At 33.5% G+C, this 71,822-nt stretch overlaps 6 protein-coding genes across 11 annotated transcripts in view; 1 reads left to right on the top strand and 5 right to left on the bottom strand.

Moving 5' to 3' along the window:
• Positions 1–19,298: 19,298 nt before the first annotated feature.
• On the bottom strand, positions 19,299–21,755 carry LOC107922718 (transcription factor bHLH67). Of its 2 annotated transcripts, none has more exons than XM_016852864.2 (4): positions 21,099–21,755; positions 20,053–20,721; positions 19,560–19,952; positions 19,299–19,382 (listed from the first exon to the last, which is right to left on the bottom strand). In XM_016852864.2, the coding sequence occupies exons 1-4, from the start codon at positions 21,210–21,212 to the stop codon at positions 19,314–19,316; spliced, it is 1,245 nt and encodes a 414-aa protein (XP_016708353.1). In that variant the 5' UTR covers positions 21,213–21,755; the 3' UTR covers positions 19,299–19,313. The 2 variants fall into 2 exon arrangements, with proteins under 2 accessions (XP_016708353.1, XP_040936951.1); XM_041081017.1 differs by lacking the exon at positions 21,099–21,755 and adding an exon at positions 20,800–20,953.
• A 3,117-nt stretch (positions 21,756–24,872) lies between these two features.
• Positions 24,873–26,352, bottom strand: LOC107924439 (NDR1/HIN1-like protein 12). Its single transcript, XM_016854892.2, has one exon. The coding sequence runs from the start codon at positions 25,734–25,736 to the stop codon at positions 25,122–25,124; it is 615 nt and encodes a 204-aa protein (XP_016710381.1). The 5' UTR covers positions 25,737–26,352; the 3' UTR covers positions 24,873–25,121.
• A 760-nt stretch (positions 26,353–27,112) lies between these two features.
• LOC107924438 (two-component response regulator-like APRR3) lies at positions 27,113–31,845 on the bottom strand. 4 transcript variants are annotated; one of them, XM_016854889.2, is made up of 9 exons: positions 31,210–31,845; positions 30,911–31,072; positions 30,659–30,789; positions 30,407–30,550; positions 30,116–30,230; positions 29,596–30,016; positions 28,674–28,774; positions 28,009–28,562; positions 27,113–27,582 (listed from the first exon to the last, which is right to left on the bottom strand). In XM_016854889.2, the coding sequence occupies exons 1-9, from the start codon at positions 31,424–31,426 to the stop codon at positions 27,466–27,468; spliced, it is 1,962 nt and encodes a 653-aa protein (XP_016710378.1). In that variant the 5' UTR covers positions 31,427–31,845; the 3' UTR covers positions 27,113–27,465. The 4 variants fall into 4 exon arrangements, with proteins under 4 accessions (XP_016710378.1, XP_016710377.1, XP_016710380.1 ...); XM_016854888.2 differs by having other exon boundaries at positions 30,911–31,075; positions 31,210–31,722; XM_016854891.2 differs by having other exon boundaries at positions 29,596–29,980; positions 30,911–31,075; positions 31,210–31,722.
• A 30,941-nt stretch (positions 31,846–62,786) lies between these two features.
• LOC107924236 (pyruvate dehydrogenase E1 component subunit alpha-3, chloroplastic) lies at positions 62,787–64,996 on the bottom strand. Its single transcript, XM_016854585.2, has 3 exons — positions 64,541–64,996; positions 63,670–64,450; positions 62,787–63,232 (listed from the first exon to the last, which is right to left on the bottom strand). The coding sequence occupies exons 1-3, from the start codon at positions 64,778–64,780 to the stop codon at positions 62,955–62,957; spliced, it is 1,299 nt and encodes a 432-aa protein (XP_016710074.1). The 5' UTR covers positions 64,781–64,996; the 3' UTR covers positions 62,787–62,954.
• A 1,783-nt stretch (positions 64,997–66,779) lies between these two features.
• Positions 66,780–67,874, bottom strand: LOC107922926 (60S acidic ribosomal protein P1). 2 transcript variants are annotated; one of them, XM_016853130.2, is made up of 4 exons: positions 67,747–67,874; positions 67,525–67,604; positions 67,125–67,343; positions 66,780–67,025 (listed from the first exon to the last, which is right to left on the bottom strand). In XM_016853130.2, exons 2-4 carry the CDS (start codon positions 67,594–67,596, stop codon positions 66,972–66,974), a joined length of 345 nt encoding a protein of 114 aa, XP_016708619.1. In that variant the 5' UTR covers positions 67,597–67,604; positions 67,747–67,874; the 3' UTR covers positions 66,780–66,971. The 2 variants fall into 2 exon arrangements, with proteins under 2 accessions (XP_016708619.1, XP_040936949.1); XM_041081015.1 differs by having other exon boundaries at positions 67,125–67,256.
• A 2,917-nt stretch (positions 67,875–70,791) lies between these two features.
• Positions 70,792–71,822, top strand: part of LOC107924817 (agamous-like MADS-box protein AGL21) — a 5,827-nt gene continuing 4,796 nt past the window's right edge. Inside the window, exons 1-2 of the mRNA XM_016855420.2 lie at positions 70,792–70,935; positions 71,023–71,263. Coding sequence (XP_016710909.1) covers positions 71,253–71,263 — 11 coding nt within the window. The 5' untranslated portion in view covers positions 70,792–70,935; positions 71,023–71,252. The remainder of the gene's footprint in view (positions 70,936–71,022; positions 71,264–71,822) is intronic.

The raw sequence follows: 71,822 nt of genomic DNA, 5'->3' as shown, positions 1-71,822 counted from the left end.
GGAGAAGAAAGTGTTTTATTTTTCACTTAATTTTGTTTTAATTTTGTAAAATTTACAAAATTGCCATTATCATTATTTTCCTTTAAATTAAGCCCTATTGACGCCCACTATCTAAAATAAGGACTAATTGCCTTATTAGTCCTCCCACATTATTAATTAGGCCATTTAAATCATCCAAATGCTTTAATTACTATGTTTTGCACATTTTACAATTTAGTCATTTTTCTTTAATTAACTATCTAAACGTTAAAATTTCTTAAAAATTTTTTAATAAGATTCTGATGGCTCTATAAATAATCTAAAAGTAATAATTACGAGTTGACATGATGAAAAATTGTGGTCCTGAAACCACGGAAAATTGGGCTGTTACACACTATGAGTCCAAAATTGGCTAAACATCAAAAAATTTTGCAGCATGGAAGGAATATGTAACGTGCTTTAACCTACTAACACAAGAAATAAGATAGTGTTAGAATGTGTAACGAACAATAAAAAGAAAAAAAAACCTAAGGTTAAGAGTCAACCAAAATTGTTGAAACTTGAAAACTCGAAAAATTGCGAATCAACTTGACAAACTTCATTCAAGATGTTCTTAATTTCCTTAAATCACAAAATTTAAACTGGAGTCTCCTCAAATAATGTAGATCTAATCTGAAAAGTTTCGGCACAAAATTCAACCCACAAAAATATTTTTTAATTTTTTATTTTTTTGAAATTCCTTTTTTAATAGTTTTTCAATCACTTTTTTGTGGAAAATATTTTTTTTATACTCTAAAATAGTCCCAAGAAATAGTATGTAAAATTTCAAATTGTTTAAAAAATGTTTACCCACTAAAAAATTTTTTTTTTCCAAAAAGTGTAGGGGTAAAAAAAAATTGTTTTGAGGTTGTGTTAAAAATCCAACCCAGAAATGTTAGCATTTTTCAACCCAGAAATGTTGAATGAATTCAGAAAATAAAAAGGCAAAGTGATGAGAGCAAGAAGGAAGAAGAATGAAATATCGGGAAAAATAAGGAAATAAGAAAAAATGGAAATAAAATTTAAAAATATTTTTATTGATTTATAATATATTTTGTAGATTATGACATCATCATGCGATGTGCCACAACTCTATTCTGTCACCTGTTCCAAACTTAACGGCGTTAAAAAAAAGTATCAAACTTTCAAGTATCAATCTAGGATTGTAATAACCCGAATTTCACGGTTATCAGAAAAGTATATTTTCAAGTCTTTGTTACTAAAAAATGGGTCCGTAAATATTTATCAAAAATATTTAAAAAGTTAATTGAGTGGTTAATTAGAGTTTAATTAAGTGAATTTAGCTTAATTAAGGATAATTGGATAAAAGGATTAAATTGAATAAAGTGTGAAAGTTTAATTATAGATTAAAAGAAAATAAAAAGGACCAAAATGAAAATTATGCCATTTAACATAAGTGAGGCAGCATATAAAGTAAAAAAAAATCTAAGACTTTCACTTAGATTTTAATTATAATATATATATTTATTAGTAATAAATGTTATTAAATTAATTTATTATAAGATATTTATATGATAAATAAATTAGTATAAAGATAAATGTATAGTAAATAAAATATACAAGTGTATGGATAAAAATACATATATTTGTAATACATGTATTAGATATTAAATAAATATTTATTATTTTATAAAAGATATTTATTAATTAAATAATTATTTTATAAGATTTTATATGATAAATATATTAAATAATGACAAATGTTTGGTTATAAATGAATACAAATGTACTAATAATATACACATGAATAAATAAATAATACTTATTATTTAAGTATAAATACATATGTGTATATATATATAAAAAAGGAAATAAAGAAAAAAAAGGATAGAAAATGAAGAAACGAAGCAAACGAAACAAAGAGCAGGGGAAGGAAAGAAAGAAAAAGAGAAAAGAAAGAAGAAAAGGGAAAATTAGAGGTGTAAAGCTTGGAAGTTTAATAGGTAAGTTAATTTAGCCCTTTTTACTTAAGTTTGATGTTTTAAAAGTTTTGGAATAAGATTTTGATGAAATTAAGTTGATATTTTGAAAGTTATTAGATTTCTAGATAATGTTCATGTTGAGTAAAATGATGAAATAAGGGTTAAATTGATGGAAATTCAAGTTAGAAATGAAATAAGGATTGAATTGTAAAGTAATTCATAAGTTTTATGTTGAAGGGCTAATTTGAGGAAATTTTGAAACTAGTTAAATAAGCTGAAAATTTAGTAGTTAAATTTGAGTTGGGATGGAACTTGAATAGAAATAGAGTATGAATTAAGTTAGTAAAATTAATGGAAATTGATTTTAGGACATAATTGTGAAAATGTTGGAATTAAAGTCTAGTGCTGAAATTATGATTTCCAAAAGTTGTAAAGTATTTTAAAGTGATAGAATAAAGTGTTAATTGAGAAAAATCAGGTCAATTGAGAGGCTAATTGGGTAGGGACGAAATTGTTATTTATTAAAGCTTAAGGGAAAAATGGTAATAAACAGCTTGCACTAAAACAACATTGGACAGCAACAGTAAATTAATTTTTAAAAATAACCATAAATTGTATAAATCGAATTAGAAGATGAAAAAAATATGAAATTAAAGCTTATTGAGCCTAGTTTCTCATAGAAGAAACAGTGTAAGCAATGGATTTGTAAATCATGAGATATAATAAATTTTGTGAGACAAGGACAGAATGAATTTGGGTTCCCCTGTTCTGAATTTAGAAAATCATAAAAAATTGGATAAAAATAATTATAGGCTTAAATTTATATGTTTAGAATCCTGAATGAGTCTATTTTCAATAGAAATAAACAAGAATATCATTTGAATTCTGTGCGAGGAGATAATTAATTTTTAGTGAAGAAGGGTTAGAACTATCAGACAGCAGAAGAGAGGTAAATTTAAAGAATAAACTGTATTTATTTGCTAAACCAAAAATTTTGAAAATTTTATGGTAAGAAGATATATGAGTCTAGTTTTAGGTAAAATTATCAGATATTAATTTGGAGTTCTATAGCTCCAGATATAAATAATTTAGTGACTATGACACAGATAGACAGCTTGAATATTCATAAAAGTAAATAATAAAAATTATAGATGATGTTACTTACAAGTGTATTATATACATTAAGGATGTGGAATGGAGAGGAGGAGGAAAAATATATATATGAATATCCAGCTAGCATGGCTAATTTGCATGTTTTAGGCTTAAGGACTAAATTGAATAAAAGTAAAACTTCAGGGGGCAATTTTGTAAAAAGTCAAAATGACCAAATTGAAGGGAATGAATTGTTTTATTATCTAAATTAATAAATTGAATGAAACTGTCAATTTAAGATCAAATGAAAATCGGGAAAATGGTAAATTACCAAAATGCCCCTGAATCTTGATATTTCTGCAATTTCGCTAGGTAAGTTCGTGTAACTTGAATTATATTCTTAAATGCTTGAAATGCATGTTTTTGATATGAATATGATTTGAATGTTCATTATATGAAATTTTATGAAACATTGACATATTTGATAAAAGAGAAAGAAATCCCGGTTGAATGAAAGGAAAATCCGATGGATCTCTGAAAAGGAATTGACAGTAAAAAGGATCTAGCCCGGATTGGTGATCCTATCCTGATATAGCCCTCCCGAAGAATATGTGGAAAATGGATTTAGCCCGGATGGGTAATCCTAATTAGGGTTTGAATTTAGCCTGGACTGGTAATTCAGATCCAAGCTCATTAGAGTAATTGTTGTTGCAGGGGATTTAGCCTGGACTAGTTGTAATAGCCTAAAATTGGGTCTAGTTGGAACAGAGGTTTCGGGACCACAAAATCCTAGATAGAAATAATTATTTTATGATTATTTTGAGGTCTATGATATGATTGCATAATTGTGTGAAAATTTCGTGAAGAAATTCTATGCATAAAGTGCTCAATTTGAAGTTAGGGACTAAATTGAATAAGTTGCAAAACCTGCATTCTAGAAGTTTCTAGTATGAAATTGCTTTGAAATATTAATTAAGAGGTCTTAAATAGCAATTTGACCAATTTCTAAGTGATGGACAAAAATTGGACATGGATGGAATTTTTGAAAGTTTAGTAAGGAAGGGCATTTTGGTCATTTGGTAATTAAAAGAAATAAAAAGGGAAAATAAAGCCAAAATTGACTCATCTTTTTCATGGAGGCCGAAATTAGCATGGGAGAAGCCATGGATAGGGTTTTCAAGCTTTCCAAGCTCAATAGGAAGTCCGTTCTAACCCCGTTTTTCAAGTTATTTACATTTTTGGAATCCCGGTAATTTGATTAAGCTTATTTTAGCAATACTTTAAGCTAGGGTTCATATTTGGAAAAATAACCATAGGTAAAATGTGCTTATTTTTTTGTTTTATGGTAGAATATGAGGTTTTAAATTATGTTAGACAACTTGTGCTACTTGGTTTTGAGTGAAAACGAGTAAAAGGGCTTAATCGGTAAAAATACCTAATAGTCATAAGGATATGTTAGAGTGAGAATTTGATGTTGCCATAGAAGGGAAAAGTGATCAGCAGGTCATAAAACATAAGAATAAGGGATGAAGTTTAATTCCCGAGTCTAGGGGAAAAAGTGTAAATATGCTAAAGTTTAGGGGCAAAATTGTAATTTTTCAAAAGTTTGAGTTAAGGACTGTTTTGAATAGTACATTAATTAAATAAGTAAAATATGATGTTTTAGATCCCGGAAAATGAGATTTGAACCTAGAATGAGAGAAAAATCGAAAATTGAGAAAGTTGGTAAAATGGTTGTTTTAGTATCGAGGTAAGTTCACATGTATAATAAGCATTAATTTATGCATGTTTCAATATAAAATTGATATATTTATTATAATTTCCGAGGTGTTAAAAGTATGTAAGTTGGTATGATAATAATACAGCAATAATGCTGTAATTTATATTTGAAAGTTAAATTTAGTGAATTAATTGAATTATGTTAAATTAAATTATTATGGTGCCAAGTTTATGAATTGATTTAAAAATATGTCTATGGTACATGAAGTGCATTGAATTATCATACATAAATGTGATTTCTATGATTATGGATATTATGGGAAATTGTAAGTTCATATGATTTTAATAAGGCAATGTGTAATTTAATGTTATTGCCTTGATATTAAATGAGATGTAAGTTTATATGTAAGTAATGCATCAATATTACTTGTATTATGATATTTTATAATAATTTTAGAAATATGTTTATGGATAATTACTTGATTAGTGAAGTTGTTGGAAAAGAGAGAGAAATCCTGGTTGAACATTCAGAAAGATTGGATGATACAGATAGTATGTAGCTAGGTCACATGTATGGTGCTGAGTGCACATCATGTGTACAAGAGAGCTACAAGACATTATGATGTAGCTAGGTCGCATGGGTGATACTATGTGTACACCATGTAGACAAGAGAGCTACGGGATATATGTAGCTAGGTCGCATGCGTGGTTCCAGGTGAAGGACACCATGTAGACAAGAGAGCTACGAGATAAATTGGCTAGGTTACATGGGTGGTATTGAGTGTTCGCCATGTGTACAAGAGAGCCGAACTATATGATGGGTGGAGCTATGTGCTGAAACCACCAAGTATCGAGGATTGATCCGAAGTGTTCAACGGGAGACTCTCTATGTATTGCTTTGAGTTTTGTGATGAATAAGTGCAGGAACTTGATTATGTGAATGATGTGTTCATTAAGTGAGTAGGATATGGTAAGGTTATAAACAAGTAAGTTATACATGAGGATGATTTCATGGTGACCTTGTGATCATGGGCCTATACTTGTGATGTATGAAATGTGGTGAAAATGATTTGTGATATGTATGTTAAAATGAGGTTAATACAAAGAAAGTGTTAAAGAGTGAATTAGCAATAAAACTGTTTTGGACAGTAGCAGTGACGTGATTTTGAAAAATCACCAAAAATAGTATAAATTGAATCAGAGACTGAATGAAATATAAAATTAAGGCTTAATGAGTCTATTTTCATATAAAAGAAACAGTGCAAGAAAAGGAGTTCTATATTTTGAGATATTTATGTTTTTGTGAGATTGGTTCAGAATGATTACGTGATCCCCTGTTCTGACTTTGGAAAATCAAAAAAATTTGGATAAAAATAATTATAGGCTTAAACTTATATTTTTAAAATCCCTAATGAGTCTATTTTCAAGATAAATCAACAAGAACATTATCCGAGTTCTGTACTGTGAGATAATTAATTTTTAGTGAAGAGAGGTCAGAACTATCAGAAAGTGAAACAGGGGAAATTTTAATGAATAAACTGTACTAATTGGCTGAACCAAAAATTATGAAAATTTTATGGTGGAAAGATATGTGAGTCTAGTTTCAGGGGAAATTTACGGATCTTAATTTGGAGCTCTGTAGCTCGAATTATAAATAAGTAAGTGACTATGACTCGTGTGAATAGTTTGATGTGAGCATTTATTAGTAAATTATGAAATCGTACTTACAAGAATGCTATATACATTAAGGATGTGGAATGGAGAGGAGGAGGAGGAAAATAAATAAATATATGTGGAATACATGGAAACTATGGTATATGAAATATTGATATAATAAAATAAATGATATGTGTTTATAAGAAAACAGAAAGAGAATGATATGTATCATGACATGTATATATATATATATGACTAGTCTCAATGTAATGCTTGTTGGGTATGGAGTTGAATTGAAATGTTTCAGGCAAACATGTTATTTTGCGCATCTGAATTGTAGTATTTTATAAAGATATGATCTAGTTTTAAATATGAATGCTTGATGATTAAGCTGAAGATATTTGGTAAGATGATAATCTTGGTATAAAGATATAAGTGGTACTATAATAAACAAGGTAAAATGAGTATGAGAGACACATGTATGATGACATACAAATGCTATGTTTGTGGTTTAATTGAGAATATTTAATCATTAAATGAATACCGTGTTATATGCTTTTGATTTTGTATAAGTGTGTAAAAGATTAAGGTTGACCAAAGCTTGGAAAATAGCCTAGGTATATTCCACACAGGCAGAAACACGACCATGTGTCTCAGCCGTGTATGGAACACGACTTTGGGACACCGGCGTGTGGAGCCTTAAGGCATGAAATTTCTAAGATTTTCGTAAGTTCTCGGTTTAGTCCCGAACCCTTTCTAAAGTATATTTTGGGCTTCGTAGACTCAAATAAGGGACTATGTGTAAGTGAATGAACGTTTTGAAATATGAATGAAATTTTATGGCCCGTATTTTAGTTTAATGTTTGTATGTTTGTCCGGTAACGCCTCGTACCTTATCCCGGCCTCGGGTACGGGTAAGGGGTGTTACACTGGTAATCCCGAAAATACTCTATGAGTTTATATTACAAGGGATTTAGCCTGGACTGGTAATCCCACTGTAAGGATAAGGTTCACGGGAGTGTGCTCTCTGAAATGAAATGTGTAAGACCATGGTTGAAAGATACCATGGCAACCTGATATGAAATGTGTAAGACCATGGTTGAAAGATACCATGGCAACATGACAGAAAACTAGTAAAACCATAGTTGAAAGATACTATGGCATAATGTCGAAGATAAATAAGATCGTGGAAGAGAGACGCCAATATATCTACTGAACAACTAATATTCAGGTAATATATACCAGATGACAAATGATTATATGAATTGGTTATACAAAATGGTTGTGTGAAATGTTTACAAGAATTGGTCATATGGAAATATATGTACAAAATAGTTGAATGAAATAATTAAGAAGATAGATAAATGAAATAAGTATAGGTACATGGAATTTAATTTATGTTAAGTTTAATACGAACTATTACCGAAATAAATATAAATAAAATATAAGGAAATGATGATGTATGAAATATTGATATAACGAAATGAATGATATATGCTTATGAAGAAACAGTAAGAGAATAATATATTTTGTGACATGTACATATATAATTATCTTTGATATGTTAATACAAGGAAATTATGTAAGTTAAGACTATAATTAAACTCAAGTGTGATATGTTGAGAAAATAGGTATATCAATGTTGAATTTATATGAAATATTTGCAAGTATACTAACAATGTTGTTGTTTGACGCTTAAACAAGTGCCAAGCTATTGATTGAATGGTAACATGTTTAATTATAAGAAGCATTGAAATGGTAAGTACTTAGATGAAAATATAATTTAAGATTTTGCAAAAAAAAAATTTATGATCCCGATTTTATTCCGGTTGGTTTCTAATGTATGTTTTGGGCTTCGAGGGCCCAATAGAGAGATGTTATGATTATTTTCAAAATATGAATAATAAATGACTCAGAATTATCTGAAAATGTTTAGTAAACTCCGGTAATGCCTCGTACCCTATTTCGACAATGGATACGGGTAGAGGGTGTTACAAGGATAAAAAAAATCTTAAGTACCAATATGGGAGAAGTAGATAAGTTCGGATAATAATTTTATATTTAACCCAAAAATTTAATATTTTTATTTTTATACAACAATATCATAATTATATCATTATAAAGTTAATACTAATTAATTATAAATAACAAGTTTAACAAATAATAAAAATATTATTTAATACGATTTGTTTCTAATTATTATTAATAAAATTATTATATGCCATAAAGAAAATTTTAATTATTTTTAAGTGTTTAAAATAAAATAAAAATATCAGCACATTTTAATCTTTTGATTCAGTGACTTTAATGGTATTTTTTTTTCTTCACAAAAATTCATCTAGCCTCTACTTGCGGTTGAATCCAAACATATACTTGTCCAATAATTTTAATTTTACAGCTATAGGATTCAACTTCACTGATATAATAAATAATCTCATTACCATTGTTAATTTTAATCTCGTAGAAGTTAATACATAAACAATAAAAATGAAATATGAATTAAATTTAATGTATTTGCAAAACAAAACTTAATAGGAGTATTTGAGCATAAAAATGGCCCAGAGTTCAAATCACCTAACATTTCTTATCTTTTTATATATGCACATACTAATCAACATGATTCAATTCACTCATGATTTCTTAGTTTTTAAAATAAAAACAAAGAGAAAATTATGGAAGAATTAATGGGTTCAATGTTCAATCAAATTCATTGAAATAAAAGTATATCATTTCTTAAATATTTTACAATATAAGCTTTATAATTATTTTGTAAAAATTAAAAAATAAAACCAAAATTATGGAAGAATTAATGGGTTCAATGTTCAATCAAAGCCACTATACTCTAGTCGACGTACCTACTATACAGTGGTTGTACTATTTTATTAGGGTATCAGTTTAGTTTAGATATTTATGTGAGCATTTTCGACTTTCTAAAAGCATGCATTTTTTCTAAAAAAAAGTTTTTATGACATTTCCTTAATTAACCATAATGTTTCAGGGTATCCGTTAACAGCTAATAATTCTCAGGAACCGATTAGAAATGAAGGTAATTTCATTGACTTGGAAAAAGGCATAGAATCATTAAAAAGAACCTGATAGCATAGAAAGAGGGGAGGAAGGCAGTAATAATGATAGGATTCTAAAAGAAAAAAGGAAATGGTGGAATGGGACTGAGCTTGGGAAGGAGAAGGCTGTTAGCCTCCGGCCCAGTCTTCTTTTGATTCTTTCACATAGGGATGTGTGCTTCAAGGCTTAAGTTGCTGCACACTTTTGCATTTTGCATCTACTCTCTCTCACCCTTGTGGCAAGCGTGGGTTCCTCACTTGCTCCATAAGCTTCGTCAAATGAGCGCCTTTGACTTTTTATTATTTCCGTCTTGCCCTTTAACTTTTTACCCTCAGCTCAAGTTAAAGTGCCATACAGATTTTTATTCTAAAATTCACATTACATCGTCTTTTTCTTTCAAAATACAGAAATTAAATTAATTTTTTTAAAGTTTTTATCTATTTTTTTCTGTTAAAAACTGGTCTATATATGTCGACTTAATATATACATGGCACGTCATATGTAACTATCTACTTCATTAGTTAGTGGTATCGATTTTTAATAATAAAAATTAATGAAATTTTTAAAAGAAAGGACCAATTGCTTTTTCATCTAATGTATACAAATTAATTTATCGATTTTTTGAGTAAAGGTAAAATTCAATTTGACTCTTAGTATCCATCACTTATACATACTTCTTATATGCTTTTTTTTTTCTTGAGGTTAAATTTTGCTATTAGTCTCTACTATGCATAAGTTGTAAATTTAGTCTACGTACTTTTTAAATTAATCAATTTTATTCCATGTACTTTTCAAATTAATCAATTTTAATCTTTGCATGTTTCAAATTCATTTGGCTAAATTCTACCATTAGTCATCTACTATGCATAAAATTATAGATTTAATTAATGTTTTCTAATTTAATCATTCTTAGTCGATATACTTTTTGAAATTTTAAATTTCATATTAATACAAACGATAGTTGATTAACTAAATTTTTTGAGTAATATGTAAAAATAACAAACTGACATGACATTATACATTACTAAGATATTTGACACATTAAAATTTTAAAATAGTAGAATTAAACTTAATGAATTTAATAATTACCATATAATCAAGACTAAAGTTTAGAGTAAAATATATATAGAGATTAGAAGTGAACAAATTAAAGTACAAAGATTAAATCTACAACTTCAGCCTTAAATTTTTTATAATGGCTAAATGCTACTATTAGTTTCTATATTTTGAGAAAGTTGTGTATTTTGTTCACCAAAACTTTAAGGGTTTCGTTTCACTGGATTAAGTCGCATATAAGCTCACTGAATTCCCTCGGAGCTCTCCTTAACTAATAATCCTTGAGCATTTCTCAAGACTCACTGCTAGTTGACTTTAGCGCATCCACACAACCCTCGGAGATGCCCCATCCCTTGAGCTCCCTCCCAAGGCACCTTTTCTACCCTTGTTGCGACACCATGAGTCTCAACCATACCCTCGACCTCTTGGCTCAATATCTCCTCTTAGGACCACATTATCTTGAGAGGCTTTTTTCTCAAACCAAGTTTTAATACCACTAGTCATAGGTTCAGACTTTAGCTCAACTCAATGTATGACCTTAAACAGGAGCCAATGTTGCCTAAGTATTTTAAGAGCCAACTGTGATAAAAACACTCAAGACAGCCAAGCTCAAACAAGGGGAAGTCTAGGATAATGCTTTGGTATTATATTAACTTAGCAAGCTATGTACAAGAAGGCTTTACAAAAGACACTATTTATCTATGTTCACTATGCGTTCAACACTTGCTAAAACTTACTCTTCCATGCTACCAATAGTCCTAAAGGTGCCTCCCTATTTATAAGCAACCCCAAGATGATATATATAATCTAAGGTATTTTAAGCCCCCTTGGGGCACTGTTCCCGCCCCCTCTGAGCTTCCAGACCCTTCCAACCCCATCTAGGTGCTACTCTTGCACACTAGGTGCGTCCTGCCCCTTTTGGGTACGTCTAGAACCTTTTATGGGCGCCTGGGTCAGTCTCCCATACGCTATGGGGCTAGCCAGGGTCGCTTTCCTGCTTCAGTGGTGCTTGCCGATCTAGAGGGTTCCAAAGAATTCCTTGAGCTGCACTGCTATTTTCGGATGCTCATCCACGCTTCTAGAGTCTTCCTCTACCTCTAAGAGTTTCCCCGCGCAATTTGGAGACCTAGACCCCTGATTTTTCGAAAAGCCCTCTACTGACCTGTCGAGCAACTTGACCCTGTGGTTGCACATTTGGGCTCCATCCTCGACACTTACACGCGGCTTGTGATACGGAGCCTTGTGTTGAAAAGTCAAAAATGGGAGGTGCAAGTGGCACCGAAAGAAAAAAAGTGATAGGCAAGTTGTTTAAAGTTGAATGGGATAATTACAATTTTGGTCCCTAATTTTTTAGGCCATTTGCAAGTTAGTCCCTGAACCTCAACTATAAATAGGCCTAACCATTTCTCATTTCAACCATCCCAACCAATCTTTCTCTCTTAGTTTTCTCTCTTCTCCCATTTGAGAATTCTTAAGGAATTCTATTTGTTTGTAATATTTTGGAGATAGTAAAGTTATCATCTGGTGTTAGTGCCCGAGGACGTAGGTATAATTTACCGAACCTCGTTAAAACTCTCGTGTTCTTTCTTGTCCTATTTTTCTTTCAATATTTGAGGGTATAATAGTAGTATTTAATTGTGCTATTAAATTACTATAGAAGGGATATTCTGTCTAAGGAAAGACTTGGTATTTAAGAGATCCATGTGATCCACCTCTCTTTCCTAGGAATTGAACTTTGTGTAATTTTTTAGTACAATAATTTACACGCTTCTGACCCTATTGGAACAACAAGTGGTATCAAGAGCCGAAGGTTAATCGTAGTATGCTCTGTGGTTGCAGTTTGAACTGATCTTCCACATCAGAAAAGATTTCCTTAGGTATATTGAAAGATTATGGAGAAAACGGTCGGTGTAGGAGCTTCAACATCGTCCATGTGGACAAGACCGACAATTGCAAATGCAAGACTGGCTGTGAAGATCTTTGATGGCACGGGCCATTTTGGTATGTGGCAAAGTGAGGTTCTAGATGCCCTTTTTCAGCAGGGTCTAGACATTTCCATTGATGAAGAGAAACCATATGATGTACAGGAGAAAGATTGGAAGGCGATTAATCGGTTGGCATGTGGCACAATTCGATCATGCCTTTCTCGAGAGCAGAGGTATGCTTTTTCAAAGGAGACTTCTGCAAATAAGTTGTGGGTGACACTTGAAGAAAAATTTTTGAAGAAAAACAGTCAAAATAAGCTCCACTTGAAGAAAAGACTGTTTCGCTTCACATACGTCCCAAGTACCACAATGAATGATCACATCACCAAATTTAATCAGTTAGTCACTGATTTGCTGAATATGGATGAGACATTCAAAGATGAAGATTTGGCTTTGATGCTGTTGGGGTCACTTCCTGAGGAGTTTGAGTTCCTAGAAACTACTCTACTTCATGGCAGGAGTGATATATCTCTGAGCGAAGTCTGTGCGGCCTTATACAGTTATGAACAGAGAAAGAAGGACAAACAGAAAAACTCAATCAGAGATACAGAAGCTTTAGTAGTCCGAGGTCGTTCATACACTCGGAAGAAAACTCAAAAGGGGAGATCAAAGTCAAAGTCCAGACTCAGGAAAGATGAATGTGCTTTTTGTCATGAGAAAAGCCACTGGAAGAAAAATTGTCCAAAGCTGAAGAATAAGGGAAAAGCTGCTGTAGATGCTTGTGTTGTAAAGCATGATACTAGTGACTCTGAACTATCACTGGTTGCATCATCATCGTCGTTCCATTCAGATGAGTGGATATTAGATTCGGGTTGTACCTATCATATGTCCCCTAACCGGGAGTGGTTCTCTGATTTAGTAGAACTAAATGGAGGAGTTGTTTATATGGGCAATGACAATGCCTGTAAAACTGTTGGGATAGGTTCAATCCAATTAAAGAATCAAGATGGATCAACCAGAGTTCTGGCTGATGTTCGGTACGTGCCCAGTTTGAAGAAAAATCTCATCTCATTGGGAGCCTTGGAATCCAATGGTTCAGTTGTTACTATGAGAGATGGGATTTTGAAAGTGACATCTGGCACACTTGTGATATTGAAGGGCATCAGAAAAAATAACTTGTATTACTACCAAGGTAGTACAGTTATTGGAGCAGTCGCTACAGCTTCCGGTAACAAAGAATTGGACTCAATGCAGTTGTGGCATATGAAGTTGGGACATGCCAGCGAAAAATCCTTGCAAATTCTGGCAAAAAAATGATTGTTGAAAGGTGCAAAGGCTTACAAATTAAAATTTTGTGAGCATTGTGTTCTGGGAAAGCAAAAGAGAGTGAAATTTGGTACTGCTATCCATAATACAAAAGGTATTTTGGAATATGTTCACTCAGATGTGTGGGGGCCTTCCAAGACACCTTCATTGGGAGGAAAACACTACTTTGTTACTTTTGTTGATGACTTTTCCAGAAGAGTTTGGGTGTATACCATGAGAACTAAGCATGAAGTGCTTAGAGTTTTTCTTAAATGGAAAACTATGATCGAAAACCAGACTGGCAAGAAAATCAAGCGGCTTAGGACGGACAATGGAGGGGAATATAAAAGTGATCCGTTCTTCGATGTGTGCCAAGAGTATGGTATTGTTCGACACTTCACAGTTAGGGATACACCACAGCAGAATGGATTGGCAGAGCGTATGAATCGAACATTGCTTGAGAAAGTTTGATGTATGTTGTCCAATGCTGGGTTGGGCAAGCAATTTTGGGCTGAGGCTGTGACATACGCTGGCCATCTTATTAATCGTTTGCCATCATCTGCATTAGAAAGAAAAACTCCTATGGAGGTATGGTCTGGAAAACCGGCTACAGATTATGATTCCTTACATGTGTTTGGAACCACTGCATATTACCATGTGAAGGAGTCAAAGTTAGATACGAGGGCAAAGAAAGCTCTCTTTATGGGAATCACTTCTGGAGTGAAGGGATTTCGTCTTTGGTGCTTAAGCACAAAGAAAATAATCTGTAGCAGAGATGTTACCTTTGATGAATCTGCCACATTGAAAAAGGTAGCAGATAAAGATATTCAGACGAGCAATACTCCACAGCAGGTAGAGTGTACTCCAAAACAGGTGGAGTTTGAGCAGATGGGGATTTGCCCAGTTAATAAGTCTAATTCTCCAGCCACAGTGGAGGAATTAGAGGTTGAAGAGGTTTTGACCCAAGAACCACTAAGTACACCATAACCAGTTGCAGTTGCAAGGCCACGGAGAGAAATTCGTAAACCTGCTCGATTTACTGATATGGTGGCCTACGCCCTTCCCGTTGTTGATGATATTCCTGTCACTTATCAAGAAGCAATGCAAAGCTTAGAAAGTGATAAATGGAAAATCGTCATGGATGAAGAAATGCAGTCTCTCCGGAAGAACAATAGTTGGGAGTTGGCGCAATTACCGAAAGGTAAAAGGGCAATCGGATGCAAGTGGGTATTCGCAAAGAAAGATGGATCTCCTAGCAAGAAGGATATTCGCTACAAGGCACGATTGGTAGCTAAAGGCTACGCTCAGAAGGAGGGAATTGACTACAATGATGTATTTTCCCCTGTTGTGAAGCATTCCTCCATTAGAATTTTGTTGGCCTTGGTAGCACAGTTGAATTTGGAGCTAGCTCAACTTGATGTTAAGACGGCTTTCTTGCATGGTGAGTTAGAAGAGGTGATCTATATGACTCAGCCCGAAGGATACACAGATGCTGGTGGTAGAAATTGGGTTTGTAAGCTTAACAAATCGCTATATGGATTGAAGCAATCCCCGAGGCAGTGGTACAAGCGATTTGATAGCTTTATGAGAAGGCAGAAGTACACAAGAAGCAAATATGACAATTGTGTATATTTGCAGAAGCTGCATGACGGATCTTTCATTTATCTACTCTTGTATGTTGATGATATGTTAATCACTTCAAAGAGCCAAAATGAGATAGATAAGCTGAAGGCTCAGTTGAATCAAGAGTTCGAGATGAAAGATCTAGGTGAGGCTAAGAAGATTCTCGGCATGGAGATAAGTAGAGATAGACCGAGAGGCAAGCTCTGTTTAAATCAGAAGCAATATCTGAAAAAGGTATTACAATGTTTTGGTGTAAATGAAAACACAAAACATGTAAGTACCCCACTTGCTTCTCATTTGAAACTTAGTGCTCAATTATCTCCGAAGACTGAAGATGAAAGAGAATATATGGCGAAAGTCCCATATGCTAATGCAGTTGGGAGTTTGATGTATGCGATGGTGTGTACGAGGCCTGACATTTCACAAGCTGTTGGAGTTGTGAGCAGGTATATGCATGATCCTGGAAAAGGACATTGGCAAGCTGTGAAATGGATTCTACGGTATCTTCGAAAAACCGTAGATGTTGGTTTAATTTTTGAACAGGATGAAGCACTTGGTCAGTTTGTAGTTGGATATGTTGATTCCGACTTTGCTGGTGATTTAGATAAACGTCGTTCAACTACGGGGTATTTGTTTACTCTTGCGAAAGCCCCAGTGAGTTGGAAGTCTACCTTACAGTCTACAGTAGCTGTGTCTACTACAGAGGCAGAATATATGGCAGTTACAGAAGCTGTTAAGGAGGCTATTTGGCTTAATGGATTATTGAAAGACTTGGGAGTTGTTCAAAGTCACATTAGTCTATATTGTGACAGTCAGAGTGCTATTCATTTAGCGAAAAATCAAGTCTATCATTCAAGAACCAAGCATATCGACGTAAGATATCACTTTGTGCGGGAAGTCTTTGAAAAAGGAAAAATTCTACTTCAGAAGATTCCGACAGCAGATAATCCCGCAGATATGATGACCAAGGTGGTAACAACAATCAAGTTTAATCATTGTTTGAACTTGATTAACATCCTGAGAATTTGAGCACCTTTAGGTGTATGGCGCTCGAGAGCGCATTTGGAGGCACTACAAAAGATAGCTTTATCGAATTTGGGGAGTTGAAGGAAGTGTGTGAAGATGTGATTATCCTAATCAAATCTTCAAGGTGGAGATTGTTGAAAAGTCAAAAATGGGAGGTGCAAGTGGCACCGAAAGAAAAAAAGTGATAGGCAAGTTGTTTAAAGTTGAATGGGATAATTGCAATTTTGGTCCCTAATTTTTTAGGCCATTTGCAAGTTAGTCCCTGAACCTCAACTATAAATAGGCCTAACCATTTCTCATTTCAACCATCCCAACCAATCTTTCTCTCTTAGTTTTCTCTCTTCTCCCATTTGAGAATTCTTAAGGAATTCTATTTGTATGTAATATTTTGGAGATAGTAAAGTTATCATCTGGTGTTAGTGCCCGAGGACGTAGGTATAATTTACCGAACCTCGTTAAAACTCTTGTGTTCTTTCTTGTCCTATTTTTCTTTCAATATTTGAGGGTATAATAGTAGTATTTAATTGTGCTATTAAATTACTATAGAAGGGATATTCTGTCTAAGGAAAGACTTGGTATTTAAGAGATCCATGTGATCCACCTCTCTTTCTTGGGAATTGAACTTTGTGTGATTTTTTAGTACAATAATTTACACGCTTCCGACCCTATTGGAACAACACCTTGGAGCTCCATGGGGTCTCCCATCTTGTGTCCATCCTCCATTTTAATGTTTAGTAAGATTCCGTTCATAGCTTTTTTTTTTTCTATTTCCCTTTGCTTTGTGCAGCACTGAAGCTCCTATCTTTTTTTTTTGGCGACTAAGCATCTCTATAGTCTCCTGTCGAATTTCAGCCTTGTCATCGCACCAAGTCTTCTCCTGGTGCTTGTCATTGGCAACTTACCGATGGTGTTATTCGTCCTTGGCCCCTCCACCGTTAATGTTCTCATCGGTGCCGTGACGATTCTGACATCTCTTTTTGGGCTTCTCGTTAGCATGGCCTCCATCAAAGGAGTGCATGCCGCTTGGGCCAATTGTCGTGACCGCTTATCAAGATCTTGAGGTTCTTCCCATGTTCCTCTTTGCATGGCGACAAGGACAAAGTTTGTAGCTAGGGTTTTTTTGAGGTTTACGTTTTTGCTGTATCTATCTAAGCTTTGGGCATCTGAATGCTATAATTGACATTTTTATTAATGAAGTGTGTCTAAAAAGAAAGATGCAACCAGGAAAACTAAATTAAAAAAAAAAACAGATAGGCGGAGAAGACATTGTATAATGATGAAACATCCATACGCAGACCCACAAAGTCAATATAAAAAGGGGGACATCATTCGCTAAAGTGTAATCATTTATACATTCGATGAATAACAATGGAGGATTAGGACTGAGCTTGGGAAGGGAAAGGCTGTCAAAAAGAAGGAACACGAAGACCCAAAATGACTAGGACATTGGCTACAATAAGAGAGCGATTTGTCTGCGGCCCGGTCTTCTTTTGATTCTTTCACATGGGAATGTGTACTTTAAGCTGTTGCGCCCTTCTGCATTTGCCTCTATCTCCCTTTCTCTTACCCGTATGACAACTTTCCGTGGGGTTGCTCACTTGCTCTATAAGCTTCGTCAAATTAGCACCTTCGACTTTTTATTATTTCCGTCTAAACCCCCGCCTTTCTTTTTCTTCTTCTTCTTCTTGCCCTTGTAGTTTTGTACCCTCCACCCAATATCCATTACTTCTACTTTGTGTTTACCCAAAAAGGTTTGTCACCTCAAGAACCTGTCACGGAAGGCTGGCAGGTCAAATCTTTGATAATGTCATTTAACCATGCAAGATTTAGATTGCTATATCAGTCAAATACCCTTTACTTGGATAAAATTTAAAGTCAATGAATACCCCCATGCCATGACTATGAGACATGAGATGAGCACATGAACTCTGTCGGTTTTAGTAATGCGTGAGACTTGGGATTTTATCGAACACTTGTAAGATGTACAATCCCATCCATCCTGCCATTCTTGTCCTTCCTATTACATCTTTCCTAAGCTTAAATGAGTTTATTTTGCTAACATTCCTTTATTATAGTCCATTAGATGTGATAATAATGTTCAAAAGTATAAACCCTACAACCAATTTCTTCCATAAATGTTTATTTAATTATTTCCTCCTTGCTACATTTAGGGAAACAAAGCAGTTTAGCAAAAGGATTATTAAATTTAAAATTTGACTTTTTCATAGAGGAGTCCATGAGATAGAAGGCTGGAAATGAAGTGTGTCAAAAGGGAACTAGAGTCCAAAAAGAAAGGTGCAACCAGGAAAATTTAAAAGAAAAACAAAAGGAATGGCGGAGAGGACATAGTATAATGATGAAAACATACATACGTACGTCACCGAAGTCAATATAAAAAGGGGAGCATCATTTGCTAAAGTGCAATCATGAGATTTATACAACAAATTTTCAAACTAGATGAACCCCATACTTTCCTAAACCTCCACCAGGCCCAGGGCAGGGCAGGGCATGCTGGCTGGCTGGCCCTCGGTTGACCCCACACTCCAGAAGCTAGTACCAGAATAATATAAACATAGAATAAAGGAAAAGAAACTTGGAAATTACATAGATTTATCATTTCTATTAAGTAAGCAAATTAAATCATTAATGATAAACAAGGGAAGTTTCTTAAGTTAAGATGTAAACATCAAGGGCTCTGTCTTCAATTGTCTTTGTGGAACAAAGCATTGCTTGGAATGGACCCCTCTTTTTTCATTTTTTTTCTCTTCTTACCTTTTTTTTCCTGGTCTGCTCTTTTCTACCCTACTTTCGCTTCAGGAATCAAGTCAGCTGCCTAATGAATAATGACCAAATCCTCTTTTTTTTTTTAATTTTAATTTTGAATTTAGCTGAATATTTGATGAACTGCTGCTGCTATCTCATCCGCTGATCTTAGCGCAGAGTCGTCCTCCATCTGCCATTCCCATTTCCAACGCAGACCCAAATAAAGAAGAAAACAAAACAAAACCAACAAAAAAACAAAGACAACTGTTGAGAAATTTTGGAACTAGGGTTTGAGCCACGACTTGTTCCAACACCAGTTTGAAAACGCAAACTAAAACTTGTTTTAAAAAAGAACAAAGAATATTACCTTGAGATTGAACGAGTAAAGAACAGATGCTTGCGAAGTGGTGATGTTGAGGTGCAAAACCGTTAATCTAAGAGTTTCCAGGGTGACAATGGCTTGTATCAACTGACCAGCTCTTCTTGAACACTGAATCTTTAAGTTGACATGATTGTGTATTACATTAACCTCTACTTCAGCTGCACCTGTTTTGCTTTCTGCTTTTACTTCCTCCCCGCAATGTCCATCTTCAGATCCATTTTCATATTCTTGCTGATGAATTTCCATGGTGGGCTTTGACATGCTATTGTTGCTTTCCTCGACTTTTCTCGTTCTCTTCTGTGCTTCCAGGGATTGAAGAAATTGCTCTAGCTCCTTAACGAAGTCAATTGCACCAGCTATGATTGACGCTTGGTCACCCTGCCAACACAAACCCAAACATGATTTTATTGTGAAAGAAAGTACAGCTAAATAGCCCAACAGGGGGACTAAAATGTTGGTGAAGGTTAGATTGTCATACTCTTTGGATATAACATGGAGGCATGAGAGAGCGGAGAGAATTTAGATAATCGTTCATTTGACGTCTACGGTTTCGTTCAACGGCAATGTGGGTCATGCGTTGGCTTTCAACTTCTTCTTTGTTCTTGGCTGCCTTCGTTCGTTTTCGCTTTCTTCGTTCTCTAGTAATCGGAGGGGACTTTGTGAAAATCTTCTGAGGCGAGGAGCCCAAGTTGGGTTCTCTGCTACAATTGTCAGACTTTTGTTGGTGTTGGTTAGACCCAGAGCTGAGAACTTCAACGCATGAGCTTGAAGGTGGGCTTTTCTTAAGCTCTTTGGTCTCGGATTTGACTGGTGAATGTAAGTCGAGTACTGTTTCATGGGTGACACAACTTTCCAGCTCTAGGCCTTGAACTTGGGTTTCCATTTCAGGAATGAAAGGATTGTTGTTTAGCTCCCAAGGCTTCTTCATGTGTTGCAGTCTCAGAAGTGTCTGGAAGTTGGGTTCTTTAAAGGCAAAAAGCTGAGGAGACTCCACGCTCTGAAGCATCTGAAGGAATGGCATTTTCTCTTCAAAGCTCGGTATTGAAAAGTGTGCTTCTTCTTCTTCTTCTTCTTCTCCAAGCTTTAATCTCTCACAGCTAATAAAACCTTGTTCTAAGCATTCCACCTCCAAATGCTCTCCTAGGAACTGCAATGAGTAATTTCAAGGGAGAAAACAAAACCAAAAGGAAATAAGCAAAATTTTTAACTTGGCTCAAATGCTAACCATCTAAAGATATTTCAAAAGGAAAATATCATTTAATTGGGTGGAGGGCACATGGTTCAGTCTCTCTCAGCAGATAAAGAGAGAATGAAAGCAGAATGAGAGTAGAATGTTGAAAGAGTAAGAAGTAGCAGTAGTGCAGTAGCAGATGTTAGTATTTTCCTGCAAAAAAGCATAAGATGCATTGAATGCAAGCATTTTTAGAGTAAATGCAGTCTCTATCTTGAGTCTAGAAACGGGATTCGAGAAAAGATGAAATGCAATAAGAAACACAAAGTCCTAAAGCAAGCAAAACAACATACATAAGGATTAATGGGTCCTTGGAGCCTCTCCATAAACAGCTTAGCAGTAGTTGAAGTAAATGCCTTAAATTCTTTCTTTTTCTCCTTCTGTGTCCCTCTCTCAGTTACCAACATTCCATTTATTGATGCTAACAAATCAATACAAGTAATAAATGTAACCCCAATGAAGTAGAATAAGACCCTAACACCACCCCTATAGCCGACACACAATTTATTCCTCAGTTGCCTGGTACTGGTAATAAATGCTTTGAAGAATTCTCACGGAAAAGAGGGGGGGGTGCTGTAAACAGAGTTGAAATGCTGCAACTGGAAACTGGGATAAAACAATGGTGAAGGAAAAGGAAACGAGCAACAGATATGGTAAGAAACGAAGGGTGGAAAATAGCTGAGAGTGATAAGATATACAGTATGTATTTGGTTATTTGGGAGTGGGAGGGTTGTTGAGGGTTTTGCAGAAGAGTAGAGAGAGAGGGATTGTCTGATTGGAGATGGCAGTTTTGTCTAGCAGCGGGGACAGAAAGTTGGGGGGACTCCCTTTCGAGCGTACACAAAAAGGAAAAAAGCTTTGGAAAGTCCTCCTATGGATTTGTCACCCGTCTGATTGATGATGGGTCATTTCCTTATAGCGCATATCCACCATTTCCTTTGTTTTAAAATATTATTATTCCATATATATGCTTCCTTTTTTTTTGTGAATTCCCCATTTTACTGTAAGTCATATAAGCCTTCGTTTTCCGTTTGCACATGACGTATGATTGGAGCCTGAGAATTGTGGACACCGATTTCATTCGATAATGACTTCAAAAAAATTATCCACTTGAACTGCCATTTATTCATTTTCTACTTGTAAAAGTAAATTGCACGTCTTCAGCCACACAACCAGGGAGGATTTTCTTCCTAAACAAAACTGGTAACTTTGGTCTTGTCCTGTAGTTCATAGATTTATTATGATCGCACATAGCAGAGCCAGTCAAAAATAAAAAATCCGTAAATGTTACCATTGCCGGCTGAGCTGCGATTCATCTCATCAACAATATATCCTTGTATATCATCACGGATAAACCAAAGCCCCAAGATTTCAAGGAACCTTATCCTCTTTTAGAGAGTTGAATTTTTCATCCTTCAGTTAAATCAAACAGGGTTTGTCAGCTCATTTACAAAATGAATGAGAGGATGCCATAACCCCATTTCACATGATTCTTGTGACGCAAAACTCCAGTTGCTGGTAGACTTCAATTATTGGAGGCAGTTGCTATGCACCTGTGTTGCCAAATTTTGCATTTTAGTATCTAAACAGTACCTATACTATATTTTAGATTGCATTTTAATTTTTTTATTGAAAAAATAAACAATTTACTCTCTGTACATTAGTTGAAGTAGCAAAATAATCTCTCTAGAGGTGTGTATTTAGTTATTTTTGTTAGTTATTTGTATTTAACCGACTTAACCGGTAATAATTTATAATAATCGAATTAAAATATTCAAACTATCATAATTGATTTAATTGAACCAATTTAATTTTTACTGTTTCGGTCGGCTAAACTGTACTTTTTTAAAATATTTTTCGTACAATATATTCTTTTATTTTGAAAGATAAACATTCTAGATATTGATGGTGCTGCAGTCACGTGAGAGAATAATGAAGGAGACGATGAAGCATGTGTAATGATCAAAAGGCTGAAAGATTGGGTGACGACGAAAGAGGGACCGAAGGAGGCATAAGGGAGAGAATGATCTGATGGATGTTCGCAATGGGAATCAATGAAGGGATCCCTTGATGGTTCCCTTCATTTAAATATGGTGGCTCCTCAGTATGTTATTGGTTGTACATGCAACGGCCGCTATTTGTTATCATTGCCAATTAAAATGGCAAGAGAAAGAATCACTTGGGTGGAAGAAAGAAGGAAGCTAAAGAAGAGGAGCAACTTCCATCTTTCACGATACGTACGATGCTTATCTGTGCAATGTTTGGACGCAATACTTTATTCCTACAAGAGTTGTAAGGGAAAGCGATGAAGTTATAAAATATTGGCGTCATACATAGGGAAGTCTTGAAATTTTGGCACACGTCCTCTACCTTCATAAGCTTTATGTAAATGAAGAGAAAGACGAAAAGATTCCTTAAGAGGTCAACCGTGGGGAATGGAATCCACCCCACTGCCTCACATAAACCAAGGCAAGATCTTCCCATTCCCTCTCACAATCTAGAAAGAAGGTGTGATTGAATGAAAATAGAAAGTACTCTACCATATAGTCTAATAATGGACATAATGCTAATTTATTTTTAAATTTTTAAAAATAATTTTTAGGGTAAGGTTGAACGTTCTGTTTTATTATTGAAATAAAAATTTAATGATTTTTGGTGTATTTCGTCTTAATTTTTAGTATCTTTCACATTTGGTCATCCTAGAGATCTTTCTAGGTCAGGCCCAGACTAGGCCTAACAAGGAATTTCTAAACATTGTCTCTGCCCAGGCCCTATGGGCTTTACATTTTATTCAAGCCCAATCTTAAATAAAATAAGGTAGTTCAGGCGTAGTGGACCCGGAAGAAAGGTTTTTTTTTTTTTTTTTTCTGAGAGACAGAAGTTAAATACTTCACAAACTAACAATAAGAAAACATTGTGAAAGATTACTTTCTTTCATGATATTAATTTATATGTTTCTAATGGTACTGAACATGGATCAATGAATATTGTTGTTGAACATGAAGGGCAATTTGCGATCTGCTTGGGCTATTTTTCTTCAGTTCTCCGGTTTCTCGAGCAAGAACCTTGTTTTAACTTATCTTTATAGTTGGAGATTTAACTTTATTTTATAGTTTTTCTTTTTTGTTTTTTTAGCATTTTATATGTTGGTTTAATAGTTTATGTTTGAAACTTGAAGTTGTTCCTTTTAATAATATCATTTTTAAAATTTAAATTTAAATTCTCTACTTTTTTTTTTTTAGTATAATATTACTACTATGTTTGCTTAGTTTAAAAAAAAGTTCAACATTGTCTCTAACCTTACCAAAAAATAATGAGAAATAAACATAGATTCAGATTTGGGCTTGTGTTTTATTTATTAAGCATGTGTTTTGACTTTGGGTTAAAATAATATTTGAATTTGGATATGTAAAAGAATATGTAGATAGGCTGTAAAAAATTTATCCAAGTCTCAATCCAAATAGTAAAATAGACTTGCATTTTGGTTGAAGTTAAGTTTTCGGGTTTTGTCTATTTGTACAGCTCTTCTCATTTTTCAATCATTGTTTAATTATTCCCATGATACTTCTGTGGGTAATTAGTAAAGGGAATACCACTAGGTAGATATTAAGGAACAAATGTTTTTTACAGTTTAGATATAATTATATAATATACATTCCGGAAGTGAATTTCTTTCTTAGCATTTTCCCAAATTTACGACATAACATGAATCTGATGCCTTTTCAGCACTTGTAGTTGAGATATATGGAGAATCCGAAGAGAGTTAAGTACGAGGTTGAGTCTGACTGCATAAGGTTGAAACTGGATATAGGTTCGGAATTAATTTGCAAATTTTAATCAAAGTTCGTACTTATATATGTAAAAATGTAATCTCCTTTTTAGACTTCAAATTAAGGCCTAACTAAATATGGGAGTAGATAATTGGGCAACTTTAATTAAGGCAATTAAAGAGTGGTCCTAGTAATGATGGAGAGGAAATTAAGCGATGATTATAAAGAGGAACAGAAAATGAGAGCTTCTAATGGCAATGCCATTGACACCTAACGAAAGATACTTTCCAGTGAGGATTGAGGAATATGTAGCCAATATTATAAGTAAAACAGCACACATTTTTTTGTGAAGAAGAAGAAGCCCCTTTCTATGAATTTGTCTGACCACGTTGCTTAGGGCTAATTAGACATAAAGAAGTTTACAGAACCATGGAAAAATCCAAGCACCAAAGGTACACGAAAATTCATGAAACAAAAAGAGAAGAGAGAAGCCAGAATAATTAGCTTGTAAAGTGAAAGCTATTTACATGATCTACATGCTTCAACTCATATATCTACTTTACAAGGAGGAGCTCCAAGCAATGGCACCGGCCCTACCGCACCCTTCTTCAAGCCAACCCAAACATCACATTTCACATAAACACCGTACTTCACTGTCTTTATAGCACCAGCTTTCCATCTCAACTTCCCCACCAACACCACCCTCAGCGCCACCACACCGGACGCCTCATCCATCATCAGTCCATTCACCACTTCCGCCGATGCTGGCACCGTCCCGCTACCCAGCAGAGGGGTCAGTGCCACCGTGCTCTTTGCCTCTTGGTACAGTGGTGGCAAGTCCATTGCGGGGGTAATCTGCTGGTTTCTGTACGAAACATAAGCTTGCAACTTGTCGTAAAAGATAGAGACTCTCCTGTTGGGGTTTCTTGTCACGATGGTGAACTGCATGGAAGTGGAAATAATGGGTTGTGAGGTGGCGTTGAGTTGGTAGATAGCTGCACCTACAACAGCGAAACTAGGCTTGCGGGGACGGTAGATGAGGCACACAGCAACTGCTGATGCTCCTGCCAAGAGGAGGAAAATGAAAAGGCATAAGCCACAGGATCGGCCTGTGCCTCCTTGGCTGTGTTTTGGTGTCTTGGGTTTACCTTCTTGGGTCATATTGTCTTTTGGTTTTCTTGGTCTGGCATGGAAGGTATTTGTATTGTAAAAGGGAGGAGGGTTCCTTGGGTGGTGGTGGCCGGCCGAATGGCCATGTTGAAAATAAATACTACTATATTAAGAAGAATATGTTATGTGTAACAAATGGAACAAAAGAGGAACAAAAAAGGGGGGCTTGGGTCCATCATCTATGCCTCGATGGTTGCTAAAGTGGGCTTTTCCCCCTTATGTTTCGATTATAACAAATGAAGCTCCTGGGTGGGGTGCTCTTTTGCTTTTTCCTTTGTTTCTTTTGAATTTCTATATCTTAGCCTTTTTATTTATTTATTTTTAATTTTTTCACATTGCTTTTTTTTTCTAACTTTATTTTGGAGGAGTGGAACACTATATGCCATATATTGAAAAAAAAGGAAAGAAATTAGAAACAAAGGAAATTAGAAAAAACAAAAACACATTATTCATAAAAGCAATTGGTAATGAGTACGAAAGTTAACATTACAATAAATTCTGTTTAAACGGTAGACTCTCGAATTTACGATGCCTTTGCAAATAGTTACCTATGAAGTCCTTTAATATTAGGATCGAAGTTTTCTTTTTTTACTTTTTTTCGAAATTTATATTGAAATTTATGATTGTCTATTCTTATGACATTATTTTTAAAATTTAAATTTAAATTTTCTCATTAAAAGTATTTAATAACATCTTAATATAAAATTTCATTCAACAAAATATTTATCATTAATTTTAATTTGAAGTGGTGATTAATCAATCATTTATTTTACCTCTAATAAGTAATAATTAACTTAAGTATTCAAAACCTACTCATAGTTCCTTTCACCAGTTGTTTTTTTCCTTTTAACATTTTCTAAACCCATTTAATTAAACATAACCATTATAAAGTAGGTTATTCAAAATATTTTTAATATTTTGCAAAGAAAATGTTTATAAATAGTAAAATTGATAAGGATAGACTCTTACTTAGTAATGGTTTGTCTCTATATGCATAATAAGCAGAAAGGCATTGGTGGAACACCAACAAAAATGGGCAAGTTTCTTAAACCCCAAATGCATCTGTCTCACACGTATAGGTGGTTGTTTTTTGCCCCTTCTTCATGCTTGCTTGGGATCCAAGTCCCCACACGATGCCATAGAATCGAGTCACATATGCATATGTCCCATGCTTTTCTTTTTTCTTCCACGTTAAAAGTCCAGCATTTTGCACCAGAGTTCACCCCCCACTTTCTGCGATTCAATTCAGATTACTTTGTTTCTCCCTTTTGCCGCCACCCACTGTTTTACATTGAATGAAATCTCAGAGAATAATGCTACGTACCTAAACAATCTAATATACAAAAAATAGCAAGTTGTAGGAAAAATATTCAAAGACGTGTTTAACCCATATATTAAAGAAAATTACAGTCTATATACAACTAACCTGCCTAACTACAATAGGTTGTCCGATGTGCATTCACTCACACATATTATATTAATACCCGGAAAAAGCGGCGCTACCTCACTAATCACTACTTACTAAAAGTGTTGCCTATTTGAGTTGGATGCAAAATAACTACATTCATCATCCATAGCAAAATACTCGAGGAATTGCAAGATATTTCCGCTATCACATGATCCTTTTTTTCTTCCGAGAAGATGCTTACAGCAGAAAATATGATTCAAGATTTCAACAAGAAATAAGTTCCTTTCCAACGGGGAACACAAGATTGTATCGTCATATTTTATGGCTATCACCATTATCTAGAGGGGTGCCATGTTGCATTTGACGGATAAACTGCCCTTTCACTCGGGGACGCTGCTCTGCCAGTCGCTTCCGGTTCTGATATCGAACCTGTGCAAAGAAGCTACTTATTAAGCAATTCAACAGGCCTTTAAGAAATGTTTAGCTACCCTTTTTTTTTCTTCCATCACCAAAGAGTGAAATAGTATGTTATCACATTCTCGGAGCTTTACAAGGTAAGCCTCAGAATCCAGATTGCTTGTATTTGATGCAAATTAAATATTAGCTTTTTAATAGTAATAATCATAATAGCAGCAGCAGCAGCAGCAGCTAGAACACGGTATCTACTATTATTGGAATCACAATGCTTGTATGACACAAAAATGACTTAGATGGCACTAATGAGACATAGAGTGGATGTTGTGAAGTAACACTGACCTCATATTTAGGTGAAAAGGAAGTACACTAGCATACCATCGGTATCATCCTTGTACTTACCTTCAACGAAAATGAATAATAATAATAATAGTAATATACCTTTTTCTCAAAGCATCGATCTTTCCGCTTAAGTCGGAACTTCATCAAAGCAGCTTCTCTTTGGCTGGAGCGGTGCGTATCCATCCCTTTTAATCCATCATGAATAAAACAATTGCTATTATTGAATGTCTCCATGGTTGTGCCCTTATCAATTGCTGCAGCAAGAGTAACAACAGAGCTTGCATTGCTCCAACTTGGAACAGCTCCATGTGTGCAGCTCTTTTCATGATTTTCAACATCATTACATAAATGACTGCAAGCACTCTGATCATCTATAAGAGAACTGCACCTTAATTCCTCAATAGGCTCCTGTTTGTTCTGCCCTTGAAGAGTTTGATCATTAGAAGAATTGGTAGCTTCATCACACCAGCGGTAACGCTGTTCTGAGTCATCAACATCAGGGTCTGAATGCACTGAGGTGCTCACAGGAAGGGGAGAATATTCTTGCTTTCCAACTTGTTTTGGACTACATGCGGGGGGTAAACTTGATTTTGCATGATAAAAGTGTGGGGAAACATCATTACATCCAGCATGCACGTCATCCATCCTCATCCCTGTAACTCAAAACAGCCCAAGTGGGGCATTTGAATTTGTTATTTCTGATTGACCCTTGATTGGATCAAGAAGGATTCTCCCAACTATAATAACATGAGGTTAAGAAGTACCGTTGTTACTTTCCAGGTCTTGTCTGGGGTTGCTGTTACCCTCTTCGTGGTTGCCATCTAGTGTAAGGAAAATAGGCTGTAATGACTTCCTATTGTTATACCTGAATTTCAAAAAATAGAGATTAAGCACACAACTATATTTTCTATTAATGCCAGCGAACTGTGTACAGAGATAACAGATAGCATACATTAGATCCAAAAGTTTACTTTATCATGAATTCAGTTGCTCCTTCACGTGAAATTCTGGAAGCCAATTATTTTATTCGATCTACTCAGCCAGATACTTGGCGCAGAAAAATTAAAGAAATTCTCACTCCAGATCATGAAGGTTGAGCCAACCCCCTGAAATATATAGACCTCACCTTGGCTCATTTCTCAGGTCTATCATAGGAGGTTCAGGATATCTTTATAAAAGGCAACAGATTTACGTTGAAATATGATATAGTAATTGCGCATATCACCAACTTTAAAGTGCAACTTGGTAATTGATGCTATCTAAACAATATTATGCTGGATACTTAATACCTTTTTTTTTTTAATTATGGACCCCTTTATAGGAAATTTCAGGAGAGTATCCACTAACCTTTGGCACCGTAATGACCTCTAACATTGCTTCTACTGCCCTCAATAGCATTGTACAAGGATTCAGGTTTACCTAATCTCTAATTCTCCAGAAAATGATTCTAATTAATAGTTGGTCTAGAAACAAAATTTTCAAGACCAGCCAAAGAAATCCTTCGTTAAAAATAGTAAAATATGGAGAAAAAACAAGACATTACTATTGTGTAAGATCAAGCAACTCTTTTCTCTAATCCAACAAAGAGCAAGTAAGCAACAGAATAGAATCTTAATTTAGCCAAAACATCTTTACATCTCAAGCTCAACCATACAGTAAATAAAATAAGGGAAACAAAAAGTTTACCATGAAAAAGGCGATGCATCAGAATGGTTTAGTATATGCTTTTCATTGGTACCTTGACTCTTTGCGCTCCTTGAACAAGGTCTTCTTAAAGAAAGCTCCAACTGTGGAGAAAATTCTAACTTGTTTGCACCATCACTTAAGCTAGAAATTGCAAAGGTGTCCATAGGTTGTTTATCAAATGAATCAATTAAATCAATAGCTCCAGTGGATGATTCCCTTAATTCGTCATTGCAGCCAACTCCAATCATAACATATGCAATTCTTTTATCACTTTGTAGTCCAACAACATTATGTGCCATCTCGTCAACAAACGCAGAGTTCTCTTCGAGTTTTAATGCAATTGATTCACAAGTGCCACTGCAATGAGCAACCTCCACAAATCTCTCTGAATTTTCAGATACAAATAGCTTGTCAGATATCCCTGGTCATGAAGAGAAACAGATTTTCTTTCTTTTAGCTGGAATTAGAAAAGGAAAACTTAAAAAGTATAAAAACGGTGTAAAAAGATAAGGTAAAATGCCTTCAGCTTGACCCTCATTTTGAAGCGACTCCTGACCCGGTTTGACAGAATTTCCCTGCTGCTCTCTGCCTGTATCGCTAACATTTGAACTCATACACTTCCATTGCGAAAGACCCTGCATATTTTGCATGTATGAACTCTCAGCTTCCAAGTAAGGCGTTGTACAAGTGCTCTGCACAAGAGGTGGCAAACCATGCGGTCTCTATGCGAAACTACATGGAGCCACCCTACTCACAGATACAGAATCGAGACTTCTCAAGTAGACACCTAATAAGATAAGAAAATACCCACTTGGGTATCACTTTCGTCTTTGATTTTCTGTGTAGACGATCCATAATCACTGGATTGGTTGTTTTCAGCAGCATTATTTTCCGCCGTGTCTTCAACGTTATGCTCTTTTGCAGGTAGACTATGATTAGCACATCCACCAGCTAGCTGATAAAATGTAAGGCAAATACAAAAAAATGAAAAAAAAAATCAATTAAGTTTAGTGCTTGAATTCAACCGAGAAAAGATGGAGCAAAATGCGAGCATAGTGCATACCATATGTCGTCTCCAAACATGCTGCCAAAGATTCCTCAACTCATTCCTCCGAACAGGCTTGATAAGAAAGTCAGCTGCACCTTTCAACATGCACTTCAGAACCATGCTAAATGAATCTTCCGATGACATCACTGGTTTGATTATAAAAAAGAAAAAGCTACTAACTTATTAGCTTCATTTCTAATCAATGACGACAAAAAATAAATTTGAAGATGGTAAAGCATGAAGGAAACTTTTAGTTAAAAAACATACTTATAACAGGAATATTTTTGCAAATATCATGTTCCATGACCAAAGTAAGAAGCGCGAATCCAGATACTGAAGGCAACTCTACTTCAGTCAATATAAGATCAATGTTATGAGGTCGATCCTTTAAAGTCTCCCACGCCATTAAACCATCGGGAACAGCCGCAACTACTGGGGAGAAAAATGGAAAATTAGGCATAAAAAGAAGGGGGGAATCAAACTAGTAATACAGTTAATCAATAGATCTACAGAAAGAGAACAATACTGATTTAAGAAAATGAAGAAAGGAAAGGTGAAGAAGAAACCTCTGTAACTGCATTTACGAAGAAGAGCGGCAATAATCTGACGAGTGGAATCATCGGCTTCGACTAAAAGCACTCTGAGAACCATTTGAGGCAAGAATTTTTCCCATCGAACAACCTCTGAGGATTCATCGTTTTCCTCCTCCTCCTCCTCCTCCTCCTTCTTCGTCTCCTCCGCGGTCCCTACCTCCACGTCTACTTCCATTCCAACTTCAACCATTTTCAAGTACGCTATTCAATCAAACCAAAACAGAAAACCCTAATTTCTCATTCAAAAAAGAAAGTGAAGAAAAGAAGAGAGTAAGCTGAAGCGGAAATGATGAAAGAACGCCGTTCTGTTTGCAGATACAGTGCAATTATCCAATTAACCTCGTCCTTACTAATAAAAAAAAACTCTAGAAATATCTGAAAAAACGTTGAGAGAATCGAAAACCGCCTGTATGTTTATTTATTTATTTAATATCCAACTTTTGTTTAGGACCGCGAAAACCACAAAAAATATCTTCGTCTTCTTGAATAACAAAAAAGGAGTGTAAGACTTTGTAGTTTATTCCTTAAGAAGAAAACGGGGAGTTGGATCAAAAGGTGGCCCGCCATTGGCTTCTGGTTGGTGAAGCTGATGTGGCGCAACACGGGCCACAGTTCTTAAACCAAACTTTGTCCTGCCGATTGAGTGGTGAATCTAGTGATCATCCACGCTGTGTGGTGGGGGCCACAACCCGAGGGTAGGGATACGTGTCGGGCCGGTGTGGTATGTTGGAGGCAAGATATTTATTTGGAATCCCACGTGGTAACTCGTCACCACCCTTGAGATCTCATGGTTGACAAAGGGACACGTCGATTGTTTAGAGAGTGTAGGATTTGTGGCTTTCATCTTACGTTTTGCTTGGCACGAAGACTTAAGAGCGGCACACAAGTTCTTTGTGTGTGTTTTTTCTTTCTTTTCTTTTAGTTATATGACATTTTCCTTTCCCATTGAAGGGGAAAGTGCTCTTGTCTCTTAGGCCAGTTCTGTATTATTTTTTAAAAGTATTTTTTGCTTTAAAAGTATTGAAGTTAAAATTTTTAATTTTATCTCTTCTAAAAATACTTTTAATGTTTAATTATTTTTTTATCTCTCCAATAACATAGTATTTATTTCTTGGTACTTAATTATAAATGTGTTAAAATTATTAATTAAAAATAAAAAAAATATTTTTAAAAATACTAATTACAAATATTTAATAGTTATTGTCAATACCATTTTTTATTTGAAAAACGGGAGTTGTCTTAAAACAAAAATGGAGTCGCCACCGATTTTTTTTTAGGTGTGATTGAATCACTTTAAGATTGATCATTTTAATAAAACATTTTGATTTATTAAAATAATAATTTTGGGTCTACGAAATTCGAGAAAAAATGGTTCAGGAGTCGGTTACGCACGAGGAAATGTTAGCACCCTCGTAACGCCCAAAATTGGTACCAATTGATTAATTAATGTCCTATTGTCTAAAATTTAAAAAAATATTTTGAAATATAATTTCTTTTAAAACATTTGAATAACTCAAATTGAACATTAAAATTCTCTTGCTTCGAAGGAATATAATATCACATCCAACACGTTAGGACATGATTCTTTAAACCTTGGAAACCACGATCAATTCTTGATTTCCAAAAGCTCATACATTTGAAAATTACAAAAGGATATTCGATTATTTGGTCCAACAAAAAACCGAAACCCAACACGTTAGAGCACGATTTCTTGGATTTCCAAACATAGAACATTGCCTTTAATTTTTTTAGAAATCCTTATCTCGAGATACAAAATGCCATATCCAGTGAGTTAGGACACAACACCTCGAATTCCTGAGAATAAGCTTTTATTTGAAACTTATGCGTTTTGATTGAAAAATGGGTACTCGGTTACTTAGATTCAACGAGAAAAATTGGAATCCAGTAAATTAGGGCACAATCTTCTTGAATATGCCAAATACCGAGTATTGCCTTTTTTTGAAAACTTTTGAATAAAATGATTTTAAAACTTAAACGATATTAAAACACGACCTTTTAAGCAATAAAATGCGATGGAATAATAATGTACAACAATTCATAAACAAAATGTTATAATAATGAATCACAAATAACAAATAAATACAAAGTAAGAAAAATCTAAAATAAAATACAAAATAATTCTAAGCAAATGATACATAAAAAGAATTTAAAATGGATGTTATAAAAGCGATCTAAAGTATATAAGATAATTAAAAAAATAGTATCTATTCAAGATAAAATAATATATAAAACTCTTTAAAAATAATATATAGACAATTCAAAATATATAATGTGTAAAAAGAGTTTGAAATACATAATATATGAAAATATTAAAGTAAATAATGTATAAAAATTTGAAATGAGCGTTATATAAAAAGTTAAAATAGATAATAACAAAAAATGTAAAATAAATAAGTAAATAAATAGAATGTTAATAACAAAAGTAGAAAAACATATATAAGAAAAATAATAATGAAAATAATATTAGTATATAAATAGAAATAAAAATATAATAAATAGATATATAATAATAGTAGAAATATAAATAGATAAATAAAAATTAGATAAATAATAATAGTATTAGAATAATAAAATAAATATAAATAGAAACATAATAATAATAGCAATAATATATTAAATTAGTTAATTTGATAATAAAATAGCGAAAATAAAAAAGGATTAAATCGAACCTTAAAGTAAAATTTTGGGGCAAATCAAAAGTAAAGAAAAGGAAATGGACTAATTTGAATGTGCGAATAACAAGGTGGGACCAAAAGGGAAATAATCCCCACCCTCCAAAACGCACAGCTTCAACGAAGACCAAAATGCGGTCAAAACAAATTTTAGGGCCAAAATTAAGAAATAATGAAAACTTAATTGCAAAATAATAAAAAAACGGAAGAGCTAAAAGTAATTGGACGAATTTAGAAAAAAATAAAGAAATTGAAATGAAATGGACAAAATTTCCACGTAATTGAAAGAGAAAATAAAATAATTTAATTCCAGTGGAAATAGGAAAAGAGAGAATAATTTAATTCTAAATTGAAGTAGGAATCCCCAAAGTAATCCCCAAAGTAATCCCCAAGTCCTCCCCTTCAAAGAACAAAATACCCTTTCAAATAATAATTTATATTTTATATATTAAAATATTAACAAGAAGATATAATAATTTTTTTATATTCTTACTAAAATATAATAATATTAACTAATTTAAATATTATTTAAATGTATATTTGTTACTTGATAATAACATGTCTAAAATGGACATTTTATTTCTCAAAAGCACTTTTTGACAGCAATGCTAAACACTCAAATTTTAAATTAAATTTTTCAAAAGCACTTCTCAAAAGCACTTTTCCACAGCATTTTTCAAAAGCATTGCCAAACTAGCTCTTAGTCAACAATATCGTTTTTGAATTTTTTGATTACTCAAGTTATTAAACAATCACTTTTTTTTTACAATAACTTTCGACCTAAACAAATCATCAACAATTTAAATATGTTATACCTATATTTATTTATTATAGGTATATTATCTAAATAAAAATAAAAATAAACTTTCATTTTAGTTATTGCTGTAACCCTTATATTTTACTTTAGTCACCCAACAATCAAGACGTTAATAGCATCTGATGTAGCACCCTACCTCATTTCCATATGTGTTTTTTTATATGAATAAAGGGTTGCAAATTATCCGGACCATTGATGTGGAAAAAAATATATGTGAAAATAAGGTGGCATGCTACATTAAACATCGTTAATGACTTGATGGAAGAGTGAGTGATTAAAGTGAAAGATTACTCTAACAACGATGACTAAAATGAAAGTTTTTAGTTTTTGATGATCAAAATTAAAACATTTAAAAAATTTCAAGAAAAAAGAAAAGAAAAGAAAAGAAAAAGATGTTAATAAATTAGGTTTAGTGACGGTCTAATCATGATTTCATTTTCGTTTTGAAATGAACAATAGTTGAAAAGAGAGAATTGCTGTGGTTAAGCTCGTTATCTAGCAGCTCATATGGCTTTATGGTATTATTCGATTAGAAAAGATGGGATTGAAATGTAAGCATAACCTGTGGCTTTCCTTTCTTAAAACTTAAAAAGTTAACCCACACATTAGGGATATGGAGCCACTTTTGCCTCTTTAATAACTGGATAAATGGACCCATTTTTAACTGGATGAAGACGATCCATCTGGCGTGCAACTGAGCTCTGTTATTCATTCTATTCAATGAGCATTTAGTTTCATCAATAAAACACGCTTGTCACTGCAGCTTGGTAGAGATGATGATGATACACGGAGACAGAGAACCATTAAGTTTTGGAAATCTTTGGAGGAAGAAAGCAAATTGCAGGGAATTGGTCATTAATCACTCAAAATACATTAATAATTTCATATAGACTCCGTTTGTTTGCCAGTAAAATGTTTTCCGAAAAATTATTTCTGGAAAATGATTTACTTTTCTGAAAATAATTTACTTTTCTAGTGTTTGGATGAATCTGTATAAAATATTTACTAAAACCAGCCATTGGCTAGTAACTGAAACAACCTATGGCCACCATGTAGAATGTGCAAAGTCGAGCCTTGAGCTGGTCATCAATGTTAAAGGGAAGAGCTGTAAATCACATCTGTTAGGGTTTTGACAACAGAAGAAGAAAACAGAAGCAAGTAACCTGGATGATGTAAAGATTAACTTCATTACTTGAATAAACAATATGCTATATACATAAATAGTCTGGATTACATGTGTTGGTTTTTTTAGCAAAAAAACTAAGGAGAAAAGGAAAAACGAATGCAAAGAAGTTTGAACAAGAAGAAAATTGAATTTGATCTCCAAAAATTAGATCTTTTTCATTGACTTGAGAAACATTTATGTTACAATAAAATATGATAGTTACCTAATATATAACTGCTCCCACTAATACATGACTAAAGCTTAGCTAGAATTACACACAAAATGTAGCTGACATACCAGCTATAACGTCAAACATAAATCAACAACTACTCCTACTAACTTTTAGTATAAATTACATTGGAACTAAATCAAGTTACAAATGAACAAAATAAACAAAATGCTGTTACTTCTCTGGTTCAGCTTGGATGCTGGTTTGTGTAACACCCCCTACCCGTATTCGTTGCCGGAATAGGGTACGAGGCATTACCGGAGTTTACAAATTAAATTTTTTAACTCAATATAACCCCTTTATAGATATCTAACCTTCCTTGCAATTTTAAACCGAGACCAATCCACATCAATCAATCCAATTCAACATATTTTCAACATAGATCCATGCATATTTATAAGATCACCTCATCGCATACCAAAACCAAGATTTGTTAGCCATACCAATGGCTAACCTTACAATCATTTCACATTAACATTTACTTTATTAGCTTATACATACCAATGATTTCCAAAATAAAGTTTCTTTATATACCGAAATCTTGAGGTTAATAGTGTGATGTGTCTCCGACCAAATCTGACCCCCGAGCTCTTAACACTACAAAATAGGGGAAAAGGAAACAGGGTAAGCACTTTGTGCTTAGTAAGCTTGTAATGACCCAAAATTCACGGGCACCGGAAAAATGAGTTATAGGGGTTCCGCCTTAGTGAAATAAGTTCGAAAATACTTATTAGAAATATTTATGAGTTTAGTAGCGTGTCTAATTAGGTTTTAATTAAGTGAATTTAGCTTAATTTAGAGAAATTAGTAAAAAGAACTAAATTGAATAAGGGGTAAAAGTTTAATTCTAAAGTAATAGAAAATAAAAAGGATTAAAATGGCAATTAAACCATTTACAAAAGATCAGGCGCCATATGCATTAAAAAAATCTAAGATTTTATTATTATTATTAATTATTAGTATGGTTTTATATTAAATTATTATTATTATAATATTAAGTTAAAGATATTTATTAATTAAATAATTAATTTATGAGATTTTTGTTTGACAAACAAATTGAATAATGACAATTGTAATAAAAATATTGGTACATTTGTAATAAATAGATACATGTACACTTGTAATAAAATAATTAAGTTACTTAATATTAAAGTAAAAGATATTTGTTAATTAAATAATTAAATTATTAAATACTTGTGTGAAAAAAAAATAGTGACAAATGTATGGTATTGATGGTGTACACTTGTGTGTATATAATTAAATGCTTAATAGATATTTAAAATAAATATATTATAATAAATGTTAATTAAGTAAATAAAAGAATAAAAGAATGAAATAAAAAGAAACATAGGAAAGAAAGAACAGAGACGTTCAAAACAGAGCAGGAAGAAAAGGGGAAAGAAAAGAAAAAGAAAAAACTAAGGTTTAAAGCTTTGATTGCTAACAAGAAAAACGAGGCATCGGCATCCAAAGGAAAAGAAAAGATCGTTGAGGAGTAAACTCGTATTCCGGGTTTGTATTACTATAACTCAAACTATTTATTAAATGTATATTGAATTTATTGATATGGAATAATTAAGATAAGGTAAGTATTCTATTTAAATTTAAATATAAGTATGTGTGAAAATTAGTTTGTATATGAATTAAGATAATAGATATTTGAATTGATTGAGTATTGAAAATTTTTGTGTAAATGAAATTGAAATTAGAAAAGTAAAATAATACCCTATTAACTTGTCGGACTAGATTTGATACAAATGGCATGCCATTGGATTTGTGATGTGATGAGGAGATTGTAGTTCGGCCAAGAAGATGTTTCTGTTATTATATACTTCGGTTTATCCGAAGAGGCAATTAATGCCTTACTGGTGTGTTATGGAGGATTTATAATATTCCGGGTGTGTTTGGGTGGAATCCGCGTATCTGTCAAAGTCCGAGCCTTGTTAATAGGGTAAATAATTGAAATGAAATTTTGAAAATGAGATTATTTGTTTTGGCACTATTGAAAAGTATGAGAAAGAATGTATGAACTAAATTATGAATTGAGTTGGTATGAGAAAAAAAATGAATTATGAATTTAAGATTTATGAAGTAATATAATTATATATATAATTAGTTTAAAAAAAATAATAAATTTATGGTTGATGTTTGTAATTTATTAATGTTAAATAGTCTTGATTTATAGTAATACCACTGAGTATGAAATGCTCAGCGTACGGTTGTTTCCGTGCGCAGGTCATTAGAGTTTCGGATCCGGTCTAGCATCCAAAACAAACCCGACTCCAACAAAAAGATTTTGGTGATGCATTTCTTCCTTTTGTTAAGTGGCATGTACTAGGTAGTTGCATATAAATTATGTGTATACATTAAGTTAAATGATTTTTGTTGTATATAAATGATTATAATATTTTGGATTACGAATATGATATAAAGTTGTGAAATGGTAGGTTTGGTATTAAATAATTGAAATGAAATAAATATTATTAATTATACATATATACTAACATGTTATATTGTTTAAACTAAGGTATTAAATTATTATTTTAATATAAATTGGATGTAATTGAGTATACTTAATCATTGGTTGGAGTATTGATATCGGTTTGTTTTTGGGTTTAAAGTTTGCAGGGTTTTTATGTAAAAATAAGCAGAAATGCTGTCGAAATTTAAAAAAATAAATTAAATTACGAAAAATTTCCGGAGAATTTGAACAAGTTTCATTTCACTTTTATATTTACGTTTTGGCTTCGAGCGTCTATTATTAGGACTTAACTATTATATTATATTATGAATATTATTATTTATTTGTGAATTATTTTGTAAGTTGTCTGATATGTCTGGTAATGTGTCGTAACCCTATTTCGGTGACAGTTTAGGGTTAAGGGGGTGTTACAATTGTTGGTATCAGAGCTATCAGGTTTAGCCGATTCTCGGACTAAATCGAGCTCAGAAGTGAGTCTAATAGTACATGCCACTTTTGAGTCAAAATTGAGTCGGGATTTTTGGATGCTGACCTATTTGTTTGTTTTTATTTTATAGATTAAAGATGTCAGATGAAAGAATAGAATATACCGATCAGGAAATGTATACTGGTGATGAAGAGTCGTATAGATTAGATGAAATCGAGTCGGTAACACCTAGCATAAATCCTGTAAGAAACCAATCTCTTAGAGCAGAAAGAAGAAATGATAGAGATAATTCTGATATATGGAGAAAAATTACCGATACACTACAAAGAATAGCAGAAATTATTCCTGCTATGACTTCAGTTCCAACTCAAAGACAGGCCCCGATAAAGGAATTGAGAAAGTATGGTGCCACTGAATTTATGGGTTTGAAAGGAGTCGGTCTGTTTGTAGCTGAAAATTGGATGAAGTCGACTAAAAGAATTTTACAACAATTAAATTGTACCCCCCGAGAGTGTTTGATTTGTGTTCTATCGTTGCTACAAGAAGAAGCTTACTTATGGTGGGAATCAGTGGTTCGACATTTACCAGAGAATCAGATAACTTGGGATCTATTTCAGAAAGAGTTTCAAAAGAAATATATCGGATAAATGTATATCGAAGACAAGAAACAAGAGTTTTTGACGTTACAATAGGGTGACATGTCAGTAATAGATTATGAGAGAGAATTCTCGAGACTCAGCAGATATGCCTCAGAGTTTATTCCAACTGAAGCTGACAGTTGTAAGAGATTTTTACGGGGTTGCAAGATGAGATCAAATTGCAGTTGGTATCTCAACGTATTAATGAAATGGTAGACTTGATTGAGCGAGTTAAAATGGTAGAACAAGTGTTCGGTTTCAATAAAAAGACTGAAAGTGATCGACCAGCTGGGAAGCGTATGAGAACTAGCAGTTCGAATCCTCAGCCGAAAAGACCAAAAGAATCTCAGAGTGATTGGAGATTTAGTTTTAGATCGGACAGAGGTGGAAGAAACAGGGGTAAACAGATGACAATATCTACTGGTAGTGTGAGAGGTCCATCCCGAAGTATAGAAATTCCAGACTGTGAGCACTGCGGAAAGAAACATTTAGGTGAATGTTGGAGGATAACTCGACGATGTTTTCGATGTGGGTCCACAAATCATTTCATCCGAGATTGTCCGAAAGGTGAAAGTACCACACCTGCAGCATCTCAAAGATCAGTACCTACTGTTCGTGGCAGAGGATCTAGTAAGGGTGGTTCGGGTTCTGTGTCTAGAGGTAGAGGTGTCAGAAGAAACAACGATATAGTTACACAACAGTCAGAGGCCAGAGCGCCGGCCAGAGCGTACGTAGTCCGGACCCATGAGGAGGGCGATGCACATGATGTTGTCACAGGTATATTTCTATTGTATTCTGAGCCTATTTATGCTTTAATTGATCCGGGTTCGTCACACTCATATATAAATTCAAAACTAGTTGAATCGGGGAAATTAGAATCTGAAATGTCTAGAGTTTTTATAGAAGTGTCTAGCCCTTTGGGACAAACGGTGTCAGTAGATAGAGTATGTCGGAGGTGCTCGTTAATAATACATGATAAAATGTTTATTGTGGACTTGTTGATCATGCCTTTTGGTGATTTTGATATCATTTTGTGTATGGACTGGCTATATGAACATGGGGTAGTTTTGGATTGCTATAAAAAGAGGTTTAGTATTCAGACAGAAAATGGGGATAGAATTGAAGTGAATGGCATCCGTACCAGTGGTTCCACACGCATTATTTTAGCGATGAAGGCTAATAAATTACTACAGTAGGGTTGTCCAGCATACTTGGCATACGTTATTAATTCTGATTCAGTTGGGAGTCAGTGCAGTCAGATTAGAACTGTATGCGAGTTTCCAGATGTATTCCTAGAAGAATTACCGGGCTTACCACCTGACAGAGAGGTTGAATTTTCTATTGAGGTGTATCTAGGTACAACACTAATTTCTATACCTCTGTACCAAATGTCGCCCACTGAGTTGAAAGAGTTGAAGGTGCAGTTACAAGATTTACTAGATCGTGGATTTATTAGACCAAGCATTTCACCCTGGGGAGCCCCAGTGTTGTTTGTTAAAAAGAAAGATAGTTCTATGCGATTATGCATTGATTATCGACAGTTGAATAAAGTGACGATCAAGAACCGGTATTCATTGACTCGTATAGATGATTTGTTTGATCAACTTAAGGGAGCTTCAGTATTTTCAAAAATTGATTTGAGATCCGGGTATTATCAGCTGAAGGTGAAGGAAAGTGATATGTCTAAAATCAAAGAATGTATCAGAGTTGATCCAAAGAAGATCGAAGTAATTGTTCAGTGGAAGGTGCCCAAGAATGTATCGGAGGTGCGCAGTTTTCTCGGTTTAGCTGGGTATTACAGGAGGTTTGTAAATGAATTCTCGAAGATAGCACTACCAATTACTAAACTACTGTAGAAGAATTTTCCTTTTATCTGGGATGATCAGTGCCAGAAGAGTTTTGAGACTTTGAAGCAAATGTTGACAGAGGCACCGGTATTAACATTACCAGAGTCGGGGAAAGATTTTGTCGTGTATAGTGATGCTTCTCTAAGCGGTCTAGGCTGTGTATTGATGCAAGAAGGGAAGGTTGTAGCTTATGCATCTCGACAGCTAAAACCACATGAACGTAATTACCCGACGCACGACTTGGAGCTAGCAGCAGTAATTTTTGCTTTGAAGATTTGGAGGCATTACCTATATGGTGAAAAATGCTACATTTACACGGATCATAAAAGTCTTAAATATCTTCTGTCGCAGAAGGAGTTGAATTTAAGATAAAGACGGTGGATCGAGCTTCTAAAAGATTATGATTGTGCTATAGACTATCATCCGGGAAAATCAAATGTGGTAGCGAATGCATTGAGTAGAAAAGCTGCAATTGAATTACGGGCAATGTTTGCTCGGCTCAATATTAATGATGATGGGAGCTTGTTAGCTAAGTTAAGGGTTAAGCCGATGATGTTTGATCAGATTAGAGTAGCTCAGATGAAAGATGATAGATTATTAAATAAAAGAGAAATGGTTTAGAATGGTACAACCGAGAGTTTTAGTATTGACGAGCATGATTGTTTGAGGTTTCAAAATATAATTTGTGTTCCAACTACTTCTGAACTAAAAGAGTTAATTCTTCGAGAAGCACATGATAGTGCTTTTGCTTTGCACACTAGTGGAACAAAGATGTATCGTGATTTACAAGAATTATATTGGTGGCCAGGAATGAAGAAAGATATAGTTGAATTTGTCGGTAAATGTTTGACATGTCAGCGGTAAAAGCAGAACATCAGGTACCGACAGGTCTACTTCAGCCTATTAGTATCCTTGAGTGGAAATGGGATTGTATCACTATGGATTTTGTTACAGGGTTACCGATATCGGCAAGCAAAAAGAATGCTATTTGGGTAATTGTTGATCGGCTTACAAAGTCAGCTCATTTTATAGCAGTCAGAACAGATTGGTCATTGCAGAAGCTTGCAGAAGTGTATATCCGGGAAATTGTTAGATTACACGGTATTCCGATGTCAATAATTTCGGATCAAGATCCTCGATTCACATCGAGGTTTTGGATACAGTTACATGAATTGTTGGGTACTAGACTTAGTTTCAGTACAGCCTTTCATCCGTAAACCGATGGACAGTCCAAACGGGTAATTCATATATTAGAAGATATGCTTCGGGCTTGTATTATTGATTTTGAATTAGGTTGGGAACGTTATTTGCAATTAGCTTAATTTGTCTACAATAATAGTTTTCAATCTAGTATACAAATGGCCCCGTATGAAGCACTGTATGGTCGAAGGTGTAGATCACCGGTATGTTGGACAGAATTGAATGAAAGAAAAGTGATTGGGCCGGAATTGATTCAAGAAATAGAGGAAACAATTAAAAAGACCAAAGGCAGATTAAAGGCGGCTTTCGATAGACAAAAGTCATATGCCAATTTGAAACGTCGAGGCATTGAATATTCAGTTAGAGACAATGTATTTATTAAAGTTTCTCCATGGAAGAAAGTATTGAGATTTGGTCGGAAAGGTAAATTAAGTCCACGTTTTATTGGGCCGTATGAGATTGTGGAAAGAATTGGGCCTGTTGCCTATCGACTAGCTTTACCTCCAGAATTACAGAAAATTCATGATGTTTTTCATGTTTCGATGCTTCGGAGATATAGATCAGATCCTTCCCATGTTATTCCTACTGAAAATATTGAAATTCGGTCTAATTTGACTTATGAAGAAGAGCCGGTTCAGATATTAGCTCGAGAAGTAAAAGAGCTGAGAAATAAATGGGTTCCTCTAGTAAAAGTGTTATGGAGGAGTCATAGTGTGGAATAAGCGACTTGGGAACTGGAAGAAACGATGAGAGCACAATATCCTCATCTATTCTCAGGTAAATTTCGAGGACGAAATTTATTAAGGGAGGGAGAAATGTAATGACCCAAAATTCATGGGCACCGGAAAAGTGAGTTATAGGGCTTCCGCCTTAGTGAAATAAGTTCGAAAATACTTATTAGAAATATTTATGAGTTTAGTAGCGTGTCTAATTTGGTTTTAGTTAAGTAAATTTAGCTTAATTTAGAGAAATTAGTAAAAAGAACTACATTGAATAAGGGAAGAATTAAAAATTCTAAAGTAATAGAAAATAAAAAGGATTAAAATGGTAATTAAACCATTTACAAAAGATCAGGCGCCATATGCATTAAAAAAAATCTAAAATTTTATTATTATTATTAATTATTAGTATGGTTTTATATTAAATTATTATTATTATTATATTAAGTTAAAGATATTTATTAATTAAATAATTAATTTATGAGATTTTTGTTTGACAAACAAATTGAATAATGACAATTGTAATAAAAATATTGGTACATTTGTAATAAATAGATACATGTACACTTGTAATAAAATAATTAAGTTACTTAATATTAAAGTAAAAGATATTTTTTAATTAAATAATTAAATTATTAAATAATTGTGTGAAAAAAAAATAGTGACAAATGTATGGTATTGATGGTGTACACTTGTGTGTATATAATTAAATGCTTAATAGATATTTAAAATAAATATATTATAATAAATGTTAATTAAGTAAATAAAAGAATAAAAGAATGAAATAAAAAGAAACATAGGAAAGAAAGAACAGAGACGTTCAAAACAGAGCAGGAAGAAAAGGGGAAAGAAAAGAAAAAGAAAAAAATAAGAGTTTAAGGTTTAAAGCTTTGATTGCTAACAAGAAAAACGAGGCATCGGCATCCAAAGGAAAAGAAAAGATCGTTGAGGGGTAAACTCGTATTCCGGGTTTGTATTACTATAACTCAAACTATTTATTAAATGTATATTGAATTTATTGATATGGAATAATTAAGATAAGGTAAGTATTCTATTTAAATTTAAATATAAGTATGTGTGAAAATTAATTTGTATATGAATTAAGATAATAGATATTTGAATTGATTGAGTATTGAAAATTTTTGTGTAAATGAAATTGAAATTAGAAAAGTAAAATAATACCCTATTAACTTGTCGGACTAGATTTGATACAAATGGCATGCCATTGGATTTGTGATGTGATGAGGAGATTGTAGTTCGGCCGAGAAGATGTTTCTGTTATTATATACTTCGATTTATCCGAAGAGGCAATTAATGCCTTACTGGTGTACTATGGAGGATTTATAATATTCCGGGTGTGTTTGGGTGGAATCCGCGTATCTGTCAAAGTCCGAGCCTTGTTAATAGGGTAAATAATTGATATGAAATTTTGAAAATGAGATTATTTATTTTGGCACTATTGAAAAGTATGAGAAAGAATGTATGAACTAAATTATGAATTGAGTTGGTATGAGAAAAAAAAATGAATTATGAATTTAAGATTTATAAAGTAATATAATTATATATATAATTAGTTTAAAAATAATAATAAATTTATGGTTGATGTTTGTAATTTATTAATGTTAAATAGTCTTGATTTATAGTAATACCACTGAGTATGAAATACTCAGCGAACGGTTGTTTCCGTGAGCAGGTCATTAGAGTTTCGGATCCGGTCTAGCATCCAAAACAAACTCGACTCCAACAAAAAGATTTTGGTGATGTATTTCTTCCTTTTGTTAAGTGGCATGTACTAGGTAGTTGCATATAAATTATGTGTATACATTAAGTTAAATGATTTTGGTTGTATATAAATGATTATAATGTTTTGGATTATGAATATGATATAAAGTTGTGAAATGGTAGGTTTGGTATTAAATAATTGAAATGAAATAAATATTATTAATTATACATATATACTAACATGTTATATTATTTAAATTAAGGTATTAAATTATTATTTTGATATAAATTGGATGTAATTGAGTATACTTAATCATTGGTTGGAGTATTGATATTGGTTTGTTTTTGGGTTTAAAGTTTGCAGGGGGTTTTATGTAAAAATAAGCTGAAATGTTGTCGAAATTTAAAAAAAAATTAAATTACGAAAAATTTCCGAAGAATTTGAGCAAGTTTCGTTCTCTTTTAAATTTACGTTTTGGCTTCGAGCTTCTATTATTAGGACTTAACTATTATATTATGAATATTATTATTTATTTGTGAATTATTTTGTAAGTTGTCTGATATGTCTGGTAATGCGTCGTAACCCTATTCCGGTGACGGTTTGGGGTTAAGGGGGTGTTACAAAGCTCATGTAACAAGAATTATACTTACCTAATATTTTCAATACAATGCAATAAACATTTATATATCCATTCAATGCATTATTACCCTAACATGCATAAACTCAACATTCAAGTTAGTCCAATAATTTCTATGTATCAATAATATATACCATGATTTCTGAGCTCATCAATACCATGATTTCCATTCCCTTGTTATTTTTCCATATTTATCTCGTTAAATTTCTCAGAATTTCGATGGACTTTCGAAGGTACACTTTTAGTGTAACAACCCGAATTTTAAGGTCATCAGAAAAGTGAGTTTTCGGGTCTTTGATATTGAAAATTTGATTCGTAAATATTTATTAGAAATATTTACGAAGTTAAATGAGAGGTTAATTAGATTTTAATTAAGTAAATTTAGCTTAATTAAGGTTAATTTAGTATAAGGATTAAATTGAATAAAGTGTGAAAGTTTAATTGAGGATTAAAGAAAAGACAAGGGGTTAATTTAGCAATTAAACTATAGTAAGACAAATGTATGGTAAAAATAAATAAAATGTGTAAAAATATAAATGATACACATGCAATAAACATGTGTATTTACTTATTTTATAAGAAAATAATAATGATTAAAGTATATTATAATAATATAATATAATAAAGTAATTAAATAAAACAAATAAAAGAAAAGAAAGAAATAAAAGAGAACAGAAGGACACGAAATAGCAGGGAAAGAAAAAGAAAGAAAAAGAAAAGGAAAATTTAGGGTTTTGGAGTTTCAAGCTTGATTGGTAAGTCAATTTAATCCCTTTTCTTGTAATTTTAGTGTCTATAGAATCCTAGGAAGAAATACTATTTGAGTTATATTGAAATTTAAAAAGTTATTGAATTTCTAGATGTTGATTAAGTTAAATAAATGAAACAAATTAAGTGTATTTTGATGGAAATTTAAGTTAGAAGTGGTTAAAGGATTAAATTGTAGAGAGAAATATAAGTTTTGTTATAGTAGGGATTAAATTGTTTAAATTGTAGAATTGATGTTTTATATTGAATATTAAGAGTTGAAATTTGTTTAAAGTAGGTATGAAATGAAAACTGTAAGGTTATTTGAAGAAAAAGAATGGTTATGGTGGGTGGACCTAATTGGAAATATAGTAAAAGTTATATGACAAATTAAAGAGTGTGTTATTAAATAACATATATTGATAGTTTTAAATGTTAAATTTTATGTAGCCAACGTAGCACCGAAAACGTCATCGAAAAAGGAAAAGGAGAAAGTGAACGAGGATATCGAATAAACCCGAAAATTTCGGTTTGTATTTCTATAAACTATGCTTAGTGTTTTAATACAATGTAATTGTTATTTTAATAGTTCGAATGTATGATGAATGTTATGATGGAAAGTGTTACTACTTCTGTATTGAAATGAAACAATTTGAATACCCTATTAACAGTGTCGGGTTAGTCGGATACAGTTGGCATGCCATAGGATTGGAAGTGTTTAGGGATATTCCGACTGTGTGTCGATGAGACAGTATATGTGTCGACTACTGTGACTGTTCTAGATTCGTTCTGAAGAGGTACTCTGTACCTGACTATGACTGTTATTGTTACTGTTACTGTTACCCTACGGTGTATTCCGGTTTCAACCGATGAAACACTGTATATTATCCCCGGTGTGTGGGTTGGATCTGCGTATCCGTTTAGGTCCGAGGCATGTTAATAGGGATAAATGAAAATATTGAAGACTGTTTTCTAATGATAGTGTGACTGTGACTAGTATATGATATTGAAAGAGTTATGAAATGAATGTAAAAGATTAAGCTGTTAAGATTGTGAATGTAAAATGATTTAAACTACAATGTATATACATGGTTTATATTGATCTAAGCATTGGTTTATAGAAATACCACTGAGTGTATACTCAGCGTATTGTTTGTTTTCGTGCGCAGGATTAGGTATGAAAAAAAGATAAGGATTCAGCATCCAAGCCAATCCCGGACTCAAAGTGGTGAATACTTTTCTTTTGGTAAAATGGCATGTACCTAGGTTGTTAAGGTGTTATTTTGTACATGATAGTGAATAATCATGAAAGTTGTTGAAGCGTGGTATGAAACATGCATCTTTTGGAAGTTAAACTTACATGAGTTTGACTAGTATGAAAATGTAGTATAATTTTGATGAATTGTGGTATATAATCCTTAAGAGGTGTTGAAGTGAATGATTGAATATTTGCTAAGTTTGAATGGTATAACGAATGATATTTGATTTAAGAACTATTAGTAAATGTTTGGGTATGAATTAGATGTGTTTAACATGTGAAAATAGCTTTAAAATGGTCAAAAATCATGTTTTAACACGGCCAAGTCACATGGGCGTGTGCTCAGGCCATGTGGCTCTCTGTTTATGTCACATGGGCTGTTCCCACGACCGTGTGTGCAAGTCAGACCTGCCCACGGCCTAGCCCCACGGCCATGTTCCAGGCCACACGGGCGTGTGCCCCTATCTTCAAAGAAAAATTTCTAAAGTTGCTAGTTTAGTCCCAAACCACTTATAAAACATATATTGGGCCCCGTAGGCCCATATTAGGGACATTATGATGAAATTTGAAAGGTTTTAAATTGGAATGCAAATTTATAACTCGGTTTTGTATAAATGCTAGTGTATATGTCTGGTAATGCCTCGTAACCCTATTTCGGTAACGATTTGGGGTTAGGGGGTGTTACATTTAGTGTACAATTCCGGGTCCGTCAATTCATATTCATGTACGCGCATTTCCATTTCAGAAAGCACACTCTCGCGAACCTCATCCTTATAGCGTGATTACCGATCCAGGCTAAATCCCCTGTAATATAAACTCATAGAGTATCGTCGGGATTACCAGTCCAGGCTAAATCTCCTACAACGACAATTACTCTAATAAGCTTGGATTTGAATTACCACTCCAGGCTAAATTCAAACCCTAATTCGAATTACTCGTCCGGGCTAAATCCATTTTACACATATTCTTCGGGAGGGCTATATCAGGATAGGATCACCCATCCGGGTTAGATCATTTTTACTGTTAATTTCTTTTCAAAGATCCATCGAATTTTCCTTTCATTCAACTAAGATTTCTTCCGCTTTTTATCAAATATATCAATGTTTCATCAATTTTCATACAATGAACATTCAAACCATACTCACATCAATAACGTACATTTCAAACATCTAAGAATATAATTCATGTTACACGAACTTACCTTGATACTTGTTCGTATACAAAAATTTACTAATCCTGAACTTTTTCCTTTCCTCGATCTAGCTTAGCATTTGAATTTTCTGGATCTAAATAAATAAATTTAATCATCAATCTAATACATTTCATGTTCATATGTAACATTCTCTATAATTCCACTATTATTTATAGTTCATTCAAAGTTGTCTACTTGAGTCGTAGTCACTAAATTATTTATATATCAAGCTACAGAATTCAAAATTAAAAATAGCTTCATGTTTCTGAAACTAGACTAAAATACCTTTCTACTATAAAATTTTCAGAATTTTTGGTTAAGCCAATAAGTACAGTAAATTCTTCAAACTTACCCATGTTCTGCTGTCTGACAGCTTCAACCTTTCTTTGCTAAAAATTAATTATCTCTTAGTAAAAAATTTGGATGATGTTTCTGTTTATTTCTATTGAAAATAGACTCATTAATAATTTAAAAATGAAAATTTTAACCCCTAATTATTTTTCTCCAATTTTTTATGATTTTCCAAAGTTAGAACAGGGGAACCCGAATTTATTCTGACCTTGTCTCACAAAAATTATTATATCTCATGATTTATAGTTCCATTGCTTACATCGTTTCTTCTATGAGAAACTAGACTATATAAGATTTATTTCTATATTTTTTTCATCTTATAATTCGATTTCTAAAATTTATGGTGATTTTTCAAAGTTAGTCTACTGCCACTGTCCAAAACCGTTTTAGTGCAAGATGTTTATTACCATTTTTCCCCTAAGCTTTTAATAAACGAGAATTTCGTCCCTACTCAATTAGCCTCTCAATTGAGCTGATTTTTCTCAATTAACACTTAATTCTATCCCTTTAAACTACTTATAACCTTTGGGAATCATAATTTTAGCACTAGACTTTAATTCCAAATATTTTCACAATTAGGTCCTAAAAATCAATTTCTATTGAAATTACCTAATAAAATCATATCATAAACAAATTAAAGCTTCAATTTCATGCTACTTCATCATAAACTTACAGCAATCAATCATGGTGACTTTCAATTTCATCCATGAAATAAAAAACTAATGAATTTAATAGTAAGACCTAGTTGTAAAAGTCTTAAAAACACAAAAATTAAAAGAAAAAGGTAAGGATTAACTCACTTGGTGTAAAAATTATGAAATACCAGCTTGAATAAACCCTTAAGACGTTTTTGGATGAAGATAATGAAGAAATATGAAGGGAATTCTAAATATTCCAATTTGGTCCCATTTTACCCTTATTTCACCAATTCTCCTGATTGTTCCCAAAGTATCTCCTTTTGGGCTTATTTGCAATTTATGTCCCTCCTCATTTTACAATTGAGCTATTTAATCCTTTTAGTAACTTTTACACCCTTTTCAATTTAGTCCTTTTTACTTAATTAACTACCCAAACCTAAAAATTTTCTAACGAAATTTTAATACCATATTACTAACATTTCATGAATATTTATAAAAATATTTTTGACTTAGTTTTACGAGATTGAGGTCTCGATACCTTATTTTTACCCAATTTCTTCAATAATTTCTTTTTCTAACTAACCACTAAATCGGTAAAATTTTTCTATTGATATTTTCACACGATTTTTCTATCATATCAATATTCATGCAAAAATATTAAAATAAATTTCTCTTTAAATCAGATTTGTGGTTACGAAACCACTGTTCCGATAATCTTGAATTTAGGCCATTACAGTCTGTATGCTGGTTTGCTGCTCGTTTCCTGTTGCATTGTAGGCCAAAGTTCAACAACATCCTGTACCTTGCTTACTAACAAAGTAGTGCATAATCCTTTTAGTACATTAAGGGGAATTATGATAATGGTATGTTAGAAATCGGCTTTTTTACTGAAATAAATTAAAAAAATTATTTATCAAAATAGATTGTCAGCCCGATTATATACGAAAATGAGGTGTTCTTTTTCATTCGCGCCTATCTGACAGACGCAATTCATTATTTTATATTATTTTTTAAAATAAAATATTATTTTTTTATTTTTATTAAAAATATTTAAATATATATACATGTAAAAATACGGTTTAACGGGTCAAAGTACGGGTAAAAAAGGGTCGCGCCTGGCAGCTAGGTGCAAATAGGCTGCCCGCACAGTCCCTTGCAGCTAGACTTGCTCATGGGTAGGGCTACCCGGCCCGGCCTAAAGGCCCGCCCGAAATGTGGGAGGGTTTGGGCAAAAATATAGGCTCGAAAAATAGGCTTGGACAAAAAAAGAGGCCCGTTTAAAAAATAGGCCGGGCCTCGGGTAAGGTATTTTTAGCCCGGGCCTGGCCGAATTCACTAAATGACAAAAAAATTATGCTATTTTTTTTTGTTTTTGAATGTTATTTTCTTGTTGTTTTCTTCCAATTTGGCTACCATATTACCATTAGTTGCTCCTATTTTGGTGTCATTATTTGGATATTGTATAAAACTTATTTTATTATTAATTTTGTTATTATTTTAAAGGCATTTATTAATTTTATTATTATTTTAGAGGTATTTGCTTGTTAAGTTGCATCTATCTTAGTATTATTTAAGTCTACATACTTTTTAAAATTTATTTTCAATTTGTTGGAAAATATTTATTTTGATTTTTTTAGTATTTTTGATGAATTATATATATTTAAAAATTATATAAAATAATATAAAAATAAATACAAGCTGGCCGGGCCGGGCCCAGGTTTTAGTATTTTTATTTGGGTTGGGCTTGGGCAAAATTTTAAGCCCATTTTTTGGGCCCGGCCTGAGCCCAATGAATGGGCCTAAATTTTTAGTTGAGCCCAGCTTTAACCTGGCCTGGCCCGGCCCATGATCACCTCTACCTGCAGCTGCTGCATGCCGCCCACGCCGTTGGCCTTCTGCCCGCATAATGCCTCCCTGCAACCTCTGCATGCATGCCCCCCTCCCCAGCTCCATCTTCCAGCAGTTGTTGCTGCACCATGCTGCCGTGTAGTCCCTCCAATGGGAAAAAGTTGCAAATGGGGGACCTTATAAGTATGACCCCCCAAACCCCATCCACACACCGGAAGAGAGAAAAAAAAAAGAAAGGAGAAGAAAAAAAGAAGAAGAAGAAAGAAAAAAAAAGTAATGTATTTTTTAGTAAATAATTTTTTTTATAATTTAAAGACTTTAATTAAGATATTACGATTTTTTTTGTTATTAATTATTAATTATAAAATATTTATGTTTAGTGTTTATAGTTTTAGATTAATATTTTGTATGAATGTAATTTTTTTGTTTTTTATAATTATTTTAAAATTAATTTGTTAGAAATTTAGGATTATGTTAAAATTTTTTTGTTTGGAATTATTTTAAAATTAATTTATTAGTAATTTAGGATTAAGTTATAAATTGTTGTGTTTAGTTTAGTATTTGGTGAGTTTAACATATAAGTTTATAAAAAAAATTAAAAATCATTTCATTTTGAAAATGAATTTGGACAAATGATATTTAAGGTTATTTAAATTTTTTAAGTTATTGTTAAGTGTTGGTATGTTATTATTTGATTTTAGGCCAAACAATGAAAATTCATATTTAGCCTAAGTAGATGTGGATGCTTGCTTACTCTATCTTGCAAATATTATTTAAAAACACTCTATTAAGATATCATATAAAAAGTAACTAAGTCTGACTATTGAAGAAGCATAATATCGACTCACATATTTAAACAAATTAAACCAATAATCGCATTTAGTTATGAACATATATATTATATTGATGTTAAATCATGGCATTGCCTCTGTATGATGGTTTCAGCATTATAGGTTATATTAATTTATGGGGTGGAGACGAAAGACACCGACTACTGCTATCTACCATTTTCGTTCACATCATCCATTGATTTTCGTAGAATGGTTTAAGAATTTACCAAAAAATTACATATAAAAAAGATAGACCAATTATCATAGCCTCTCTCTCTCTCTCCCCTGCTTGCACTAAACACACACCGATCTTTCTTTTTTGCTTGCTATCCTCTCAATAGCTTCATTTATAGGGGATCGAGCCCGTAAAGAATGATTATTATTTTTATTTATTTGAAAATCAAGTTAAAAATTATACAAACCCATTTTTTTAAAAACTTTAGCATATACATACAATATGATTGGAACCATAAAAGAAACAATACGATTGGTAATTTTCACCTGCTACAAAATCTAGAATATTGATATTGTATTCACCAATTATAGAAGCATAACAAATAATTCATTTATATGCCGTCTAATTAAAAACCTCTAAATTTATAAAATTATCATTTGATTTAAGGATTTGAGAATTACTGGTATTAGAAAAAGTTATAAAATCTTAATTCAAATCACTATTATATATAATTAATTTTCATGTGTTTGATTTTTCAATACAATATTTGAAAAAGTTATAAAGTATTTGTTATGCAGTGTAATTTTATTTGATTTTTCATTTATTTGATAATTTTTATTGATTTATTAAAATATTGATTAAATTTGTCGTTATTTTTATAGGTTGTTTGTTTGAAAGAAACTAATAATGTATGTTTTTATTTCTATTTTTATTTTTTTAATTCGTATGTTTTTATGTTTACATAATTTATGTTAACTTTAATTATATTATTATTGTAATCTAACATAATTTTTTTTATTGTAGGTAAATTATGGGAAATTATTATATATTTACCGTGTTTTGTTTCTGAAATTTGAAATAGTTTATTATATTTTTTGAAACAAATTAAATGAATTCATTTTTTTAATTGCAGATTTGCAGCAAATGGGTTCTTTGATTAATAATAATCACATATCAAGAACTATTAATGAGATGGTAATAAAATTTTTATTTGATACTCATGTTATTTGCGGAATTAAATTATATTGTATTAATTATTTTGCTAATTTAATAATGTCAGGACTCGTACCGCGTATTGAGGGGTCGTGTTAATAGTGTAGGGTTTTTGCCAGATGAACGCTTAATACCATACTTGGAATTAGTCGGGTTCAGATCAGCGGCATTGATCCGGACTTTTGATCTGCGATACGACTTGATTTTCACTTTAGTTGAGCGATGGCGTCTAGAGACCCACACATTTCATTTGCCGTGCGGGGAGTGTACCATCACTCTAAAGGATGTTGCACTAAAGCTCGGGCTTTCCATCAACAGAAATGTTGTCACGGGCGTAAGTTTGATCTCTAGGCCGACTACCATTTGCTATGAATTACTTGGACGCTCGCTAAGTGAGGGGAAATTTAGCAGTTTGAGGTTTTCATGGCTAAAGGCCAATTTTGAGCATTTGCCGAGTACTGCCAATGAATGGGAGGTGATGCAGGCCGTTCGAGCTTACATTATGCACCTTATAGGGGTGTACTCATGCCGGATGCGAACGGCAGTATGGTCCACTTGATGTACTTACTCTTATTATCCAATTTGCATAACACCCGTTCATACAGTTGGGGGTCCGCAGTGTTAGCCATGCTATATCACGAACTTTGTCGGACGACAGATCCTTCTGCGATGGACATAGGCAGATGCCTCATACTGCTGCAGTCGTGGGCACTTTACCAGATGTCATTCTTGGCATCCATTAGTCATCAATCATATATATTTCCACTCGTTACTAGGTGATGAATTTTTACTCGTTATAAGAATTAGTTGACTTTTTTTCGGATTATATCGTTCTAACAATTTGTTTTCGTAGATGGAGCACTAATCCGGGTATTGAGAGATCATACACGGTTCTGATATACCGCCTGATGATTGAGAATCATGCTAGAGAAAGGTAAGTTTTTCCAATATAAACTTAAATTTAATTATTTTATCTCACTCGACCCGCATTAATATAAAAATGTTATTAACTGTGCAGTTCGTTTGGATGCCGTATTCTGTTCTAAAAATTATAGCGATTATTCCCTCATCTGCCCACGTCCACTCAAACCTATGGTGCATTAGTGCACCTGTTATCAATTTTCATATAGTGGAGTGGTATCATGGCGATCGAGTACTCCGACAGTTCGATTGCATACAGTATATCCCGACACTGCCAGTACAATTGGGGAATATCCATAGGATGAGCAGGAGGGAGCATAAGGAAATAATTAAGGAGAAGTGCATGAAGAATATATTACGATGTGGAACAACCGATTAGGGAGGGTACCTCAGATGGATCGTGCTTTGGATCTGCAACCCTCATTAGAGTACATACAGTGGTACTGTGAGATAGGGAAACCATTTTTGTTTGGTGGGCGGTCGATGGTAGTCCCTCCGTATACGACACGAATTGGGCAACCCTTTTCAGATTCGCATCAGCCGGAACTACACTCTGGAGATAGTTCTTATCATCCAGATTTGGGGGGCGATGACTATTTCCTAGGCTCGTCAGGCCACGGATATCATTTAGAGTTTGATATCTTCAGCCCACTACCACATCAGTGCTCTAGGCATCCTGGGCTGTATTCACTTCAGTACTCCGCTCCTTCCGGCCCGTATCCACCGCCGTACTTTACTCATCCCAGCCCGTATCAATCGTTGTACTCTACTCCTTCCGGCTCAAGTTTATCGATAGCGTTTGAGACATATGATTTTTCATCTATGTTTCGCACACCCCCACATACGGATGAAGAGAATGTTGATCACCGTAATCGCCCGCAACGTGAACGTCGAGCTCCACAAAAATATACCCCTAGAACGACACCATCAAACCATCAATTTTAGGGGGGTTTGTAATATAAATAACATCATATTTATGTAATGAATTTTTTGGCATTTTATTTATCAATTTAATTTTTTTTGCAATTTAAATAGTTAACTTTGTATTTATGTAATGACTTTTTTTCCATTTTATTTATCAATTTTATGTTTTTTTATTTATTATTTAAATAAATAAACTTTATACTAATTATGTAAGTCAAATTAGATTAACTGCAACAAATTGTTGACAAATTTGTGACTCAATCTTTTTAACATGTAATGAACTACATCTCAATTTCTACCTGTTTGCGACGATTGTCCAACATGGTAGTTTCGGAGCGTGCATTTACTTCGATTATGATCGACTAATCTGCATACGCCACACAGCTTCCCTCGGATTTCTCCTTAATGTCTATTTCGTTATGGATTCTAGATAATTGCGGACGACCTTTCGGGTTCCTACGTAACCTTTTATCTGGGACAAGCTCGAAGGTCGTCGGAGGTACCTTCCAAGTAGATAGGTTAGGAAGCACGGGGAACTCATTCTCCCATACACGTAATGTGCGTTCGAAGGTGTACACTTTATCGATAAATTGTTCTACATTGAGTGAGACTTTAGCACAAACTACCACAACATGTGCACATGGATAATGAAGTGTTTGAAACCTCCTGCAATCGCATCGTCTGTTTCGAAGATCAACTCCATAGGATCTAGATGGTATACCGGGTTGATGACCAATAGTCTCAGTAACTCGAAACGTTTCATTACGTAATGAATATACTTCTACAGTCATTGACCTCGCTATCCGACGGTTTGCAGTAATTGCATCCCTGACATTTTCTACAAACACGTGTCCCGCCTCTATTTGGTTGACTTGTTGTTGACCCATTCTTGGCATCAAGGTAACCAACCTGTAGAATGTACCTGAGAAAACAGATGAAATTAGAAGCTGTAGTGTTTTTAACAATACAGCGTTGATCCCCTCCACCAAGTTTGTAGTCATTTGACCATAACGAAAGCCCTCGTCAAAACTTTGAGCCCATTGCCACGGCTCCATAGTACCCAACCACTGTCGGAAAGATGTGCTTGTTTGACCCTCCATGTCGCTCTCAAGTCGAGTCATTCTTTGGCGAAAAATGTGTGGCTCTAACTCGTGCGTTGCATATGTATTAAGAAAAGACAAGTTACAGCATTGCCCTAAAACATTAAAACTTATATTGAAAAGATAAGGTAATCCTTTACCCATTCTCACAACTTGTCTCTTCCAGTCTGCATTCTTATAATCTCGTTGGAAGTTAGCCGCGATGTGCCGGATACAATAAATGGATCTCCATGGCACACCAGAACCCCTAATGGCGGCAATTAATCATTTCCCTCTATCGGAGATGATGCAAATATTATCGTTGCTAATAACATACCTCCGTAGGTTGGTAAGGAAGAATTTTCACGATTCCATGTTCTCCTTATCGATGATGGAAAATGCTATCGGGAGCACGTTCCTGTTGCTGTCTTGAGCAACCGCAAGAAGTAGGATTTGTGTATATTTTCCATATAGCCAGGTCTCATCTACTTATACAAATGGCTTGCAGTAGGGAAATGCGCGCACACATGGAACAAACATCGAGAACATCCGATGAAATTTTTTTTTTCCCGATTGTAATTGGTCATTCTGCCCGTAATAAGGTCGTGTCTGTAACTCAATGACAGTCCCTGGCACGTACTCCCTCATAACGGCTATCCATCCCTGTAACTTATTGTACGATGCATCGAAATCTCCGTACAATTATTCCATTACCATTTGTTTAGCTATCTATGTCTTTCGGTATGATACTCGATACTGGAATCGTGCCTACATTTTGGCAATTAGTATTGAAACTTTAATGGTAGGCATGTCTTTCACCATTGGCATGATGCATGTATAGATAGTTTTAGAATCAAGTTTTCGATGATCTTCTGTCATACGTGTTGAAGTACATGTGTGAGGCCCAAAAAATTTTTGTATCTCCTACATATGCGACTTCTGGATAAATGCAGCTCATATCCGCTAATCGCAGCTTCCGCAGACCTCCAACACTCTCCAATATATAATATCGGTTTAGACGTTACAACTTTATAGTCTACTGATATATTCATACTATACCGCTTAATGGAAAAAACGCATTCTTCCTTACTGTCGAGTCTCTGGCCCACGAACAACTCCTCAGGATCAGAATATACAGTCATCCGATGAGCAGGTAGTATTTCAGGGTACTCCAGAAACTCGGCTGCGTGGCCGCATCCGGGTTTATCCGAGACATGTGTACCCCAAGATTATTGTGTATCACATTACGACGAATCTAGTTCCCAACTGAAGATGCATTAACGTTTCCATCATCATTCACACCTTCGTCGTCAATATCATCCGGGACCTCGTCTACGTCGGGATCACTCTCACTATCAACTTCGTGATAAGAAGGATCACTACTATGCTATACATCATCACCAACCACATCAGTCTCGGCTGCAGCATTAAGATCAATGTCGATCCCGTGTATAGTTGATTGACTATCAACGTACGATATCGGAACCACCATATACGGCTCTTGAGCTCCATCTTCTTCACCTAATGAAGTGGGATTTTCAATTGTCTCTATACCAGCTAACTCAGCAAATAACTGAATCGGTGCATTTTGGTTGCTTCGAGTCCCACAATAAAGAGCGACCATTGTCTCCACGTCTTCATCGTCTACAAGTTCCATTTCAGTGAATTTTATGGGATCCGTCGAAACTGGAAACTTGTAGAAAAGTTTCAACATCCTTCTCCCACAACGTCTATAAATTTTTTCACTAATTTTTTCCTTCATATCATCAAACGAGATATTTTTATTAAATCTCATTACTACTTGTTTGCGACATTCAAATATACATCCCACGGTTGTTAAAATTTCTCCATCGAAAAAAACACATACAAAAAACTGATTCTCAATCTTCAATACTAGATCTATTAAAAAAATTTCAAAATTTTCAAAACAGTTTTGAATAGCAAAAAAAATACATAAAATTTTTAATGCAAAAGTTTTCATTCATAAACTAACAAAATTAATAACCTAACAAAATAGCTTTCAAATAATAAAATTACTAATAAAACTTTACATTCTATTTAAAAATATATATACTAAAATACATTATCCTCCTCCTTGTTTTCTTCTCCTTTCTTATTTTTTTCTCCCTATCTTTTTATTTCCGTTCAACTTGCTATGCTAAATTTTGTGTATGTGTTCATTTGATTTTCGGGGGTATATATAGGGGAAAAGGTAAGCACGTGTGGGCCCTATCATTTGCGCCTCCGGGATAGGTACAACCATTTGCGCCTTTGAGATAGGCACAACCATTTGTGCCTTTCTCTCGCGCCTCTCAGGTAGGCGCAACCTGTATTCGTATTTTATACACGGGTCATACTGACTCGAAAATAAAAAAATAATATTTTATTTAAAAAAATTAATATAAAATAATGAATCGCGCCTGTCAGATAGGCGCGAATGAAAAAAACACTCCATTTTTGTATATAATCGGGCTGACAACCTATTTTGATAAATAATTTTTTTTTAAATTTATTTCAGTAAAAAAGCTTTAGAAATCAGAAGAATTTATATATTCTTAAAAAGTAAAGATATGAAAAAGCAAAGTGTTGAAATGACTATTCAATGACATTGAAAATAATATCTGGGTGTCCAAAATTCAGATTCAAAGGCATAAGCAAAGCAAATAACAAAGACAATGTCACCACAGAAACTATAAACTAAATGAAATATTGTGCAAAGCTGATCCAGAGATAAGAAATAAAATCTTTATTTGAAGTTCAAGGTCTTTGAAATGAACATACCCAAGCAAGCAACAAGGTATCTTCCAAAGCAATACATTGCAAATGATTCATAGCAATCATGTAGTATCCAACAATCAACACTAACTGATGGATGCACCAATGATACAAACTATTAAAATAATCCAAGTTAGTAAGACTGAAAATAACATATAATTACACCAGATGCATGGTCCAAAATTAACATGTTGCATGCTGTGCCAAAATTATACTCAAAACTTAAATAGTAACCTAAGTTGAACATAGGTCAATTTTTTAATGAACAAACGTATCCAACTAACAACCACACCTTTCAATATAGATTAACTTCATAGCTTTAAATAAGCATATTAGCAATATCAGATCAGACTCTTGAAAAGTCAAAAAAGAAGTCACAGGAGTCTAACAACAAAAATTCCCACTGTAAGCATCTTTAGAAGCAAAAGTTTCCAGCATTGATCATAAAACATTTAGCTAGTGAATTCAGTCAAATGTGCATTTCATTATATCGCCAAAGGACCAACCATCACCTAACGATCCATAAAATAGTGTAGCAATGAACGACAATTTCAAGCATTGTAAAAAATTTTAAGTTATAATGATTTTAGCCTTGCATTATTAGAGACTCTTATTTTAATCAAACAATATAGAAGAAATTTATGCAAAACACTAGGAATGTCACATTCTGAATCACATAAAATATGTATCTATATTAGATTCAAATGCTTCCATTCAACCAATACAAATAAACTCACCGATTCTACAGAATAACAAGGAACCATAAGAACAACTCTGATCAAGAACTTTTGCTCCTATCAATCTAAGAACACAGAATTTTTTCTTTTAAATGCAAAACCAAATAAGTAAAAAAAATGAAAATTTCAATTAGAAGAAAAGAAAAACACAAAAAATTACCTCAGGATTCTTGTATGAAGAAAGGTGCTCGAAAAATAAGAAACAATGAAAGGGAAATTGTTATGACTGAAAAAACTCCAACAACAAAAGTCGCCCAAACAGGAGGCGAATAGCCCAATAGATAATCTGTAATCTTCATCAGCTACTACACTTTCTCTCAATTTGATGACAATCAGCATAATTCATTAAAATAAAATACTAGAAATCAAAGAACAATCATCGCCTTAAACCAAGACCCAACGAAGAATTCATGGTAGATTTGCCTGAGAAAGAGAGGAAACGAAACAGAATATGTTGAGAAAAGAAGATATGCGATAGACTTTTACTTGGAAGAGAAGATGAAGAATGGAAGAAGGAAAATGAATGAAAAACGGAAGAGGGAGGAGACTTACCTGGATGAAGGAGGAACCGGAAAAGGTCCTTGACCAAACTGATTTGCAACCCAAGGGGAAGGGGAAGGGGAAGGGGAAGGGGAAATGGGAGAAGAAGGCGTCATTTTCCGGAAAATGTCTTACCGAATTCAAAAGAGTAAGACATTTTCCTTAAAAAAAACCTCCTTGTCCCGTGTTTTGTAAAATATTTTACCTTAGAAAATCATTTTCAGCCAACCAAACATCAGAAAAGCTTGAAAAGCTTTTACGGAAAAGCTTTTACAGGTTACCAAACGGAGCCATAATGTGTAAAAGACCTCAAAGTTGCAATGTACAGGTGTAGGTAGGTGTTTGGCCAGTCTCATAGTATGCGCATAGACTAAGGGAAGCGGCATCTTCAATTCAAGTGGATTAAGTGTGAGACAAATTGCAGCACGTTGTAGTCAATGAATAAAAAGATTGCACAAGCTAAGAGGGAGAATTTACTTTTGCTTTTGCTATAATCATCATACATATGAACACAAAATCTTCGGCTAAGAACAGCAATGTCTTCTAAAGTGAGAAACCTCAGAATCAATGTCAAGAAGACCGCTGAACCCATCAACCATTCTCACCAACTCTTCTTCATTAGAAACCAAGCCAAGCCATTACTCTTCTTCACAAAAGACTTGCATTGTATCCCCAATCACATTCAAGATCAAACCCTATACCCTTACAAACCTTTAAAAATAAAGTTGTTCAAGGGGTTTTAAGGTGATTCTAGGATCACTTTCCATGTTTAAATCACAAGTAACCAATAAAATTGTCAAACCATGTATTTAGCTTTTGGGTTAATATACTGTTTCGTACTTGAGTTTGATGCGCATGTGTTAAATATATTCACATTCAACCACATTATATCCTTCAATTTCCATACCAAATTGAACATTAAAATCAAACTCAAATTCAAATACCAAATAGCATAATATAAACCTTCAGCTTTCTTTGATTTATTTTTATTATTTAACTGATCATGTTATTATAATTACCATCATCTTATTATAGCCTTATCCCATTCAGCAGTTGAAAATTGGAAATTCAAATTGTCAGCATTGGTAAGCCAATAATTGTTGGATAAGTGGAGAGGCATAGACTGAACTAATTGTGTGGCTGATAATGAGCACAAGAAAGGGAGATGAAATTAAAAGGCGTTTTGGATGGGCATAGCAAAAGGCAATGCTGCAAATTTTGTGAACCGCCCATTTCATATCTTGGTGAATATTGACTCTCTTTTCTGTGTTCCGCCCATTTATCGTTTCGATGGAGTGAGTGAACTCAACCGAAGAATTAAAGTAAGGACTGCCAATTACTTAAACAAATGCCAAAATTCAAACATCAAGTGGTTGAAAGTAGCAATATCATCTCCTCTCCTAATTTGTATTGTAAAAAAATTACTTAAAACAATTGAACCTACTAATATAGAGGCCCAACTATAATTTGGGGGCATTGATGAAACGTGCAAGACTGAGAATGACAATAAAAAAAATAAAAAGAGAGTCTCGCATACTTGCCAGCCTCCTAGGTTTAGGTGAACAACAAAAAAGCAAGCTTACTCAGCCACTTCCATTATTTGTAAATAATACTGATAAGGGTGCACAATTTGCCTCTATCACAAATGAAACAAAAACAAAACATGCTACCTCACCATATCCTTTTTAAACCTTTTGACATATGAAACCAATCCACTACATATGCATGTAAGGTTCTATCCACTACAATTCCTATTTCCTAGGCAACATGCTAGGGATGATTCTCTAAAGGGCACTGAAATAGCAGTCAAGTAATCTAGGAAGAGTTATGGGGCCTGCAAAGCAAATCTCAGTTTGTGGAAGGAACTTTTTAGGAAAAGCAGAGCATTTAAGTCATCTAACTATGAGCATGGCAGGAAATAGGCCGCATTTAAAGCATTTTTCCAAGTAACAAATGGAGATTAAATAAAGAAACCAGAATTTTAAATAGACAGATAACATAAGGAACGTATACTTGTTACACAAGAACCAATGAAACAAAAGAAACCGGAGATTGCTATCATGAACTAAATATATGAGATCAAGAAAGAACAAAATGTGTGCATAAATAGTTTGGTTACTGTCCTTTGAAAGCTTAGACATGAGCAGTGCCTTCAGTGAATTTTGGATCCTCACATCTATATCGACCATCTGGTCCGATTCCAAAACCTTTTGGATCGGCAAAGACATTTTCGAGCAGCTGACTCCGAGAAGGAACGGGGCTTTCATCCGCAAACTCAACAGCATCCTCTACCACTTCATCTATCTTCTTATCAATAGCCTTTAAATCTGCTTCACTGGCCAGACTGTTCTCAATGAGGTACTTCTTCAGGGCTGTGATGGGATCTCTTGCAGCATAGTAAGCTTTCTCAGCTGCCAAAGAAGCAGCACGACATTGAATTAGATGACATTTCTGAACTCTTAAAGGTCCAAATTAAGAACAGAATTATGTAAAATGTTCCTCAAGATCAGGGTTCAGTAGTAATTCACTTAGAAACTCAAAATTTCATCCCTAAGAATCTAAAATTTCATATCATTTATCTTCCGAAACATAACAAACCCATCTTTATGAAACATACAGAGTTTAATAAATAAAGTAATCACTTCAACTGTAAGACAATAATATTACAGGACCAGTAGAACACAATATGCATGCAGATGGTTCCTGCTTTTATCATTCAAAGCTGCAATGTAATAATGGCTCAATCAAAACAAACAGAATCATAAAGGGAAAATGGTGGCTTTCGAGACTTAGCAATTTAAATCATAATAAATATATACTGAGAAAGAAAAAGGATTCAAATGGCTACCAGGGTCACGAAGCTCGTCGGGGTCAGCCAATGAGTGTCCTCTAAACCTGTATGTCTCGCATTCGACCAATGTTGGACCCTCTCCTCTCCTAGCCCGACCAATTGCCTCCTTAGCCACTTCCCTCACCTTCAAAACATCCATTCCATCCACATGGATGCCAGGCATCCCAAAGGCAGGTCCTTTCTTATAAATCTGAGGATCAGACGTAGCCCTCAAATGAGACATCCCAATAGCCCACAAATTGTTCTCAACAACAAACACAATGGGCAACTTCCACAAGGCCGCCATATTCAAACACTCAAAGAACTGCCCATTGTTACAAGTTCCATCGCCGAAAAACGCCAAGGTAACATGATCACAATCCGCTTCTTTTAGAATCTCCCGCTTATATTTGGAGGTAAAAGCCGCCCCCGTGGCAACGGGAATTCCTTCACCAATAAAAGCAAACCCCCCTAGCAGATTGTGTTCCCTAGAGAACATATGCATTGACCCACCTTGGCCGCGGCAGCAGCCGGTGGTCTTACCGAAGAGCTCACTCATGACGGCGCGTGCGGGGACTCCTTTGCTCAAGGCGTGCACGTGATCACGGTATGTGCTTACGACAGAATCTTGCTGCTTTAAGAGCTTAATAAAACCAGTTGAAACAGCTTCTTGGCCGTTGTAAAGATGAACGAAACCAAACATTTTGCCCCTGTAATACATCTGAGCACACATATCTTCAAATGCTCTTCCCAGTATCATATCTTCGTATAATTCCAATCCTTCCTCTTTCGTAATTAGCTGAAACAAAAAAAAAAGATTTGTTAGGAAACGGATATAAGCAAGACTTAATTTGACTGCAACAGGGGGGAAAGAGAAAAAAGGGATTACGAGACTGGGGGTGGACTTGGATTTCTTTTGCTTAACAACATCGGAGACGGCAACGACGGTCCCAGATCGACGGTGGAGATTCAATTTGGAAGAAGAACTGAGGCGGAGTTTGCGGGTAGATCCGAGGAAAAAGGAGGTGGGTTTGGGGAAAACGAGGGGGTTGTCGTGAGATGTAGGGGAAGTGGGATTGAGAGAGAAAGGCTGCGTACTGATCTTGGCTGCACAAGAAGCGCTATTCATTTTGTTACTTCAGTTCTGAGTCCGACAGAGAGTGAGAGAGGAAGAGAAAGAAGGGGGAGGGAGAGCGATATAATCAAAGAGACAAGAAAGTGAGGAGAAGGCGGAAGAAACGAGGGTAATGTATGGGAGTAATCCACTTTGCGAAATTTTTGATGTTGTGGAAAAGAAAGGAAAGCCACCAGTATTAACGACTTTTGGGGACTTCACGCTGGGCCTGTTTTTGGGCGCTTAAAAAGCTCTTATGCCATCCAAGTGCTTTTGGAAGAAAAATTATACACAACAAATTATTTTTTGTTAGAATTTTTAATTTTTTAAAAGTGCTTTTAGTATTTAATTATTTTTTTACTCTTTCAATAATATAATAAATTTTTTGGTACTTAATTATAAATATGTTAAAATTATTAATTAAAAAAATAATTTTTAAAATACTAATTACAAATATTTAATAGTTATATTTAAATATTTAAAATATACTTTATATATTCTAATTAAATTTTATAAGTAATTAACATTTATTACTTGAAAATATTTAAAATTTATATTTCATATATTAAAATATTAACAATAAGTTATAATAATCTTTTTTTATATTCTTACTAAAATATAATAATATTAACTAATTTAAATTTTATTTAAATGTATATTTGTTACTTGATAATAACATGTCTAAAATGGATATTTTATTTCTCAAAAATACTTTTTGACAGCAATGTTAAACACTCAAATTTTAAACTAAACTTTTTAAAAGTATTCTCAAAAATACTTTTCAAAAGTATTGTCAAATTAGCCAGTTGTAAGTTAGTTAAAGAGCAGGTAAAACGGTTACAAAAATAGTTTGCTCTAGTGGTAAAACACATATTGTGCTTAAAGAGAAAATTCAATATGCAACTTTTACGAATCACACCCAAAAATTAGTTATTACTATTAGAGAGCCTAAATTCATATAATCTCGAATGAATAGTGCAATGTCAGGCATCGTTATCTACATTGCCCAATTACTACTGAAAGATATGAAGACTAACTCTAATATAAATTGATATCAACCTTTGAAAAATCACATTCCAAAAGTTAGCTATTAAGGTTAAAACTATTGAAATTAGAGAGCCTGAATCCATGTAAATACCACTAAAAAATCTCATACTTTTGTATGTGTTTCTTCTTGGTTTTTTCTTGTTTTCCCTTTTTAGTGTGTTCTTTTCGATTTGGGAAATTCTTGAATAAAATGCACCCATAACCTAAAATAAGAAGCATAGCATTTGTATTGAATAACCGATGTTAGCATCGGCTAAATAAGGTCGTTTATCATTGTTATGCGATTTCTCTTTACAAGTAGTTGTCCGCAATGTACCAAGGCTAGATCTTTGATCGCCCGCGTTTGGGCTTCAGATTTATTCTAAAAATAACAAGAGATTAAGATAAGCTATTATCACCTATCCTAACTCAAAAATAGCCAAATTTGGTTTAGCTCAAACAATAAAGATAGGACCTAATTGGAATGGAAGTGGGATAGAAACTGAAACAAAATTCGGGGCCACTTGTTCCGTTAATCTCATCCATCCATCCATCATCTGTAAGGGGGACAGTCTTATGCGTTTGGGGCTATAAGCTTCAACTTGACACGGCCAATTAAAGTTTCGTACTCCAACCTGGCAGACCACCCTCAAGGCAGTGGATGAGTTCAATGTCTTTTTCAATTAAAGTCAATTTCCAAATAATATAAAAGGTCCACGGCTGTGACAGAGCATTTGATAGCTGATACAGAGTTAACAGGTTCCAACAAGTTTCGCCTTGTTTCTCTTGTCAGGATGATCAAAGTATTCGTGCAGCTTCATTTTACCAGCAAGACTAATATTCTAATATAGGCTAATCTCTGGTCTTTTTGAAGATTGGTTAAAATTTCAGTCAATGGCTTAAAAAGCTACTAACCTAAAAGACACTTTGAAAACAGTGCATGCATGGCAATGGAATAAAGCACATCAATTCAACAATCAATGACAAATGTCAAAATTTGCTCTAGAATACTCTTATATATAAGAAGGTTCAAACATACATTTCAAAAATGAAAAACTACTTAGTGCCACTTCACTAAAAAAGTACATATACCAAAATCAATAAAACTCAATAGGTAACTACTGTCATAGCTTACTGCAATGAACCAGTAATCAACGAATTCATAAACTGAAAGGAGCTCCTAATCAAATAAACTGAATCCCATATCATCATCGCTCTCTTCCTCTGGCTCTTCCTGCAAAATTACCAAAGAATAACACATCAGAACAAACAGTGAAACAAAATATTAAACACAAGGAAATCAGGGTCATTTATTTGTAAATTTTAGTCCCACCTTCTTCGTCTCCTCGGCAGGAGGTGGAGCAGCAGCTCCACCACCAGCACCAGCTGCAACAGGTGCAGCTGCAGCAACTGGGGCACCAGCACCGGCAGCACCAACATTGGTTATGAGATCCTCAATGTTACACTTTTCAAAAAGCTTAGCAAACAAGCTTGGCCAATAAGATTCAACAGAGACATTTGCAGCTTTGACTAGAGTTGCAATCTTCTCAGCCTATTAGCTATAATTAAACAAACAAACAAACAAACCAATATTCCCATACACATAGAGAATCTATCATTCTTTCCATAACCGAAAGCCCTTTTTTTTCCCTCGTTCATTCCGTAATTATATCATAAAAATTGAAAAACATTCAAATTATAACCCATCAAATCCAATAATGCATAAAGGATACAGTGATGGGGATGCCATCATCATAGAGAATCAATGCGGCGTAAGAGCAAGCAGCTTCGCCGGCTGAAGACATCTTTTCCACTACCAACATTAACACAAATGAACAAAGCATTGGAACCCAATGGATATAAAGATTAACAATAATGCAAGATTATAACTGAAAAGGAAATTCCAAGAAACCTCATTAAGAAACAATTTCCAGAAGAAAAAAGCAGAGAATTACCTAAGAGGCGAAATCAGAGACTTCGAACACCTTTCTCAAAGCAAGAGTTGATAGGGATTTAGGGTTTCTCGTCGACTACTAATATGGGATTTTAAAGAAAGAGTCTAAATGGGCTCTCTAGATTTCTTAGGCCCATTTAACAAACCGGTCAGTATTTGAAATGAGGCCCCTCCCAGTCACAATATGTATATCAAATTAATAATTTTATTTGCTTCATTTTTCATTTAATTTTCTTTTTTTTTCTATTCGATCCATTTGTAATAATTGATAATTAAATCATTGGTGGAGTTAAAAAAATATTATCTTCAAATTTTTAATTGATTATTTTTAAAAAAAAAGTTGTAATAAGTAACTATGTTTTATTTTAAAAGTTATACATATTTTAATTTAGGCATATAATGATAAATTTAGAATATTTATATGTTTCATTAATTCCACCTTTATTCTTCTTCTTTTTTTAACTAAATTTGGCTTTTAATTTTTTTAAAAATTTGAATTTGACTATCAATATTTCAAAAAGAGTCAAATTGATTTTTTTAATAGAAATACTAAGTAAAATGTTAAAATTTTAAACTTAGTAGCCCTCTTACATTTCATGTGTACTTCATGTTATTTTTTTATAGTTTTTTAATTTATATAAATTTTAAATTATTTATTGATTTGATATATAAGACAAATAATATCATATTAATATGAAGTAAACTAAACTATCACATGGATTGTCACGCCAACATTATTAACAATTAATGTTTTAATTATCATTTTTGTTAAAAAAATAATTTAACTCTTTTTAAAACATTAATAATTAAATTTAGTTAAAATAATAATAAAAATTAAAGTAAAGTAAAAAATATAAATATCAAAAACTAAATTTATTATATCTTTACTTTATTTAATACCAGTTTCTTTTATTGGTTTCAATATTGTATAATCCATTAATTTATTCAAACCATGCAGTAAAAGAAAAATATGAAATGTCTTAATCTTGTAATTATTTCATTGATTCTCTCAATATATGTATTGTAATAAAAATAGGATGGACAACGTTATAAACTAACATAATTATATTTATTTGATTTCATTTGATTTAAATTAGAAAAGAGATAACATATTATATTTTTTATACTTACATTTCATATTTTTTTTTATATATTATGCATGTCCGTTTTACGATACATGTTTAGGATTTGTAGTTGTTCTCTCAATAATATTACGTTCAAAGTTTAAACTTAGATTTTCCCCTTGAGAGTACAATGTGTTTTACCATTGCACCCAACTACTTGTTGGTACATTTCACATTTTTAGTAAATTATTGGTGTTAAATTTTCATGTATTTAAAAAAAAACATTTATTTATTTTATATATTAAGGTGTTGTGTTTATATCATATTGTTATTATTGTGGTTCATTGCACTTATGTCATTTATCAATCCATGACATATTTATATAATTGATCATGATAACTAAATATACATAAAAACTTGTGATGTAAAGTGTTGCAAAACATAATCATCTTAAGTTTAAAATTGCTCTATCTAAATGATATTCAATTTTGTATGATATAATGATTGAGAAATATTGTTTTTCTCGATTAAATTTTATACATTTGGACAATTTTAATATAAGGTTGCAGACAAACAATCAGGAAAATAGGGCTTTAGCGGCGTTTTATCAAAAAAACGCCGTAAAAATTGTAAAACACATAGCAATAGAAAAACAAAGCATTAGCGGCGCTTTTGGAAAAACGCCGCTAAAAACCAGAGCATTAGCGGCGCTTTTGGCAAAACGTCGCTAAAAGTCATATAACCCCTAAACCCCAAAAAAATCATAAACACTAATCTAAAACCCTTAAAACAATAATTATTAAAATTTATGGTTATACAATATATTAAATATTTTCTTATATAATCGTAAAAGAGATAGTATTGAATTTAAAATATCGAATTAATTATCATTATAGTTTATGGTTTATGGTTTAAGATATATGGTTTAGGGTTTAATGTTTATGAGTTAACTATGGTTTAAGATATATGGTTTAGGGTTTAAGGTTTAGGAGTTAACTATTGTTTCAATGTTTATGATGAATTATGGGTTTAAGGATTATAATTTAGGGGTTAGGGGTTAGGGTTAGAGTTTAAGGTTCAAGTGTTTGGGGTCAAGGGTTAAGGGTTTAGAGTTTAGTGTTTATGGGATAGGGGTTAAAAGGTTTAGGGTTTAGATTAATTAGTATTTTTTAATTTATATATTAAATGATTTCTTATATAATTGTAAAAGAGATAATCTTAATTTGAACATATTAAACTTATGATTATAGTTTAAATTATTTAAGAGATAATAGATATACTTTATATATATTAAATGGTTTAAGACTTAATCTAAAAATATTTTGATATATTAAAAATAATTCAATTCAAATTAATTCCTCTACACTTAATTTGATTAGTTTTAGTCCCTGTATTTTTCAAATCGATCAAATTTATCTTTTGTACTTTTCAAAATTTAAAATTTTAGTAATGATCACTCAAATGATAGCAATTATATATGTTTGGTTAAGTTCTGCTATTAGTCTTGATATTGTGCGTAAAGTTGTAGGTTGAGTTCATGTTATCCAATTAGATCATTCTTGGTCCCTATACTTTTCGACTTTTGAAATTTTAATTTTGACACAAATGACAACTATTAAATCCGTAACTGGCTTTTTGTGAATAATATGTTTGTTACATTAGATTTTAGAAATAGCAAAACTTAATGAATTTAATAGCTACCATTTAATTAATACTACAATTTCAAAATTTCAAAATTACAATGACTAAAAATAACAAAATTAAAGTAAAATGACTAAATCCACAATTTACATATAATTCAATGACTAATAGAAAAATAATAATAATTAAAAATATTTAACTTGTTTATATTTAAAAAATTAATAAATATCAAATTAAAATAACATGTATATATTTATAAAAAAAATTAAAATAATATCATTAGGTTTAAGTAAATTTACGTTAAGTATTTATAAATTTAATTAGAAATTTAACTTAAACGGGGTCGTTTTCCATTTACATTTTTCGCCAAAACCCTAGCATTTGCCTCAACACATTTTTATCGCCTCACACTTTCTGTTTTCACTTAGTTTCTGATTCTTCACTTTCATTACTTCAAACTCTCGCAGCGATGAGACCTCCAAGAGGTAAGTAACCAATGTCTCTTACGTTTCCTATCATTTTTAGTTACAGACTCTCGTTATGGCATTCCTAATGGTTTAATCATGTTTCAGGCCGTGGTGGTGGTGGGTTTAGGGGCAGAGGTGATGGTGGAAGAGAGAGAGGAAGAGGAGGTGGTGGAAGAGGTGGTGATAGGGGTGGTAGTGCCATGAAATCCCGCGGCGGTGGCTGTTGTCTGAGCAAAGAACGCAGGAGATACTTTGTATCATTCAACCTTCTTTGGTTTCTGAACAAAATCGACAAAATATTATTGCTTACTTTCAGAGGCTAATCAAAGGTTACTATGGGATTGAGGTAAACTTAATTTTCCTTCAAATTTTTAGCCCTGGGTTGTAAAATGGTCTCATTTCTGTGTGTTGGTGTTCCTTGTATAACTGGACAAATTCTAGAAATTGTTTGCTTTGTCAAATGCCTTTTTAGGAGTGAAGACTTTTATGTGAACGTTACACCTAGGGAAATTCAATTCCAAAGTTTTCCACATTGAAGCATAATAAACTAGCCTCTGAAATCGGTGCCTTCATAAAAGATTGCTCTGTCAAATGCCCTTGTAGGAACATCTTTTGGTTTCAATGCTTAATGTTTCTCGTCAAGCCTTTTTTTATCTATGTTTTGTTTCTTGCTAGGTATGTGTTGTACCCATTTAATGTTTAGCAGGAATAGAGATACCAATGGCTGTGAAACCATGTTATGAGTAAATTTTGCTGGGTTTTCATATGCAGGAGCACTGAGCATTTATATACTCTGCTTGTGAGCATGGATATCAAAGTAATTTACTTGATACTTTAAAAGGCAGAGAGTTGGATGATCGCATGCTAGCATTTCATGAATGATTTATATGTGTACTTTTGCATGA

This window comes from Gossypium hirsutum, chromosome A11, assembly GCF_007990345.1.
Source record: "Gossypium hirsutum isolate 1008001.06 chromosome A11, Gossypium_hirsutum_v2.1, whole genome shotgun sequence".
NCBI classification, from domain to species: Eukaryota; Viridiplantae; Streptophyta; class Magnoliopsida; order Malvales; family Malvaceae; genus Gossypium; species Gossypium hirsutum.
This window is presented reverse-complemented; position numbering and strand designations above follow the sequence as displayed.

Bases quoted from the DNA above. Each gene is read 5' to 3' on its own strand.
- LOC107922718 (XM_016852864.2), bottom strand. From the start codon at position 21,212: ATGTTGGTAACTGAGAGAGGGACACAGAAGGAGAAAAAGAAAGAATTT. The intron at 19,953-20,052 runs GTATGACAATCT...TTGTGTTGGCAG, and splicing joins CTCCATGTTATATCCAAAGA to GGTGACCAAGCGTCAATCAT. The intron at 19,383-19,559 runs GTAATATTCTTT...TGGGAATGGCAG, and splicing joins TTTACTCGTTCAATCTCAAG to ATGGAGGACGACTCTGCGCT.
- LOC107924439 (XM_016854892.2), bottom strand. From the start codon at position 25,736: ATGACCCAAGAAGGTAAACCCAAGACACCAAAACACAGCCAAGGAGGC.
- LOC107924438 (XM_016854888.2), bottom strand. From the start codon at position 31,426: ATGGTTGAAGTTGGAATGGAAGTAGACGTGGAGGTAGGGACCGCGGAG. The intron at 30,231-30,406 runs GTGGGTATTTTC...CAAAATATGCAG, and splicing joins AAGACGAAAGTGATACCCAA to GGTCTTTCGCAATGGAAGTG. The intron at 28,563-28,673 runs GTACTTCTTAAC...TTTGAGTTACAG, and splicing joins AGACCTGGAAAGTAACAACG to GGATGAGGATGGATGACGTG.
- LOC107924236 (XM_016854585.2), bottom strand. From the start codon at position 64,780: ATGAATAGCGCTTCTTGTGCAGCCAAGATCAGTACGCAGCCTTTCTCT. The intron at 64,451-64,540 runs GTAATCCCTTTT...TTTTTGTTTCAG, and splicing joins CCAAGTCCACCCCCAGTCTC to CTAATTACGAAAGAGGAAGG. The intron at 63,233-63,669 runs GTAGCCATTTGA...CTTCTTTGGCAG, and splicing joins CGACGAGCTTCGTGACCCTG to CTGAGAAAGCTTACTATGCT.
- LOC107922926 (XM_016853130.2), bottom strand. From the start codon at position 67,596: ATGTCTTCAGCCGGCGAAGCTGCTTGCTCTTACGCCGCATTGATTCTC. The intron at 67,344-67,524 runs GTATCCTTTATG...TATAGCTAATAG, and splicing joins ATGATGGCATCCCCATCACT to GCTGAGAAGATTGCAACTCT. The intron at 67,026-67,124 runs GTGGGACTAAAA...GTAATTTTGCAG, and splicing joins CTGCCGAGGAGACGAAGAAG to GAAGAGCCAGAGGAAGAGAG.